We start from the raw sequence: 72,089 nt of genomic DNA, 5'->3' as shown, positions 1-72,089 counted from the left end.
AATATTAGTGACATCCATTTGCCATAGATGATAAGAAGAAGAGCTCGAGGATTTTACCCCTAAGTGAGAGACAGGAAAATATTTTGGACAAACTTCACATTGTTTGACTATTTATTGAGCAGCTTTTCTGGCAAGATTAAATTGCTATTTTGATGCTGTAAAGCAAGTGACTGTTGAGCCAATTCTACTTGGGATAAGGCGATCATCTGAGTTAATTTGTCAGCTGTTGCATTACCCTCAGTTAAAGGACCAGGAAGATTGGAATGAGCTCTAATATGACCCACAAAGCATGGTAACTTTCTTTGGTGAATAGTGTCTTGAATTGTTGAAACATTTTAATTGACTATTGCCAGTCCCAATGCATGGAACAGTTTCTATAACTTGAAGAGACTATTGGTATGTAAATTGAACATACTGTCTGCAAGAAACTGAAAAACAATGTTCTCTGACCATAATTCCACTATCTGTACAGAAGCTGGGTTTGTTTGTACTACATAACTTTTTCCATTGTTAACATTAGAAGAGCCATCAGTAAAACCTAGCATAGCATCTCTTACGGGATCTTTCATAACAATCTTAGGAAATACAAATGAATACATTTGAGCAAATTGTAACAATTGATCAGCTAGAAACTGATTATCAATGTGACCTAAAAACCGAGAAAAGGCAATTGCCCAAGAATTACTATTTTGAAAAAGCCAATCAATTTGCTGTTTTTGTAAAAAGAACACTGATTACATTTGGTTCTTTACCAAAATAATGTCTAGATTCAATTCTACTTTTCTGTACCGAACAAGTTACAGATTCATAGACTGGATTTAATGCCTTGGCTGGTGAAACATAAAGATGTAACCATAAAAGAGGATTGTTTTGCCATAATACTGCTGTAGGAGTATGTCTAGTGGGTAAAATATATGCATGCCAAGGTAGGGCATAATTAATGTAACATACTTGCTGATTTTTGAATAACTTTTTCAACTTGTAAAAGAATTTGTCTACCTTTTTCAATTAACTATCTGGGCAAATTAGGGTCACTATCTCCCTTTAAAACATCACTGAAGGGTTCCAAATCACCAGTAAATAACTTTAAATAAGGCTGTAACCACTGAATGTCCCCTAATAACTTTTGACAATCATTTAAAGTTTTAACCCGTTCTTATGTATTTCCAATTTTTGAGGTTTATTTCCTTAGGGTATAATACCTGTCCTACATACTGAAAAGGTGGCTGTCTTTGAACTTTCTCCAGAGCGATAATTAACTCTGTGTGAGTAGAACAGTGCTGAAGCTGTGCAAAGTCATCACGCAAAATGTCCTCATCTTTATAGGCAAGCAAAATATCATCTATATTTAATATAATATAATATAAACCTGCTGAAATGGCTCTCTAACTTTTTGGATAGCTTGAGCTACACATTTCTGACACAGTGTTGGGCTATTGCCCATTCCCTGGGGCAAAACATTCCAATGGAATCTTTTCATAAGCTCTTTAAAGTTAATTGGGGAACATTAAATGCAAATCTTTGACAGTCTGCAGGGGGGATGGTGGGGGGAGTGCAAAAAGAATGGTATAAAAACAATCCTTCAAATCCAAAATAATTTTATAAGTACTTTCTGGTATAGCAGTAGGGATAGGCAATCCAGGCTACAAAGCTCCCATTGGTTGTATGGTTTCATTAATTTTCCTTAAATCCTGTAATAATCTCCATTTCCCTGACTTCTTTTTAATCAGGAAAATAGGAGAATTCCAAAGAGAATTAGAAGGTTCAATATGACCACCATCCAACTGCTCCTGTACTAATGGCCAGATGGCTTGAATTTTTTCTTCTGTTGGGGCCATTGATCTATCCACACAGGCTGATCGGATTTCCAAGTTATAGGATCTGCATGGAGTACAGGCTGCTCAATGACCCTTCCTAAAATGTTCTGACCTATCCCTATTAGCTTTTTCTTCAGGGGGTCAGGATGATCTTTCTATTAAGTCTTGGTCAGGAACTTCTTGTTTAGAGACAGCTGCACTGGGACTATATAAATATACTCCCATACAGCTCTTAACATCTCAGCCTCACAAATTTACAGGCAAATGAGGGACAATGCATGGCCGAAAAGTTCCCTCATGGCCTTCCTCATCTCTCCAGCAGAGTTCATTGCTGCTCTGCTCAGGACACTGAGTTTGACCAATCCCTTGCAGTTGTGTAATAGTTTCCATTTTTTCCACGCAGAAGGCCATTGACTAGCAGCTATAACAGATAAATCTGCACCTGTATCTAGAACACCCAAGAAACTTTTTCCATGTATAACCAAAGTGAGTTCTGGATGTTGTGGACCTATGGCTTGTAGCCAATAGGCATCTGAGGAACAGAACCCAGCTTCTCCTCTCTTATCTCTTTTGACTGCATTTTTTGTTTGTATCTGAGGAAGTAAAATTAACTGTGTAAGTCTCTAAACCAATCTTTATTACTGAAATTCACTTAGGTGAATGAGTCATCACCTTTATTTCTCCCACATAATCAGCATCAATTACTCTAGGAGCAACAAACATTTCCTGCATGGTAGTACTACTTCTCCCCAGTAACAACCCTACAGAGCCCTGTGGCAAAGGTCCATAAATGCCTGTAGGGAGGGCCTGCATCCCCATTTCAGGATCAAAACTGCATAGATGGAAGAGCTGAGATCTAATCCAGAACTACCTGGGGTTGCTCTATAAAGGTCATGAATTACTATTCCAATTACGGAGCTTCAAATCCACACTAAATAAGTAGAACTACATAGCTCCAGCAGGATCATGTAAAATCGTCCACAGTTTCCAAAATTAGCTCGAGCCACACAGAAGACAGTTAAAAACGCCTCAGCCCTAGATTTTTCACAAGTCCCCAAAGCTGTCTGAAACTGTTCTTAGATGGACGACACCCATACCCTTTGAAACAACACAACATGGGGCTTGGATTTTAGTGCTGTTTTTAACCTTTGACTGGGAAGAGTGTGACTGATTCCACACCACAGGGCGCAAAAGTGCAGCTGGTGTCACAGAGATGTGCCAAACTCGTGTTGGGGATTCAGTCTGTCTGACATGGCATGACATGGCTCTATTTTCTGTTTCTTCAACTCCAGACAGTACACATGAGCCATTTGCTTCCAATCCCCTGGGGGCAAAGCATCCAAAGAAAGGTTTTCTAACAATGCTATTGTGAAAGGAGCAGTCAGGCCACACTGATTACATGCTACTTTTAACTCCTTAAGTGGTTTAAAAGGAATTGGAACATGCACTCACATGATATTATCCTGGCCGTCCTGCTGTTCTATGACAGGGAACATTTGGAATCCTTGTTCTTCCTCTCCCTTACTAGCAGCTTCCTGAATGCTGGCTTGAAGAAGAGACACAGAACTAACACAGAGAGGGTTTGCATTGCTCCAGGAGGTCTTTGTGCTAGGGCAATCACAGGAGATTTTTCGATTCTGGTAGCTGCCCTGCCAGGTGAGTCTAATTCTGCCCCCACAGAAGGAAGATGAGTACCTTTCTGAAAGGGAGAGACCTGAATACCTTCCATTCTGTAAGAGAAATGACTACATTTTTCAATCCCTTCAGTTCTTCCCTTGTCTCATCTCAAGATTTCTGTTCCTTAAACTCAGCTTCATGACCAAGAGGAAACTGACCCTGTGTGAATGGTGTTGTACAGGAGTTCTCAGGCACTGTGGCAGAGTAGAGGGTCTTGTTTCTTCCATGTCCGCCTCAGCAAAAATTTCCTCCTGCAGTTCAGAGCTTAGATCTAATCTGTCCCAAATTAAGGCCCACAGGCCAAAGACCTCCACAGGAATCTCTTCTGGCCTTTATTCTTCATAATGGTTTTGCATTTCAACCTCAATTCATACCCAGTAACCTGCATTCAAAGTCCCATAGCCAGAAAACCAAAGACACAGTTCCTCTATGAACTCCCAAATCCAATGTGCTTGTTGTAGTTCCACCTTAACCCCTCTATGTTTTCATTTTTTGTACTAGTGACTCTTTGAAGACTTGCTTACTATTTTTGTGCCCCATTTTAACACTAAGGAAATCCTTTTATTATTCAAAATTTTTCTCACACTATATTCCTAGATTCTACCTTCCTTAATTTGTATAAACAGAAGTTAAGAGGGAAAGAAAGAAAAAAACCTTAACAGAGAAATATATCTATGCTGCAGCCTTACCCAGGCGTCTTTCCCCCCTCGTTCTTCTACCTGAGAATAAAAGCCCCCACCTTTACTTCTACTACAAAACCAGACCGGTCCAACTGCTTTCCAAGGGGCTTTCTCCCCAAGCTGCCATGCATTCCCTGTCCCTGTTCGGGTGGCATTTGAGGGAGACCAGCTCCCTCTTATATTCTCAGGGTACTCTTGAACAGGGAGAAATGAGGAATTTATAGATAGGAGTATATAGAGACAGACAGACAGAAAACACAGGATAGATTTGGGGGGGGGGGGGCCTGAATCTAAACCCACCAGCCCCTCCTGTCTCTATTAAAGGACTTTTCAAAGGAATGCCAAGGGGTGGAGTAAAAGACTTCCCCCACCCCCAGCACAGCCAAGTGTAGACCATCCCAAACACCTGGTGACCTTGCACATGGTCAAGCCATCCCCTACCGCAGTCCTGCTGTGTAAAGCAAACTCAGATTTCACTAGAAAACCTTTGTGGGCTCCCACAGTGGGTTGGGGGCAGGATGGAGTGGGAGAGTAATGAAAGAGATGTCTTGATGGGGAGGGGCATTTCAGGGTTAGGGAAAAACTCGGTGCCAGGGTAACTCCCAGGAACCCACAAGGATGACTTCAGCTTAGACTCCTAGCAATAGTGGGTAGGGTACCTGAAACTGCCCATCTCATGTAATCATATTGGTGACTACCCTAATTGTCATCAAAGAACCTTCATTCAGTAACTGATGGAAGCAGATGCAGAGATTGATAGCCAAGCACTGGACTGAGCTCCAAGAGTCCTGTTGAAGAGAGGGAGAACAAATTGTACTAGCCAGTGGTGTCAAGGTCATGAAGGGGAAACCCACTGAGACAGCAGACTTGAGCTCGTGGGACCTCACAGACCCTAGACTGACAGCCAGGGAGCCAGTATGGGACTGACCTAGGCCCTCTGCATGTGTGTGACAGTTGCATAGTTTGGTCTGTATGTTGGGTTCCCAGCAGTGGGATCATGACCTGTCCCTGGCATTTGAGCTGGCTTTTGGGAACCTATTACCCATGCTGGGTTGCATTTCCAGTCTTGATGCAGGGGAGGGGTTGGTCCTGCCTTAACTTGGTGTGCCATGCTTTGTTGTCTCCCATGGGAGCTTTACCCCTTTCTGAATGGAGAAGTGGATGAGGAGGTAGCTGAGAGGCGAGGTGAGATGAGGAGTAGAGGAGTGAGGGGAAACTGGTTGGTATGTAAAATAAATAAAATATTTTACTTATTAAAAAATAAATGATAAATAAATTAAAAACAATATTCTCCTTTGTGCTGTGTCCATTCTAGCTCAACCAAGACTTGCTGACTTAGACTCCAGAACAAACTGTAAGTTGCCTTCCTCCTAAACTCAGCAAAACATGGCAGGTTGGTCCCAGGAAGGATACTGCAGCTGCTCCAGGATCTGGTGGTTGATGGTGCTCATGCTGTTGTAGACAAAGGTGCTGCTTAGAAGCATGGCCAGGTTGAAGATCCAGCAGTCATTCTGGTTGTCACCCTGGAAGTCACTTGAGGACAAGGGAATTAAGAGTCTAATATTCATTTGTTCATCCAATTGTTCCTTTATACATTATACACATGTTCCTTATACATTATTACTGAATCGCAGAGAAATATCAAAATCTGAAGATAATTCTACATTCGATCCTCATTACTAACACTTACACTGACCCTCTCAGGGCATTAGCTTGTTGACCTATTAAGTTAACTGATAGAGTTAGGATATAGCTCAGTGTTAGGAACCTTGGCAGGCATGCATAAGATCCTGAGTTTGATTCCCGGAACTGACTGATAAAAAGACAAAGTAATCCATATGTATAAAACATTTCCTAAGTGCCTGGAACGCAGTAGGCAGTGATAAATGGGCAGTTACACTTTTATAATTTTTGTCATGATTATAGACACAATCCCTATTCAGTTAAGTACAATGTTTGATTGTGCTTCTGACAAAATGCAGAGACACACTTTGTGGCTATCAATTTCCATATACTTTTCTTCTGGAAAATGACTTTCTACTATCACAAATAAACATGTCAATATATACATACAATCACAATGACAATGTCTGCCAGAAAGAGAGCCAAAATTATTAACAACAAAAAACAGCATAGAAAAGCACATAGAGAGTATGAGTTAATCTGAGAATTTAGAGCAAAAAATCATTATATTAGATAAGATTCTGCCTTACCTTTTCTATGTCACCAAGGCCCTCTGTGTCCAGAAGGACCAGGGTATGGGTTGGCTTGGTGGGGTGGGGCATTCAACACATCCAGATGCCCTTGGTTTCAGACTGCACTGTGGAACCCAAGGAAAAGCCTGAGGAAAGAGGGAAAACAGCAAAAGGTCACAGCAGGAAGATCAAGGATTGCAGAGTGCTGAGAATGTTTAACAAACAGCAAGGAAAGGTTTGCTTTTATCTCAGCTAGGACCATGAATTCAGTCCATACATAACAGACTCTCCCAGGGAACATTTGTGGATTCTTTTTACCTCATTATTCCAACTCTGCAGAATGGACTGTGTTGTAGAATTAGTTTAGACTCTATTAATTGTAATGTTTTTATCTGAGACCAAAAAGTCCTATGTCCTCTTACTTCTCTAGTATAGTTCAACCACTGAAACACATCAGTGAATGGCCACTAGCTGGCATTGTGTTCCCTCCCTTCTACCCTCTTGAGCTATAGTGTGCCAGGGACTTACTCCTCACCTCTGGTCACAGTTCCCTTCAGGCAGCTCCATCCAATATTTCTCTTGCCACATGTTGAGGCTCATTCTTTACCTGCTCCTTTGGAGTGAAGAGCGATTACCTCCTACCTGGCCACCCCTATTGCAACTCACCAAGTGATGCTCACACCTGTTGGTTCCCTTTGCCCTCCCTACATCATTGTGTACAGTACCACCATTCCATACCCTTCAGTTACCCCATGAGTGCATGCAGTAGTTTGGATCTGGAACATCCACCAAAGGTCCATGTGTTCAAGGCTTGCTCCACAGAATGGTGAAGTGAATGACTGTGGAAACATTAAGAGGTGAGGCCAAGTGGAAGGTCTTTGGTTTATTAGGAGTATGCCTTTGAAGGAGACTGTAGAATGCTGTCTCTTGAGTGTTGTTGTTTTTGTTATTGTTGTTTTCTTAATGCCTGGCTTAAAACCCATAGAACAGCACATATCTGGCATGTGCTTTCTGCTAAAATTCACTGCCTTTGCCACCAAGCCCAAGAGCAGTGGGGCCAATTACCCATGAAGTGATGCCCCCAGCAGTGCCAGCCAAACAAATCTTTGTCTTTGTCATTGATTTTTCCCATGCTTTGGTCATGACGGTGGACAGCTGTAGCTGGAGAATTTTTCTCCAGCTCCCACCGCCAAGTCCCGCCAGTCCTGGAGCCCACTTATAAAATAAACACACAGAATCTTACATTATTTAAACTGCTTGGCCATTAGCTCAGGCCTATCATTGTCTAGCTCTCACTCTTATATTTAGCCCATTTTTATTAATCTTTACTTTGCCATGTGGCTCATGGCTTACCGGTACTTTACATCTTTCTTGTCTTGGCGGTGGCTCCAGCGGGTCTCCCTTTCCTTCCTCCTTCCTCAATTCTCCTCTCTCCTTGTCCCGCCTATACTTCCTGCCTGATTACTGGCCAATCAGTGTTTTATTTATATCGAGCGATATCCACAAGAGACAGCTGACTGGCATAGTAGGCTCCTATATCCTGCCAGGCCCCTGATGGGAACAATAGCTTTTTGTTTTGCTTGGTTGGTTGGTTTGGTTTGTTTCTGATGCCCCTTCCTCCCTTAGTTCATTCATTTAATGAGCTCTGTGGCTATTGTGTCATCAGTGTGAAATAACCTAAGAGACAGAGGGGAGACACATGGCACCTGCTGTTCTTTATTTTCAAAAGCTTAAACCCACAGTAGAGAGGATTGAGAACTTCTCCTAGGGACCAGTGGACAACAAGCTGTGTCCCTTGCCCCAAGACTTTGCCTATCTGCCATAGATAATGCTTCCTCCAATCTCAGGAGTGCAATATAGACACATTCATGTTTTTAGGAATAATATTATGAGATATTATTAAAAAAAACAGATACCAATGATTCAGGATGTACATCTCAACAGAGCACAACTGCTGTTGAACTCTCAGAAGTACCGATGACCCTATTTCTAAATGGGTAACTTTATAAACCTATCTGTGTTAGACAATGGCCTATGACATAAGAGAAACTACAAGTTTTAGAACAGCTGGTTCAGGAGCAGTTAAATGATCAACACATTGAAGAATCTACCAGCCCTTGAAATTCTCCTGTATTTGTTATTAAAAAGAAATCTGGTAAACGGAGAATGCTGACAGATCTGAAAGCCATAAATAAAATAACTCAGCCTATGGGCTCCTTACAGAATAGGATGCCCTTAACCTCTCTGCTACCCCAAAAATGGCATATTATAGTTATTGACTTAAAAGACTGTTTCATAACCATGTCTCTACAAGAAAAGAATAGAGAAAAATTTGCCTTCACAATACCTACTTACAATAATTCCCAGCCAGCCAAGAGATATCAATGGAATAATCCTCCCATTAAATAGTTCTAACCTGTGCCAATATTATTTGCAAAGACCATTGGAAATAATTTGTGAAAAATTTATACAATCTATAATCTAACATTATGTGGATGATATCTTATTAGCTGATCTGCAGTCAGATACATTACAAAGTATTTTTAAAGAATTAAAGAAAGTTTTGCCTCTCTGGGGAATACAAATTGCTCCCAAAAAGATACAAAGAGGAGATTCTATTAATTACTTAGGATATGAGATAGATCTACAAAAAATTAGACCCCAAAAGGTATGACTCAGGAGAGATCAACTGCAGACCCTTAATGATTTTCAAAATTTTTTAGGAACCATTTGCAACTTACAGACCTTCATTGGAATATGTAAAGAGGGACTAGTAAATTTGGCCAATACCCTAATAGTGGACAAGGACATAAATAGTCCAAGAGAATTATCAGCTGAACCTGAGAAGGAATTGGCTTAAAAAAAAAAAGAAATTGAGAGGCACATGTGGATCATGTGTATCCAGAACCTAATGGCATTCTAGTCATATTCCTTTCTAGACACTCCCCCACAGGGATTTTGATGCAGAGGAAAGATATCATATTAAAATGCATGTTCCTACCAAATAAACCGAATAAGAAGTTAAAGACATGTTTAAAAGATCTCTGATTTGATTCTAAAAGGAAAATTATTTTCGTCACTACGTAAATATGTTACTTTTTCCCCAGTCAGGGTCCTGCACTGCTCTCTTAAATCCCCGTCATCAAGAGCATAGTGAACACAGTGTCTCTTCCTGCAAGGAACATGGGAACATCCAAGTTGTGCTGCAATCAACTTTTGCCTTTAATATAAACCCAAGTCAAGACAAGCTACCAGAGATTCACATAAATTTTTAAAGTGGAAACAGAAAAAACACAAACCAGAGAAAACCTTCAATTGGTACAAGAGACAGAGACATCAGAATGACATCAGATCTGTGAGCAACTCCAAAATCCAAGGGAGCATGAAATGAATGTGTTTCATGCCTTGACAGTAAATAATGGACATCCAAAAGTGCTACAGTTATCAATATTTCTGTTAAAAATGGTGGAAAATACAAGTGTTTCAAGACAAACACAAGTTCCACTATTCATGGCAGCTAAGCTGGAACAGCTGAAAATTCTTAAAGGAGTTCTATCACAGAGGAATAAGAGAAGAGGAAGAGGAGGAGGAAGAGGAGGAGGAAGAGAAGAAACAGTTTCACACAAGAAAACACAGGAAGGAATTCGTTCCATGGAAGCCGCAGATGAGCAAAAGACAAGTGGTAAGGAATTAATCATGTCCAGTCCTGCAAACCATGGAATATCCAATGCTATGGGGAGGAGAAAAGGCCTGTCAATCAACCCATGAACCAGAGCAACAAACAAAATCGTATGTAATAGCAAAACCCTTCTTAACTATGATCTTAAATGCAAAGGTCCTTGATCTGCAAGATAAAGGACAAAGACTGAATGATTGGACAAAATTGAAAAGCAACAACAAAACAAAACAAAAAAACAAGCTGTAGCTGCTGGATAAGCGGCTCAGTTGGTTAAGAATACTTGTTACTCTGTCAGAGTTTGGGAGTTTACCACTGCATTGATGTCAGGCAACTCACAATCATGTGCACCTCCAGCTCCAGGAGACCCAAAGTCCTCTTTAGCTTCTTCAGGCACATGAACACATACACACGCACACTCATATACATAAACATAAAAAGTAAGAAAATTAAACTTTAAACCCAGAAATGCTGGATTTGTTCAACAAATATCATGGGGGGAACACTTCAGAATAGGCAGGACATTTCTGAATAAAATCCCACTGTCGTGGGAATTGACCCCAAACACTCCAAATGAGACTACACAAAACTAAAACGCTTCTGCACACCAATAGAAACTAGTCACAGAGTGAACACACAGCCTACAGGATGGGAGAAGCATATTTGCCAGCTGTACCTAAGAACACAGCATCCTTAGCCATCAGAGAAATGCAAATTAAAAGTACTTTGAAATTCCATCTCATATAGTCAGAAGGGCTATCCTCAAGAAAGCAAAGACAAAGAGTGGTTTGTGGTTGCAACGGACACAACAGTATTTATCACTTAGGTTTGTTCCACATACATCCAGGCCTGTCTCTGTCCTGCTTACCTTTCCCTCTGAACAATGAACCCAGGAAGCTGACAAGCTGATAATCTGGGTTTGAAAAAATAATATTTTTTTTCAGTTATATATGTGTGTGTTTATCACACATTTGTGGGTACCTATGAAGGCCAAAAGAAGGCGTCAAATCATCCAGAGCTGTAGTCGCAACAGTTATGAACTGCCCAACTTGGGCGCTGGGAAACAAACTCGCCTACTCTAGAGGAACAGCAAGTCCTCTTAACTGCTGAGCCATCTCTTGAGTCTTGATAGTTTTCATTTTTACTCTGTGCTGCCATAAAATGGGAAGAAATCAATAATATTGACCCAGGAAAAGTGTCTGCAGAAAACTTTACAATCTCTGGAGTCCTCAGTGGGACAAGTGTCTGTTTTACATGCTCCAAGTTGTCCGGTTTCATTCTTCAAGAGGTGTTCAAACTGGCAACAATGTGGGCGAGTTTGTGTGAGAATCTTTAGGCTGCAGAGATTATTTAAGATGCATCAGGGTAAAGGCTGACAACCCGTGAAGTCCCGCAGCCCTCTGTGGACTCCACTAGCTGGAGTCCTTTGAGCAGAGTGGAAATGGTGGCACTGAAGGGATGCCTTCCCTCCTCCCTGCAAACCCTGGATTCTAAATGCACTGCTGACCCACATCCAGAGCACAGCAGCCTCCTGTGGAGAGACTATTGCCAGGTAAACAGCAGGGTCCTGCAAGCCTTCCCACCCTGCTCCCCTGACTCACCTGGAGCAGAAATCCTGCTTTGGGAAGAAAACTGCTTAGGGGGAAGCTAAGAGCACTTGGCTTCTTGGGTCCTGAATCAGGATGCTCTGATTTATTCCTTCTGCACCTGGACTTTACCTCTCCAATTTCCTGGGTGGTCCAGAGCTTTAGCAAATACTACCTGATGAGGAAGCTAAGTAAGAGAATCTTCAGCAGACATTTATAAAGAAGAAATGTGAAAGTAAAACACTCAGTACAACTATATCATAGATAACTTGCAAAATTCAAAGAGTTTGCTAACAGAGATATCACAAGATTTCTAAGACTTTTCCAATTGAAAGAGTGCTAAGAAAATGCTAGTAGTTGGGGGTGGGGTGGGACTAGATTTGAAGCAATACCATATATCCCGTGTTTGGGAGGCAGTTTGAGAAGTGTATGAATGAGAATGTCTGATCTGATAATGTTTTGGGTTCAGTTGCATAGAACACTAAACTCACAGTGGATTTAATTACGCATGTTTACTCATCTAAGACTGTAAGTACTCTGAGACTTGGTCAAGTTTATACAATTTTCAATTCTGTAAACCTAGAACTTGATATCGGAGAACTAAAAAACAATAATGAAGATAGCTCCCACATGCACATTTGTGACATGCAAACGCTTTTTTGCATAGATAATACCATATTGTTCTCACAAATAATATTCTTGCCACAAATAAATTTAGTGATTTATTAAAATAACAGGATCACTAAGCAAAATTTGGCTAGAAGATCTCTTGCTTCTGATTATATACATACATACAAACATACCTACACACACACACACACACACACACACACACACACACACACACACACACACACGGTATTATGATAAAAACAGCACACTGAGCTGTCTGAAGGTGTCCATCACAGGCTCAACTCCAGTCTTAATCAAAGGAAAGACAAGAGTCTTCAAAATGTTTTGAAGCCTCTATAGTACTCTGTCCCTTTATTTTGTTTCTTGCCAGCCCCCCGCCAGATTGTCTCCTCTTGTTTTGTACTACTCATAGAGTTTTGACTTTAATTTTAAAAACGTTTTGTTTTAATCGTACTTATTACACTTATCTGTGTACAAATATTTTCATTACTGAGTCATCACACTTTTCATCTCTTCCTCGGTTCCCCTTCAGAGCATTTGTCTTCTTTTCCTTTTAAAAAATTTCATTTTCCTTCTAAATTTTTTCTTTCTTTTTCTCCTCCCTACATTGCATTCATTTCCTACTCCTACATTTACTGTAAATAATAATATACCTGAAGGATTCTAAGTAGCATCCCAGGAAAGCACTTTTGCACATCATGTTTATTAATGTACTGGTCACAGAAGTCAAGTTATGGAAGCAGCCAAGATGTTCTCCAACAGGTGAAGGGTAACAGAGATGGGACATAAACAGAGCAGGGTTCTAGGAAAATGGTGGGACTGTAGCTCATTGTGTTAAATGAAATAGGACAAATATCTCCTGTTTCCCCTCATATGTGATATTTACTACTATATACATGTATATGATATGCATGTCATAGAAGTGGGATGGGGAAAGGAAGTAGATATTGGGAGGAGGAAAGGGTATAAAGCTGTGGGAGAGAATCAAGGTCAGATAATAGAAGGGACAAGAGACAGACAAATATCACATGTTAACTTGAAACCTAGGTTTATACATGCTCACACAGACAGGGCGGGGTGGGGAGAGAGTTAGCACACAAGTAAAAGAGAACTACTTAAAATAAGAAAGGGGACCATTGGGAAGAAAGAGTTTGGACAAGGGATAAATGTGGAGAAAATACACCAGCATAGTTTTTGTCACCTCAACACACACCTACACATACCAGAAAAGAGGGAATCTCAGCTGAGGAATTGACTCTAGCAGATTGGTTTGTGAGTGGTTTTCTTGATTCATGATTGATATAGGAGGGGCCATCCCACTGTGAGCAGTGTAATCCCTAGGCAGGTGGTCCTGAGATGTATAAGAAATGTCTGAGAAATCAAGTAGAGCAAGCCAGTAAGGAGCATGCCTCCCTCCATGGTCTTTGCTTCAGTTCCTGCCTTGAGTTCATGCTGTGACTTCACTCAAAAATAGGACCGTAACTTGTAAGATGAAATCAATCTTTCCCTTCCCAAAGTTGCTTTCATTCAGTATTTATCACAGCAATAGAAAAGAAATTGAAACACTTATAATGATATACACTTATGAAATGTTGAACAAACCTAGGAATTTGTACTTTTAGGCAAAATCCTAATATAAATATTTTTAAACCAATAAGCCACAGAGGACAATATTTAAAAATGAAAATGTCTTATTTTAAATCCTATATCATTTACAGTTGCCAAAAAATTCTTCTGTTTGCTCAATTCATGTACAGTGTGTACACTAATTTTTTTTTCTGTTTTACCTTTGTTACAAAGGCTGTGTTTTAAACTACTAGTGGTCCAGCTGCTAACACCATAGCCTGGGGGGATTTCTGTTCCCCTAGTGCCAGGAGCCATCCCTGGCAGTGGATGGGTCCTGCAGAGCGTATAAGGAGTCATAGGGGAAGGAAGTGAGCAAGGCCATGGTGGTCAGGAGAATCTTGCAGCCTGACCGTATAGCAGTCAGTTTGTTTCTTTATTTATACAGAATTTAGTAAGCAGGGATACATCCATAATGTTCCAAAACATAGATCATATCATTTTTTTTGGACCTGTGTTTCACTTCCTTTTGCTCATCTTTTAGTCATCATTAATAAACTATGACAGAACAGAGTTATCATTTTCAATCATTTTCCCTCAAGTTTTGACATCATTATTAAACAGTGTTATCATTCTTACTCATTGACCCCATAATCCAATTTTTGAGACTCTAGAGGCATATGACAGCCTGGCTGAGGCTAGTTGCTTTGGTTGGTTCAAGGACAATAGACCAAAACAAAATCTTCAACCACCTGGGCATTTTGCCATGTCTCAAGCAATGTATTATTAACTCTTAGTTGTCAGAGTGCCCAGGAAAAATCCTCAGGCTAAATCTGCTGCAGTTATTATTCAAATTCTGGCATAAAACAATGTTCACATTTATATCTTTAGAGAATTTTCCTATTTGTCTAAATCTGGCATTCTGTTGTTCCTTGGTCATATGACATTACAGTGACTCCACATGAGCTAACTGTTCTAAGTGAGGGAGGTCCTGACACCTCATACTTTCATCATCTTTCCATTCCATACTTTGCTCATCAATATGTCTCTATGTAGGGCAGAGTTGTATGCCATGTAATTGTCTGAGTATACAATGGGAAGAGGCTTGTAATCTGAACTGTGGACAATTCTTCTAGCCTACCAAATCTTGTTGACATTTTTAATTTTACTTTGTTTTGAATATCTTGTTCCTGTATAAGTACAGGGACAGATGTTTCAAGAATTTCTCATAGCCTCATGAAGAGACCTCTGGCTTCTTTATGTGTCACAAACTCCAAGGTGTAAGAAAGACCTTCAAGTAGATAAGGATGTCTCCCTCAAAGTGGCGGGAGGAGAATAGTATGTTTAAGACTTTCTTGGGTAAGCTTAGAAGCAGTATTCCTGGGAGAAGGCATACATGATTCATAAGGAATTTTCCATCAATCCAACATCCCCAAATTGTACACATATTAAAAGTATCCCAAGTATGTAACAGGTGGAGATGAAAACCAAAGGTGGCATGGCAGCCATCATGTGGCTCAGCTTTGCTGAATCTTTGTCAAGTAGCTCTGCTGGCTTTATGACTTCTCCCATTCCATTCAGATGTGGCTGTGCCACCCCAGACAATGGATCTGTTGCTGCCTTTAAAGGTATTTCTAACTTAATCTCTATCTTTGTAATAAAACTCAAGAGTCAAAGGCTAGGGTAAAAATGTGAGGACTCAGAGAGCTGGTTAGCTGTTTATTCTTTCTCTCTTTGCTGGCTTCCCTAGAAGTCACTCCCTTCCACAGTGCCCCAAATTAAAACAAAACAAAACAACAATGACAACAAAAATGCTAAGCAGCTCCTTGCTACTTTCTATTAACTAGTTGTTAGCCCTTCCTCTCTGATCCCAGGTTAATTTTATTTAATCAATGTAAATGCAACACATCTTTGCCTAGTAAAAATAACATTCCACAACATTTCACTTTTTGTCTAAATAAAAAGAAAGCTTTACCTTTAACACAGTAAGACTATACACAATAAGAACAGTTGTCAAGTAAGAACTACATTTACAATATCCAGTCCATTTGTATTTGGCAAACTCAGAAAAATAGCTCCATTATTCATCCTTTCTTGGTAAGTCCAAAGTTTTGCACCTAATTTACCTTCTATCATAACTAAGGAAAACTATAACTATCTAGTCTTCAGCTTCATCAGAGACTCCAGAAGGACATAATATTACCTGAGTAAACAGCAAGTGCAGTGCAAGTCACTTCCAAAACCATAGAAATGACAGACACCTGGCTGCCTGGACAGCCACCCAAGGTTCCTCTGCAACATTGGAGCCTCTATCTTTGGCCTACAGGCCTAGGATATCTGGCAGACTCTTCAATGAAGCAGGAATTTTGAAGGACTATCCCACCTAGTCTTGAAAAGTTCAGCAATCACTTTCCTGTTTGTCCTGCAGAATGTCTGGCAGACTTTTCTTTCTTTCTTTCTTTTTCTTTTTTGCTTGCCAAAGACAAGTTCACCTTTTCTTTTTTTTTCATTTTTCTTTACTAAGAAATTTTCTGCTCACTCCAAATACCACCCACAGATCCCACCTCTTCCCTCCTTCCACCCCCCAGCCCTCTCTCCCAAGCCACCCCACATCCCCACAACCCCCAAATCAAGGTCTCCATGGGGAGTCAGCAGAGGCCGGCACACTGAGCCTAGGCAGGTCCAATCCCCTTCCCACTGCACCAAGGCTATGCAGGGTGTCACACCACAGGCACCAGATTCCCAAAAGCCTGCCCATGCATCAGGGATGCATCATGATCCCCCTGCCTGGGGGCCCCCCAAACAGTTCAAGCCAAACAACCATCTTCCATATCCAGAGGGCCTAGTCCAGTCCCATGGGGTCTCCACAGCCACCAGTCCACAGTTCATGGGCTTCCACTAGTGTAGCCAGTCATCTGTGCACGTCCTTCCAGCATGATCTTGATATTCTCCACCTGCAGAGTCCTTCCTCTCTCTCATCAATTGGATTCCCGGAGCTCAGCCTGGTGCCTGGCCATGGATCTCTGTATCTGACTCCACCAGTCTCTGGAAAAAGGCTGTATGATGACAGCTAGGTTATTTGCTAGACCAGTCACCAGAGTAGACCAGTCCAGGCACCCTCTGGACCACTGCCAGCAGACCAAGGAGGGGTCATCCTTCTGGATTCCTCAGAGCCTCCCCAGCACCCCGCCTCTTCCTATTCCCATGATGTCCTCATCTATCATGGTATCTCCCTCCCTACCCTCCCACTCTGTCCCTGTTCCAGCTCAACCCTCCCATTTCCCTATGTTCTCATCCCCCACTCCTCACCCTGCAACACCCCCACACACACCCAGGCTGCTGATGTAGATCTCATCCACTTCTCCTTTGCTAGGTCATCCATGTGTCCCTCCTAGGGTCTTTTCCTGTTAGCTAGCCTCTCTGGAGTTGTGGGTTGCAGTCTGGCCATCCCTTCCCTCACATCTAGTATTCACTTATGAGTGAGTACATACTATGTTTGTCCTTCTGAGTCTGGGTTACCTCATTCAGGATGATATTTTCTAGTTCCATCCATCTGGCTCCAAATTTCTTGATATCATTGTTTTTTACTCCATTGTGTATATGTGCCACATTTTATTTATCCATTCTTCAGTTGAGGGGCATCTAGGTTGTTTCCAGATTCTTGCTATTATAAATAATGCCGATATGAACATAGTTGATCATGTGTCCTTGTGGTAAGTTTGAGCATTCCTTGGGTGTGGGGCATTTACCCAACCACCCCCACAGTTCCCCAGAGTTTTCTTGAGTGCGAGCAGCAGGAAATATTAGATAGAAGGATTTATTGCGGAGAATATCGCGGAGATAAACAGATAGAAAATAAAGGATAGCCTCAAGAGGGCCTGGAACCTATTCCAACGGGCCCCGACTGTCTCTGCCCCAGGGTTTTTATAGAGACGCCAAGGGGTGGAGCAAAAGACCTCCTCCCCCAGCACAGCCAAGTGCAGACCATCCCAGACAATGCACTCAGGCCCGTGGTCCTAATCATCCTCTATGTAGACCTGCTGGGTAAAGCCACGAGGAACCCGAGAACGGGCTCCCACAGGTCCCCCTTTCTTAATATATAAAAAATAACTACTAATGGCTTACAGCAATCTCCATAGCTGTTACACCTCCCAATATGGGAGTAGAGGATGATAAGGATGGCATTTCTCTTTTGAATTAGGTCCAAGGTGACTACAGCAGTCTTAGCTGCCTCAAGCCCTTTCTAAACCAAAAACTCTTAAGGTGACTACAAACTTAAAGAATCCCTTAGCTTCATCATTACCATTAACAGGTTAACATAAATATTGCTATACATAGTCACAATTCTCTCAGTCTTACAACACAAAGCAAACTCTTAACAGAACCATTTAAATTAGCATATACGGTGCTATATATAGTTAACAATTTTCTCCATCTTACAACTTTAACTCTTAATCATTTGAATTTTCTTGCTAACAGAACATAGGAAAAACTTTGATGTATTCACATCAAACTTAAATATTTCCTTAACTCCACAAAATCAGGGTGCATTAATATCAATAGGGTAAATATAATTTCTTAAACAAAATCCCAAACCTAGTTAGAGGAACCCAAACTCATACAATTCCTACAAACCCATATTGAAAAGCAATCTTCTCAATCTAACCATTAACACTTTGAAAACTTAGCAAAACATCCAAAAGCAGTTTCTTAATAAAACTCTTTACACTTTAAAAGCAGTCTCTTAATATACCCTATTTGCATTTCTTACTAACAAAAACATGACATTAATCCACTCAAACAACTTTTGAAATTAGACTAAGGAATATTAACTCTCCCCCTTTTCTTTATAATTTTTTAAGCAAAATCTCAAACCTAGTTAGAAAACCCAAACTTTTCCATTTAAACAGTTCCATTTATAACACAATACCAGTTCTGTAAACAGTTCCACAAAACAATTCATGAATCACCAATTAATAAAGCATATATGCATACACAAAACTGCATCTTGATTCTAGGTAGAAATAAATTTCTTCATTTAAACAGTTCCATTTTTAACCCAATTCCAGAAAACAGTTCCTAGGTCATTACTATGAATAAACTCAAAATTGTCCCATTGCAATGAAATCTCTACTGTTCATTTCATTTCTTAAGTCCCAAAATTCAAATGATAAATTCTGGTACGAGCCTTCCAAATATGAAGAAATCCATAACCAAATTCTTTTTGTAATTTTATCTCATTTTAAGTTCAAAAAGTTCAAACAAGAAATAAATTCTAGTATCAAGCTTTCACTTCCAAATATGAAGAGACGTTTTTCAACCAAAACTTTTTGCAGTTAACAATTTTTGTTCAAACAAGCGTCTCTGAACTTTTATTCTCAAGCCAGAGACCTTTTTAGGTACAGTAGTATTCTAAACCACACCGTTTTTGATGTTAGCTCAGGTTTTTTCTGTGTTGCGTTTATTTTCCACGGATCTCAGCTGTGGATGCCTTGTGCTGGTTCTGGCGTCCACCATTCTTAGCTTCTTAGCGGCTTTTGGAACTTTTGAAACCATTCAGACTGCCTACTTTGCAGTCTGCTGGGACACTAACCTTCTGTGTCTTGGGTTCTTTCACCATATACATTAGGAATAGAATCATATTTAACATTTACACTTTTTTACAAATTCACATATAACATTAACATCTACTTATTTATACTCTTTAAGGGAACTATAGAACTACTTTAGCAAATATATTTCTTATTACTTCTTATATACTTCTTATCTATTTCTTATTTAAACTTACATTTACAACTAGTATCTTCACTTCTTACAAGCTTATTACTACATCTCTTAAGACTACCTTAGATATTTCTTGCAAGCTTATATTCTTAAAGGAACTCTATAGATCTATTTTACAAACTTATATAGGGCTACCATTAGCATATATCTAATTTAGCAAACACCTAAAGATTTCTTAACACAGATCTAACAAGACAGAATTTTTACAAACTCACATATCTTATTTTCATCTTTTTCTATTTCTTATTCTTAATTATTATTACTATCTCTATTAGAAAGATTTTCTTAACTAGACAGGAAGTACGTACATCATTGCTAAAGTTTAGAGTTTATAGTCAGCTTTGTTATAAAGCACTGGGATTTAGTGAGTGTTGTTGTTATAGAATTGTGATAGTTGTTGCTAGGGGATTATAACCTTCCCAGGACAAAGTCACACTCCAAAGTTGCCAGTTCTCTCAGCTGTTCTGGAACCGGCAGAGATGCAGTCAGCGGTAAACAGTTTTTAACTAGAGGCTGTCCCTTCACCCAAATTCATAGTAGTTCCCCTAAGTGCTTCAATTTAGACAAACATTTCTATTACAGCAGTACTTTTGGTTTGTTCTACCGAAAAACTTCACTTCACGATGAGGGTGAAATTACCGTATTTAGCTGCTGTAAAGCTCTTTGCCAAATACTGCACAGCTATTAGGTGATATAAAGTATTTTTTTAAAGAAGCTAGTAAAGCCAAAAGCGGCACAGCTCCAAACTCTGTTTCCTCACTGTTTGCATTAACCAGTGACAAAACCTCAGAAACACTGATCGAGCCACTTTCATTCTGGTTACTTTATAGAAACGTCATTGGAGCTGACCTTCCTTAGTTCCAAGCTCCTTACCAGAAGCTCCGGTAAACACCGACCTTCATTCTCCTCTTGTGAGAAAACACAAACATGTCCTCAACCCCCTATTAACACAGGATCGGGACCCTTCCATAATCCTGAGCAGGGAACTTTCCATTTCGCATTACTCTCAGCTAAAGGACCAGGAAGATTGGAGTGAGCTCTAATATGGCCTGCAAAGCATGGCAGCTTTCTTTTGTGGAATAGCATCTTGGAATTGTTGAAACCTTTTGACTTGATTGTTAGTTCCAGTATTTTTACTAATCAAAGGAGTCAAGAACATAGATGTTCTTTCATGAAACATATCCTTCATTAGCTTACTCAGAAAAAGCATTTTCAGGATTTAGTATTTTCACTTCATTAGCTTTAACTCCTGATATTAGCAGCTGTAATATTTAGCATTGATTTTTTATAAAGAACTTTCAGGTGAAGCAACTCTTTTGTAAGACAGCAAGATTTTCTGAAGTTTGTTTCCCATCATCTATAAAGCAGTCATTTCTTTTTTGAATGCCTGTTTCTTATCCCCTTAATTAGATTTGTAAAGGAATTACTCATTGCAGGCAGTTTGTTCAAAAGGCAAAGAATTTTAAATTCCAACATAAATTTCTTCATATCTAAGACAACGTTCAGTGTATATACTGCTTTCCCTTGCTTTCTTAAGGATTTTAAAGTGGCTTGTTTGCTCTTAAAGGTAGCTTTTTGTCATCCAACTACCGTAAAAACTTTGCACAGCTATTAGGGTAAATAAGGCATTTTACCAAGGAGCCCCAAACCGCGAAGCACCTAGTTCCGTATCCTTTCAATTTTTCATTGGAACTGACACTTAAACTCTTAGATGATTTTCCTCCTTATTCTTTTAAAAGCTGTATTTTAAGTTTACCATGAACGTATTTTCGAGCTGACAAGTGTTTCAGGGCAGTGTCGCCATCTTTAGCGGAAAAACTACCTTTCCCAGAATGCATTTCCCTTATATCAGTCCATAATAGTATCAGTCCCTTATATCAGTTCTTTATATCATTTCCCTTATATCAGTCATTTCCCATATTTTTTTGGGTCTGAGAGTCAACTGGTTCTCTTTTACCAGACTTGCTTATAAATTCTTGCCCGGGAGGTTTGAACAAAGTTTTTTGCTTTTGCAATGGGAGATTTGAACAAGCATTTTACATTTTCAGCTTTGGCACGTTGGGAGATTTCTATTCTCTCCTCAACTGGCTTTAACAGGTGTTTCTCCTTCATCAGACACTGGCCCCAAATCAGAACCGCACCTGCCTCGTTAGCGCGCATTGAGGCTGGCATTTCTGATAGCAACTTTCCTAGGGGCTTGTGTTTGTCTTAGCCAGTCAGTGAAAAATAAGATCACATACAACAGCTTTTCCATAGCTCCTTCAGAGATTTTTCTCCCACTGATCTCATTTTGCTTGTTCCTTCCTTCCCCAGATGCAGAGCTTCAGCTATCTGAGGCTCTGTTCCTCTGCTAGCTGCTTTTGGAGGTAGGGGCTTTTTTTTCTTCCCCCGAATCTGCCTCAAATTCTAGCAGCTTTTCACAGGTCATGTATTTTCTGGGGAGGAATATGTCCCTTCTGTTTCTTCGGAGTCTTTCCCAGACAGTTCCCAGTTTGGTCTCAGTTTATCCCCTCTACCCCAGAAACAGTTTCTGACACTACAGTGGTAGCTTTCCCTGCTCCTGAAGGTAGGGGCTTTTTGTCTGTTTCTGTTTTCGGGGTCTGGTTTGCATACAGACTGAAAATCTAACAAGGGAGGTTTTTGCCATCTCTAAGCTCACATTAAGACAGGTGTTTTGTTTCATTAGGCCTTCACCTGGCCCAGTCCCCCAGTGGGTTGTGTTTGTCTGGGTGCTCAAGGACAGAGCTTATGCCAGAGGCAATCACCCCTTAGGGCTACACTCCCTCATCTCAGGGAGTCAGTTGAAACAAAGCTTTTCTCAAAGAGGTGCTTTCTCTGACAGAAAAGAAAGCTTTACTCCTGGATAGTTCTGTTCTGCCCTGGCTGGGCTCTTTCCCCAGACAGCATTCTGACTCAGCAGCACAACTGCTTCAGACACAGTTCAGCTTTACTGTTTTCCCAGAAAGGTCCTTTCTCTGATAGGAAAGCTTTTTCTCAAATTTCTTTTTGCAGCTGTGAACCTATCAATCGGGACTTGTAGGAAAGTGGATAACTGTGCCGTTCCCACTGGCTTTAGCTTTGGTTGTTCATTAGCAATCTTCCCCTGGGTCCTGCACCTTCCTGCCTCAGCTCTGTGCTCCAGGAAGTTTACCACTGCAGGAACCCTAGTATCCCTGAAATGCACTCCAACTCAGAGATGCTGGCCAGTCGCCTCTGGGTTTTTGGTCAGAAGTGAGGATACAATGCTTCAGGGGATCTTTGCATTAGGACGATTAGGAGCACCTTTTCTTTCTGAAACGCTCAAACAAAACCCTTGATGCCTCAGCTTGGCTGTAACTGAAAAGCTTGGCTTTTTTGCCTTTCTCAGGTAAAGTTTCCTGCCCTTTTGGGCTCTCCATAGCTCTTCACCCACACTCTCCCAAGCGTTTCCCTCAGGGTACTCTGACCCACTGTCTTTCACTGGCTTGAAGAGACAGAGCTTAGAAGAGGTTTTTAGGAACTTGTCCCTGCCTCCTGCATTGCAGGGAGGATTTTTAAAGCTTGAAAGAGAACTTGGAGAGGTTTTGCTGTCTTAAGAGGTTTGTTGTTTTCCCTTAGAGCTAATCACATGTGGTCCCCATACTAATATCTTCAGGTGATTCTAATTTTTGTCCTCCTGAGAAAGTTAAGGGCTTTAGTTTTTAAGTTTGAGAGCTTTTAGTTTGAGAAAGATTAAGGCTTTTTAGAGAGATTTTCCCCCCAAGTTTTCCAAGAAAAGCTTTATAGTTTAAGATATTTTTTTTTTTTTTTTTTTTTTTTTGGTTTTTCGAGACAGGGTTTCTCTGTGTAGCTTTGCGCCTTTTCCTGGAACTCACTTGGTAGCCCAGGCTGGCCTCGAACTCACAGAGATCCGCCTGGCTCTGCCTCCCGAGTGCTGGGATTAAAGGCGTGCGCCACCACCGCCCAGCTTGAGAAAGATTTTTTTCCCCCAGAGAGAAAGACCAACTTTTCCAAAAACTTCTCAACTTTAAACTTTGACTTCTTACACCCCCATTTTTGCCTCAGGGAGAAATCACTTTCTCTTGCCGCTTGGACTTTGCATTTCAGCTGTCCCCAGGTCAAAAGCTTCCATAGGAAACTTTTTCTTCCCCATAAGCTCAAAGAAGTGCTTTTTTACTACCTGTAAAGCCCAAAGAAAGATTTTTTTCCCCCAGTTTGCATTCAGAGCCCCCAAAGTTAGAAAATTGAAGAGTTTTTCTGTCTAGTTGCCTTACTTATTTTTTCCTACACAATCTTACACTGCTAAGTTTTTCCTACACTGTGTTACTACCCTATACCTTATACTTATTTTTCACAGAAATTGAGAAAGGGATAGAAGATAGAAAATTTTGACAGAAGAGAATTTCGCTGCAGCATCGGACATCCTTCCAGTCCGCTTTCCTTTTCTCTCGAGGATAAAACCCCTGCCTCTCAATAATATATATAAAATATGTATTTTCCATAACACCGGCATGCCTTATCCACTGGCAGGGCTGACTCAGCACTTTCGCCAAAAACTCTAATAAAACTATTTTCCTTTATCTTTAGTCCCTATTACTTTGTCTTTAGTCCCCCCCCCCTTTTTTTCTTTAGTCCCTTTTTTCTTTTTTCTTTAGTCCCTGTTCATGGCGCCATTCTGTGGGGCGTTTACCCACCACCCCCACAGTTCCCCAGAGTTTTCTTGAGTGCGAGCAGCAGGAAATATTAGAGAGAAGGATTTATTGCGGAGAATATCGCGGAGATAAACAGATAGAAAATAAAGGATAGCCTCGAGAGGGCCTGGAATCTATTCCAACGGGCCCCGACTGTCTCTGCCCCAGGGTTTTTATAGAGACGCCAAGGGGTGGAGCAAAAGACCTCCTCCCCCAGCACAGCCAAGTGCAGACCATCCCAGACACCTGCACTCAGGCCCGAGGTCCTAATCATCCTCTATGCAGACCTGCTGGGTAAAGCCACGAGGAACTCGAGAACGGGCTCCCACACTTGGGTATATGCCCAAGAGTGGTATAGCTGGGTCTTGAGGAAGACTTATTCCCAATTTTCTGAGAAACCACCATACTAATTTCCAGAGTGGCTGCACAAGTTTGCATTCCCACCAACAGTGGAGGAGTGTTTCCCTTGCTCCACATCCTCTCCAACATAAGCTGTCTTCAGTAATTTTGATCTTAGCCATTCTGACAGGTGCAAGATAGTATCTCAGAGTTGTTTTGATTTGTGTTTCCCTGATATCTAAGGTTGTTGAGCAATTCCTTAAATGTCTTTCAGCCATTTGAGATTCTTCTCTTGAGAATTCTGTTTAGCTCTGCAGCCCATTTTTTTAATTGGATTGTTCAGTATTTTGAAGTCTAGCTTTTTGAATTCTTTATATATTTTGGAGATCAGCCCTCTGTGGGGTTGGTGAAGATCTTTTTTTTTTTTTTTTTTTTTTTTTTTGGTTTTTCGAGACAGGGTTTCTCTGTGAAGCTTTGCAACTTTCCTGGGACTTGCTTTGTAGACCAGGCTGGCCTCGAACTCACAGAGATCCACCTGCCTCTGCCTCCCGAGGGCTGGGATTAAAGGTGTGTGCCACCACCACCCAGCAACATCTTTTCCCATTCTGTAGGCTGTTGTTTTGTCTTATTGACTGTGTCCTTTGCTCTACAAAAGCTTCTCAGTTTCAGGAGGTCCCATTTATTAATTGTTGCTCTCAGTATCTGTGCTACTGGTATTATATTTAGGAAGTGGTCTCCTGTGCCAATTCATTCCAGACTATTTCCTACTGTCTCTTCTATCAACTTCAATGTAACTGGATTTATGTTAAGGTCTTTGATCCACTTGGACTTGAGTTTTGTGCATGGTGATAGATATGGATCGATTTGCAATCTTCTGCATGATGACATCCAGTTATCTGGAAGACTTTTCTGTGAAGCAGGAATTTTGAAAGACTGTCCCACCTTATCTTAGCAAAGTTCCACAGTCTTTTTCCTTTGTGTCCTTCTTGTCCAGTTTGTACTGTCAGCAGTCAAGGCAAGGGCAGATTCTTCCCCAAATGGTTAGCTTTGCTACAATGAAAACAAACTCCACATAGAATTTCTTCAATGTCCATCATCTTCTCTTAAGTAAATTGATATAGCTAGGAGCAGACAAGCCTCGCTGTCATAAAAAGCCTTAGGTTACTAAACATCTTAAATGCCATATTCTATAGATCTTTGAAGTGTTTGAAGACCATATGTCTATCTCAATATATCTGATTAACATTGAAAACATACCTAATATGACTACAAGTTTGATGATTAAAAATGACTAACTACTAACTTGCATATCATTACATTTTTAAATGAGCTGCATAAGAGCCCAATACCCCAAGCAAGAGTAGAAACATATGTACAATATAACAAAAATAATTTTAAATTTGTATCCATATAAGAAAACCCATACCAATGTAAAACATTTGGGGTTAATAGTTGTCTTTTTATCCCATATTCCTATATCCACCCCTAAACAATGACAAATATCCATAACCCATCAAATGACCTAAAACCACACATCCCTCCTCTTGGGAATGTGGGTGTTGTGTTCTCTAGGCTGCTTCCTGTTGTCTGTGAGCACAGGCATCTTTTTAGGGAACCTGAGTAAATTGAAATAATGGTCACGTCCTGGGAAAACTAGTTATAACATTTGCTGTCCAGTCTCTATGCAATGGAAAAGAGCAAGGCTTATCTACAGTCCTGGCTAGAATAGTCTATGTGGCTGGACCATCTCAGCCTATAGCCTTGAAGCTGTTCTGGATGTAGAACTCTGAGGAAACTCCAACAGAGGCACTCTAAGAGGCTGGATCCCCTGGGCCACTGGTTTTCATTGGTGTCTCTGGTCCTTGTCCTGAAAATACACAAACTTTCAAAGGTAACATACATATCTGCATTAACACAAGTATGGACTGTATGTTGTACACAAGCCAGCCAAAGATGATTTTTTGTTTTATATTTGAGCAGGTAAAATATGTCACCTGTCTTGTAGTTTTTCTAGGATTATTTCTTTATATGTGTAGCCAGGATTTTCAAGAGGTCTCCCTTGGTTAAGCCTGATCTCTATTAAACTTGAACAAATCCACAGCCTTTTGGAAACAAAAGCATAACATCTTACCGAGCAGTATGCTCTCTGACTTCCATTTTAAAGTGCATTTAACCAGGGACTGCATTCAGCCACCCCAGCTCTAGGAAGTTAGTGCCCTGCACTGTGGCAGTCGTTTTTACTTAGCTTTTTGTTTCTACTTAATGTGCCAGCTATTAAATGTTCTGTTGTACAGCAGAATTTCTTAAAGGAGCTGAAATCTTTTCTTTCTTTCTTTCTTTCTTTCTTTCTTTCTTTCTTTCTTTCTTTCTTTCCTTCCTTCTTTCTTTTCTTTCTTTCTTTCTTTCTTTCTTTCTTTCTTTCTTTCTTTCTTTCTTTCTTTCTTTCTTTTCTTTTAGCTTTCTCAGGCCATATTGGAAATTCAGGCCTCACACTGGGCACCAAAATGCTGTTTTACCTTCCTTAAGGTGGCTGTTCTTTAAAGTACTAGTGCCCCGGACAATGGCTCTTTTGCTGCCACTAAAGGTAGTTCTACCTAAATCTCTATCATTCTAATAAAACTTGGGATTCAAAGGCTGGGGTGAAAATCTGTGTGCTCAGAGAATTAGAATAGCAACTGGCTAACCTTCTCTCTTTGCTGGTGTGGCTTACTCATTATCCTGTTTGTCCAAGGAGGAAAGGGATCAGAAAGAGTGATGGGGACTTTGTGGTACCCTAAAACTACAACAGCAAAAATCTGAATGGAATCCAGAATTGGAAATGCGATTGAATAAACTCAATGCTTCTCTACTCTATACAGTGAAAGAAAGAGAGAAAACTACATTACATGAGTGAGAGAAATGAGAGAAACAGTGTGTGTGTTGGGAGTGGGAAGAGATAATATAACTGGAAGTGAAAGTGGTTCTGAGGTTTTTTGAAACAGACCTAAATACTGGGAAACCAGCTGTTATTTTCTTAGACCAGTAAAATCTGTTTGTATTAGATAACCCAAAATTACTTACACCTGCTTTGTACAAAGTAATTTCCCCTTTGAAAGAGTAAACCATGTATTTTTTTAAAAAGTATTTAATTTTTTATTTATTTGTGTCTGTGCAAATGTGTATTCCTGTGGACATATATGTACAACGTAGCCCATACGGAGGTCAGAGGACAACTTATAGGAGTCAATGTGGGTCCTGGTGGTCAGGTAGTCAGGCTTGGTGTCAAAGCACCCCTAATCACTGAGCCATTTCTCTGGTCCTCAAGACATTTCCTGCTAAGTATTGTTACAATCTCTAGACTCGCTGTTAGATACACATTTAAGAACTGATGGTTGTGTATCAACTGCCATGACATAAATGTTCAATTGTTTATGGTTCTTACACTGAAGGACAGAGAGCAGAGTGTACTGAGAAATGTGGGTTGTATTCATGCCACTGGTTTGGACAGAAAATAGCTTCATTTAACACAATTGTAGGAGATAATAAAAGTGTTTTCTCCAGTGAGCAAATAAGAAAGAGGTAGAGTTCTTTAATAGCAGCAGTCTGGAATTGGATGTGTGGGTCCATGTGGTAATCCACTTTAAATTATTTTAGGGTGTCTTAGTAATCACTATAATAAATCCATAAATCATTGGCTTTGTTTGTGCTGCAGACATTGCTTTCATAGTTCTGTAATCTTTGGAGGACAAGATCCAGTTATTGGCAGACTAGATGTCTGCCAAGAGCCCACTTTCTGTTTATAGATGGTGGTTTTTAGCTGTGCCCTTCTATGGTGGAATGGAAGGACTCCAGGCTCTTGGTTCTCTTATAAGGGGACCTGTGTCATGGCCCAATCATTTTCATGGCCTCTCTTCCTAATGTATCACTACGGCAGGGATTAGGTTTCAGCATATTAGTTTGGTGGCTGTAAATATTCAGACCATTGCACAGAGTAGACAGCATCTTACAAGTTACTTCAAAGTCAATTCTAACTGGAGCATTAGTAAACATGTGACTCAATTTCATCCTAAATTATGACAAAATAATCATCACAGAGAGAATTCTTTTCTACATTAACAGCAAAGAGTTGGCTAATTGACCTGAGGATTGATGGAAATAATAAAGTTAATGGAGGGTGTGGTTGTTAAAAAGATGTAAACTTTCATGAACAGGGCCCATAGTAAGTAGCCTAATACTTCATGATAGTTATGTCACATCCTGTGATCTGTAGCTGTTTTAAGATATCCCTCTCTCTACAGAGAATGCTACATCTGGTCTGATGTTCACAACAGAGAAGTGGGCAAAATCTACCTGTGCCCATCTCTGAAGGGTTTTTGCTTCATGGAGGTCCATTACCAATGTGAGCATGTGGTCAAAAGCCCATCCTTCCTCCCCTAAGCAGTGCCTGCCCACATGGAAAAATTTAATTTGTTGGCACAGAGGCTGATGGAACTACCCAGCGCTGCCTCCTCAGCTTTCCTGCGTCCTTCTTTCTAGTGTTCTCAAACAAGCTTGCAACCTATTTTTGTTTGCAATAATCTACCCCCTCCTCTCTCCAAGCATAGACTATGCAACTGAGCTGTAGCTGTTTCTTTGCATTTCTAATAATTTCCCCCTCCAAACTTCAAAACACAGAAGAGGATTTTAATGAATCAATTCTGTCTGGGGTATTGAAATTCACCATAATGGGTGAGAAGGTAGCCTTAGAAAACACACTACAGACAAAGTCTGAGAAAATAGCCCAGGTAATTACGTGCAGGAATAGTAAATTTGTCTTCCTACAAAATTATTGAGAAAGTGATATAAATCGATCTGTCATGCCATCAAAACAATAATTCTTTATAAATTTTCAAATGTGTGAGAAGCCTTTGGCCTAGAAACTTCACCCACCAGATGACAAGTGCCTACTAAACGCCAACCTGGATGGAGACCAATTTAATGAGCTTTTGTTGTTTTGTTTTGTTTTTTCTTCACTGTCATCTCCTCCTGGTACACAATCAGCTACAATTTCAAGCCGATAATCCCTTCTCTGTGGCTTCATATTCCTATGGCTGGTCTGTATGGTTGGGAGACTTGATGGGGAAGCAGAGTGTCTCCCACATCCCTGTATTACTCAGTTTCCCTGATGTGACAAAATATCTGACGAAAGCAATTTAAGGAAGAGTTTATTTTAGTTCACATTTGTAGAGGATATTAACTACGACAGGGCAGGCGTGGTGGCTGAAGCCTGAGGTTCAGGCTACACTGAGGGCCAGTCAGAAAGCAGACAGGCTGCTTCTCAGCTTGCTTTTCCCTCTTCATTCAGCCCTAGACCCCAGCACAGGGAAAGGTGCTTTCCGCAGTTAAGGTGAGCCTTCCCACTGCTACTAACATAGTTAGTCTCCCACAGTCATTCCTAGAGGTTTGTTGCCTAGGCAATTCTAGATTCTGCCAAACTAACAATCAATATAAACATCCAAGTCCACCCCTTGTAAGCTTGATGCACACACATCATTTTAAGTGATTACCTTCCACTCTTTGTCCCCATATACTGATGGCCATCTTAGAGTGTAAAAATGCATTTAGTTCACACTCAAAAGTCTTTACAGTTTCAACACTACTTAAAAGTTCAAGTCTTATCTGAGATTCTATTGTAATCACTTAACTATAGGATCTTATAATATAAAGAAGAAATTGCATATTTCCAAGGTATAGTTGCATAGAATAAACATTTTTACTCCAAAATGGAAGAATGGGAGTGTAGCATGGAATGATCGAATCAAAGTAAGGTGAATACCCCACAGGGAAAACCCTAAATCCTGCAGTCCCACATAAGGCATCTGGCATGTGTGATGGAATCTTCTGGGTTCTAAAGAACCCGAGTAGTCCTGCCCCCGCAGCTCTGAGGCTGTAGCTCACATAGCCTTCCCTTGGGCTAGACTCACTCCATGGCTGTATCTTTCCTCAATGGATGTCCCACCTTCCTGGAATCTCCATCATCTCTACTTCACCCTACACATTATCTTGACAGTCTCATGCAGTGGCTTCTGGCGGCTCTTCTTTCACAGACTGATCCTGGCACACATTGCCTGCCCTCCGCAGTTCTCTAAAACTGTGCAGTAAGACTGTAAGAACTCCTTAATCTTTCATTCCTGCAAAACCAGTGCCATATGGCTGCTGCTGCCAAGATCTGTTGCTAACTTGAGATGTAGCCAGGTTCCATTGGGCCACAGCAGGAGCAACTTCTCTATGCTTTGGTGGATGGATCTACAAAATTAACTTCCAAGGTAGTTTTTCTGTTGTTGTTGTTTTGATTTTGGTTCTTGTTTTGTTTTTTAAAGCAGGAAACCCTTTCTGAGATATTCTCAGCACAGGCTTTCATCTCTCAGATGAGTTTGTATTTTTACAAGTTGGTGCCTTTCATGGGATAGGTTGTGCTTTGGGGGCTGTCCTTTTATCCTAATGAGGAGACTGGGGTGTCTCTTTCACAAGAGCAGATATGTTCATTTCCTGTTCTTGCCTGAAATTTTAAAGTTGCTTACACAACTTTGCATTGTAAACTTCATGTTTCCCATATTTTAAAAACCTCTCTCAGATCTTAATAAAAACATTCAGCAGCAGTCATTGCAAAGTCTAAAAGTGACAGTGTCTTGTAATTTCCTCCACCAAGGATTTTAGGCCATTACTTCCAAATGCACATCACAAGCACACAGGGTACCTGGGGAGAATGCAGCATGATTGTGGCCAGAATGGAGCATCAATGACCTCCAGTTCCCAGTGGAGTCCTGTTTTCCTCTGAATTCCACAGTCCAGGCCTCTACTGTATGTTTTTCTCTCTAGTTTCACCAAATGTGAACTAAATTCTGCTTGCAGCATTCCAAGACTTTCCTGTTCCAAGGTTCCAATTCATATCCCTCCTGCAAACTAGTTTGATAGGCTCAAGGTTAGGATTCTCACAATCTCCCTAGAAAATAGTAGCCTTTTCAAATCGCCCCTTATGTACCAGGGTCCTGTCAAAATCAGATTTCTCTGCACATAACAAAAGTGGCACAAAAGCTTCATAACTTTAATCAGCGCAGCTTTTATTACCAATCAGCTTAACATTTTTCTCATACTTTGTCCTGTGAAAATCTACTTGTTACTTTATACAGGAGCTCTTCACAATGAATTATCTGTATGACCAGGATACAATTGCCAATGTTTCTTCATTGGGCCATTTTTCTTTTTTACTTACATCCTTTCTAGAAAAAATTTCTCTATATTCTGACTGATTTCCCTCTGTACTCCATAGATTATGACAACGAAACTTGATGAGATTTATGGTGCCAGACCCTTATATCATTGAGCCATCAGTTTGTATTTTTAATCATGATTGTAACTGCTGATGAACTGACACTGACCCTCAACTCCAATAGTGTGGTGTCTCTTTGATTATTTAACAAATCATGGGAGTTCCAACCTCGTTTATATAACACTGGTTATTAAAGTAGCACATGTATTTTAAAAACAAGGCGTGGACTTGTTATATCAAAATAATAGAAGGCTAGTTTTTAATGAATTCCTCCCCAGGAACTCTCAGACTACTTTATAAGTGAGTGGAGAGCTGTCAGCCCCGCACCACATATTTTACCAACTCCAGGTAAAACCTTCATGAATGCATCGCCAACTGTGTCAAGGATTTGTGAAAACAGTGAGGATATGCTTCTAGTTATCTCAATCTCTTCTCTCAGTTGCCTTATTTCATTCTTTAACATTTCAGATTTGATTCTGAATCCTTCCTCCTGCAGTTCTTCTTGGACCTGTAAAAAGAAAAATCCTCCATTATTGGCAGAATTTTGTATTTAACAACTTTAGCATAAGTACATTATCTATTTCACTATCACCTCAGAATGGTCTTTGATATTTCAAGACATTTTCACCTAACAATAAAAATATCCATGGTTTGTTCATATTTAGGGAGAATTTCTCAGCATCTTCCCTTGGAGAGTGAAGAGTTTTGTCCCAATTCACAAAAATTTCGCCCTTTGAGAGAGACTGCAGAGGTGAACTGAAACTGACTCTCAATTCCAAGGAAGCATCTCTTTGATTATTTAATGATTATGGGAGTGCTGACCTTGTATAGACTGCTGATTATTAACTCTAGGATGGGACACATAGTTTCTTTTACTCCAGCTTACAAGATGAATCAAGCAGGCACAGGAATAAATAGAGCAATTTATGAGATTGTATCATGTTTTATTTTATTGTATCTTTTTATTTTATTTTTAATTTAATTAATTAATTTAACTAATCTCACTTTGTGCATGCATGTGTGAGCACATGTGTAGGTAAGTACACATGTATGTGTTTGTACATGTCTACAGAGACCAGAGGTTGTTGTCATGTATCTTCTTCAACTGTCTCCTCCTTATTTTTTATCAAATTTTTTTATATTTCTTTACTTGACTGAGTATTTTGCTTACATGTATGTGTACCATGTGTGTGCCTCCTGCCCATGGATATCAAAAGAGGGTATCAGATCTGCTGTGGGATGGTCTGTATGTCAAGTGTGTTGCTGATTGGTCAATAAATAAACCACTGATTGGCCAGTGGCCAGGCAAGAAGTATAGGCAGGACAAGGAGGAGAATAAAGCTGGGAAGTGGAAGGCTGAGTCAGAGACACTGCCAGCCACCACGATGACAAACAGCATGTGAAGCTGCCGGTAAGCCACGAGGCATGTGGCAAGGTATAGATTTATAGAAATGGATTAATTTAAGCTGTAAGAACAGTTCACAAGAAGCCTGCCATGGCCATACAGTTTGTACCAATGTAAGTCTCTGTGTTTACTTGGTTGGGTCTGAACAGCTGTGGGACTGGCAGGTGAGAGAGATTTGTCCTGACTGTGGGCCAGGCAGGAAAACTCTAGCTATAAATGGCGCCCAACGAGTTGGCAAGAGTTTCCACCTAAAACCTGAGGAAAGATTCTAAAACGGAGCTAAAAACAGCTTCCTAATTGTCTCTCTCAAATGAGTGGCAGCTGCAGGTTTGAGCTACTGGTGGGTTCCTAGCTTGCGTGCGCACTCAACCTGCAGTATGGTGGGAATGAGGCCTCTGCAAGTGGCACATTAAGCTGCATAGTGGATTTAGCCTTTGCTAGTACAAAACAAAAAAAGAGGTTTCTGGGCTACACACTGCTTGGATAAACGCATAGACCCACGATAGCTCCCAGAGCTGGCAGTAAACATACCACCACCATGTTGGGAAGCTAAAGTGGGCAGAGCCAGCAGCCACAGCCATTTCAGTCTTACAAATGCTACAGTTTAAAGCAATAGATTCACAATAAGACAGATTCAGAGGTAATAGTTTACAATGTGTGTAAAATATATGTGGGCTTCAAAGAGACAAAAAAAGGTGATATATACAGTTATATAAACAAATACATAGTTTAAAAAAATAAAGTCTTTAAAGAGACAGTAAAATTAATATAAAAAATAAGCCACGTAAGATGAATACTACAGAGAGAATCTGGATTGTGTTGTCTTTGGGATTTTTAACTGCAGAAAAACATTTGATTGTAAAAGATGTTGAGTTAAACCAATATGTGTATTTTAAAGATACCTTGTCTTCAAAATTTGGATGTAAGGATGTGTTGCTTTGGAAAGGGGACTCTGCTTTTGTTCCCACAGAAAGCCAAAGGCTATGGATTTGTTCCAGATTAAGACACATCAGGTTTGACCAGCCAAGACCCCCTGAAAGGACTTCGATGACACCATGGCCCAGATGATCCATTATCCAGAATTGTTTCAAGGCAACTGGCTCAGACGATACAGCCTCACGGACTACTCCATGATCCTAAAATTTTCTTTGTGTCCCCATAAGATACAGCGCCCCCCTCCAGCAGGAAGTAGTAAGAGAAGCTACGCCCAAATTCCCAAATTATATGTAATTTTACTTTAAGGTTAAAACCTTCCTTTTTGAAAAGAAAAAAAAAGAAAAGGGGAAGTGCTGTGGGATGGCTTGTATGTCAAGTGTGTTGCTGATTGGTCAATAAATAAATCATTGATTGTCCAATGGCCAGGCAGGAAGTATAGGCAGGACAAGGAGGAGAATAAAGCTGGGAAGTGGAAGGCTGAGTCAGAGACACTGCCAGCCGCCACAATGACAAACAGCATGTGAAGCTGCCGGTAAGCCACGAGGCATGTGGCAAGGTATAGATTTATAGAAATGGATTAATTTAAGCAGTAAGAACAGTTCACAAGAAACCTGGTACGGTCATACAGTTTGTAACCAATATAAGTCTCTGTGTTTACTTGGTTGGGTCTGAACGGCTGTAGGACTGGCAGGTGAGAGAGATTTGTCCTGACTGTGGGCAAGGCAGGAAAACTCTAGCTGCACAGATCCCCTAAAATTCTAGTTCTGAACAATGTAAGGTGCCATGTGCTTGATGGAAACTAAACCTGGGTCCTTGGCAAGAACAATAAGAGCTCTTAACACCTGAGCCAACTTTATAGTCCTGTTTTGACGATAAAGTCTCTCTTCAATTCTATTGCTAGGTGATTCTACTAGACTGCCTAGCTTTAAGCTGCACAGGTCCTCCTTTCTTTCCCCCAAATGCACAAGGGTCACTGGTACATGTCACTTCGTCCAGATTTTCTCCATGGATTCTGAAGATCTGAATTTGTTCCTCATGCATGCACAATGAGAATTTCACTCACTGAACCATCTCCCAACCCCATCCTCCTCCTCCTCCTCCTGCTCCTCCTCCTCCTTCTCTTCCTCCTTCTCCTCCTCCTCCTAGTCCATTTTATCCTGGGCTAGATCTGACACATTCACACTAGATGGCCCCACCTCATGTGTCTTTGAAGATTAAACCTAGAGTCCTAAAGACTAGTAAGTGTCAACTGCAGCACAAGAAGACCATCCTAGAAACTCAAACATCAACTCAGAACCCTGGAGACATTATTTGTACACTCGAAAGTCTAACCCTGCACAGATGCTGGGCTCTTATGCTCACAGCTTCAGTAAGACCCATGTGAACTTCAATCAAACATTGGAAGTTGAAGTTACATGTTTGAGATGAACAGTTCCATTCTTGGGGAGTCACAGCACCATCTGTCTGGCACTGATAAGCCCCATCATCCACACTCACCTTCAGCTTGTGCTCCAGCATCTTCTCTTGCTCTCTCAGAAGCATCTCCCTTTCCCTCTCCATCTTCTCCTGAAGTTTAGCGATGTTTTCTTGGAAGCTTCTCTCTTGAGCTTTCATCACTTGCTCTTGCTCCTTCTCTTTCTGTCTCAGCAGCTCTCGTTCCTTCTCAGCCACCTCCCTCTTTGTCTGCTCAGCTGTTCCACAGATGTTTGAGAGAGGAAAGAAATCCCAGTTAGAAAGTAGCTATGCTCCCCTGGGCTCACAGGGAAACCTCTGGGTACTCCCATCAGCCAGGCCAGGGGCAGCATGGTTCCTAACACAATGGAAAGGACATATAACAGAACACCAACACTGCTGGTTATTTGCAGATCTGGGAGAGGTCATGACCCCTGGCAGGAGGAAGCTCCTTGTTCCAGAAGGATCTACCTGTGCATCAGTCATGGGGCTTTGCAGAATGTACTCACCCCTCTACCAGTTGGACCCTCTACCCTACCTGCTGTGGCCCTCTGTCCATCTGTAAGGGCTTTGTCTGACTGCAGGATGGAGTTCTCTACAATAGCCTGTGACTGTAGGAAGCTCTTGAGAACCTCTTTTGCCTGGGGACCCAAAAAGAGAAAATAAAATTCAAGGAGTAAGGATTAAGTCTCCTGCTAAGGTATATTGATTAATAAAACACCTAATCTTTTGAGTCCTCTTCTTACAATGTCACTTTAGTTTCATGACCATAACAAAAAGTACAAGCTCTTCATTGATACAAAAACCCTCTGCCTCAGACTCCTTGCTAACTTCACAGCCTCCCTTCCCAGTGATGCTGCCTACCAGCTGCCCCAGGTTATAGCTGCAGCCACAGTTACATGCAGTTCCATAGACACGTAGCCTCCATTGTTTGCCATGTTTGAATATATTTTGTTTCCTATCTTCATGGGTTTTTCAGGTTTTATAGAAAAGACAACATATGCAGACATGTCACTTTGTATCTCAGATGGCTTATACTGGTATTTCTGGCTGGTTTCTTAGTTTTCATATATCTAGCTTTATTGTGTTATTATTAACAAAGGAAAACTGTACTTGTTTAAGGTACGCAATGCCTTAATCTATTATATATTATTAAGTAGTTAATATAATAAAAAATGTATGTATCAGTTGCCTCAAACTACTTTTTTTTTAGCTTTCAGATATATAATGGATTATTCTATATATAGTCACCATTTGACTTTCAAAACTAATATGTCTTATAACTATATGTTCATATCTCTTGACCAATGTCTTCCTTTTCTCCTATTCTCAGGCATAGTAATCACCATTGTATTCTATGTTATTGTGGCAGTTTAAATGAGAATGGGCACTTTAGGCTCATACATTTAAATGTTTGGTCCCCATTTGGTAGAACTTATTAGGAAGGATTAGGAGGTGTGGCCTTGTTGGACAAAGTGTGTCACTGGAGGCACGCTTTGAGATTCAAAACACCATGTCTGTCTCAGTCCCTTTCTCTGCTTGCTTCCTATGCAAAAAATAGGAAGCTCTCACTTACTTCTCCAGTGCCATGCTTGTCTGCTTGCCAACATGATGACTATGGACTACTGCTCTAAAACCATAAGCAAGTCCCCAGTTAAATACTTTCATTTGGTCATAGTGTCTCTTCACAGCAATAGAACAGTAATAAGACAGTTAGTATTAGTTTATCTTTGTTTGATGTTCACTTTCTCTCTCAGTAATGCCACTGAAAGTGAGCCACGACATGCAGTATTTGTCTTTGTGTGCCTGGCTTATTTCCATGAACATGATGTGTTCCAGATTCATTCATATTTTCACAATTGGCAGCATTTTTTAAGGTTGAATAGTGATTCATCATACTGATATGAAATCGATGACAGATAGAAGATAGCTAGCTAGCTACCTAGATAGATAGATAGATAGATAGATAGATAGATAGATAGATAGATGATAGATAGGTAGATGATAGATAGGTAGATATAGATATAGATGACAGATAATAAGATAGATAGATAGACAGACAGACATAGATGATAGGTAGATAAGATAATATAACATAATTTTATTAGTTAGTACTCAAACAAGCATGATACTGGCATAAAAACTGACATATAGACTAATAGAAGAGAACTGAGAGCCTAGACAATAAAATTCTTAAAACAAAAGTTAGGAGAAAAGTCATGTGATGGTGTTTTAGATTTGACACCAAAAGCATAGGCAAATAGATGGGTGAGACTATAGGCCACTATACACTCTCTGTACAGTGAAGGAAACATTTGATGAAAGGAAAGGGAATACATAGCATGAGAGAAAATGTTTGCAAGCCATAGACTGATACGGAGTTAAAATATGAAGAAGATGAATAATGTACACAAAACAATAAGGAAAACTCGCATGCTTAAAATAACATGCAATTGCCCTGAAAAGATGGTTTTCAAAATAGGAAATTCAAATGCCAACAGATATTTGTACTCAGCATTACTAATCCTTCATGACATAACAAAACAAAACCACAATGAGGTGTCTTCTCACTCCTGTGCCCATGCCTACTATAACAAGCCCAACAGTTTTGGTTGAGTTGACAAAAACCTTTGTAGATCTCTTAGTGCAATGGAATCTGGTTAGAGTCATTGTGCACAACAGCATAAAGATTCCTTATAAAACAGAATTCTGAGATTCTGGTGACTTACCTGCCAAATCTGCCAATGAAGAGTAGTGTGGTCCCAGGCAACATGTTAGGTCCCTCAAGCATTACACTTGTTCAGTGCATAAGAGTGGAAAGCACAGCCACTTAGTTTATATCCTGAAAACTAAACTGGTAATCAAATCACCTGAAATGACTCCTGGCTCCAGAACTGAATGCTTAGTGTCTGCTAACCATGAACTCACCTTGCTTAGTTCTACCAGTACATAGTAGTTATCCCTCTAGCTAAACTCTGTCAGCCATTGCTTCTGTCATTCCTCACCTTCACTCCCTTCCTGGGCACTTGCTCATAGCCCTGCTCAACCTTCTCCCTGGCCTCTATGTAGAGGCTGTGCCCACCAGGTACAGAAAAATCTCCACTTGAGACACTCTCCTTCAGGGCCTTTGCCAGCTTCTCCAGCTCAGCCCGGCAGTGACTGAGAGATGCTGATTCGTTCTGTTGCATGAAAGCATCCTTCCTTTCTTCTATGGTAGCCTGCCAGGTGAGGAGGGGAAGACAAAACAAAGAAGTTGTTAGAAGGAAGGTATGGTGGTTTGCAAGAAAATGGCCTCCATAGGGAGTGGCACTATTAGAAGGTGTGGCTTGTTGGAGTAGGTATTGCCTTGTTGGAGAAAGTGTGTCACTTTTGAGGTTGGCTTTGCAGTTTCGTATGCTCAAGAACCCAGTGTCACAGTTCACTCCCCGTAGCCTGTAGATTAAGATGGAGAACTCTCAGTTTCTTTTCAAGCATCATGTTTTCCTGCATGCTACTGTGCTTCTCACAATGATGATAACGGACTTAACTTCCGAAATTGTGAGGAACCCTCGATTAAATGCTTTTCTTTATAAGAGTTGTCATGGTCATGATGCGTGTTCATATCAATAGAAATCCTAACTAAGACAGAAGGTGCCACTGGGATTGTCCTGGATGAAGCAATGAGACAGCCCCAGAATGTACTGGAACAGAAGGAGGATCAGGAGATTTGCTTTAGTCCCACCATGGTCAATTCTGTGTGACTTCTGAAAAGTCTGTTAACTTCCTTGTGTTCATACCCAGCAGCCATGAAATCAAGTTGGAAGACATAAGTCCATTTCCTCTGAGAATGGGGGTTGGGGTGGCAGATGAAGCAGTTTTCAGAGCTGAGGTAAGTGTACTTTCAGTGGAGTTTTGAACCCCTATGAATTTTTGCAATGATTACTTGAGTGTCAGGATGCTAGAACAGGTATATTTTGTTTCTTTATGTGTTTGTTTGTACTCATAAATGATAATCCTGATAATTTCCTCAGTGTGAGCTTAGAGATTCTAGTCTTTCAGGGTTCAAATTCAGAGAAATGGAAGACCAGAAACTCTAGGGGAAGCTGCCTTTGGGTTGGTAAGTCATGATACTCCCCTGAGAGTTGTTTCTTGGTGTCAATGCTTTTATCACCCAGGGCTAGTGAACGTGGTGGAGAGTAATCCTATGGTGACATTATATTACATAGTACAGGGTGATCTAGTCACCCAAACTCTTCAAAATGTAAGTTTTGTCTGACTGTGGCAGGAAGAGAAATCAGAACATCTAGAAACAAGAAAAGGAGCCAGTGCTTTCTTGTGTGCTGGTAAGAGAGAGGGCTTCCCCCAGGCCTACAGATGAAAGCTAAGTCAGTCTGGCACCATGTTTTCTGTTTGTAGTGCATTGAACAGAGATCTGCACACCCTTGCTTCCTCTCTGCCTTGAACTTTGAGCTAATAAAATGCATACTGTTTCAAAGTACTAAGAACTTGATAGCTTGTTTCATAGCAAATGCTATTTTTCCTAGAAAGGGTAAATTTTAGTCCAAAGACTGGAGTTACCCATTTAAAATCCAAAGAGAAAGATTCAGACCATGAGATCAAAAAAGTGGAGTCTAAGGTTGATAACAGAAAGGCAAGGATCAGGCAAGCTAAGTGCTAAGATTTGTTACCACCAGCCTCCTCTGGAACTCCTGCTCATCATCCTTGAAGGAGTGCTCCATGAAGACAGCAATGGCTTTCTTCTCACAGGCTGTGTGCACATCCAGCAGCTCCTGGAGCGTGTCTGTTGGGAGCCTCAGTTGCTGGACCATCTGCTCATTGTAGTAGTCAGCTGCCATCTGCACAGCTGTAGAGTTCTCAATCTGGGCCAGGGTCATCACTGCATTCTCCAAACAAGGCACAGTTCCACAACTGATGGCATCCAAGTAGGTCTGCACCAGAGTCCTCAGTCCTGAGAAAAACACCATCAAGAATGAGAAAGTTCTCATTAAATGGCCAAAGAGAAAACTTTCTCCTCCCACCCTTCTTTTTATTGTTGTTGGGTGTTTTTTGTTGACCTTCCTTCCTTCCTTCCTTCCTTCCTTCCTTCCTTTCTTCCTTCCTTCCCTCCTTTTTTTTTTTTTTTAGTGGTGCATGCTAGTAGTCCTATTTCTACACAATGTAAATGGGTCTATGCAGAATTTTTTTTTTTGTACAACAGCTGTAGACTAGCTACGACATCTAGGTTCCCCATATCTTTGCTGTTTGTAGGCCTGAAAGCACCACATTCCAGGAACCAGTTATCAGGCAAATCAGAACAGCTTTAGGTCCTTCCTATGCAAGAATTCTCTATGAGTACACCCTGTACTTCTTTGTTTCTATAGTTGGTATGAATCATGGATTTTCTTCTTTTTCTTACATTTCCATTTACATGTTGAATATGTGTGTTCATTTATTACTTGTTTGTTTGTTGAAATAGTCTGAAGTTTCTCTGACTTCCCTTAACCTTGATATATAGCCAATGATGACATTGTATTTGTTTTTGATTCTCTTGCCTCTAACCCTGCAAAACTAAGATTACAGGTTTTCACAGTCATAATAGTTCATGAGATATTGGAATCAAATCAAGAAATTTTTGAATCTTTGTAAACCCTTCTACTATCTGACCAATATTCTTGGTCAGGAAACAGCATTTATGCATGTTGTTCCTTATTATGAATATTAGGGGAAAGTCCACATTGAATTATTCAAAACAAACAACTTCACCCACTCCAAAAATCAATTCTTCCTCCCAATACTACTATCTCAATAAACAATACAACATTAAAGAAGTGCTGAGTTTCAATCTCAGGGGACATATTTAGAGATACCTATTAGTCCTATCACACTCTCATATTTCAATATAATGAAAAATTTTGGATTTGACATCAAAATATAATAGCTTCCATCTCACTCTGACAATTTCTAATTACATAATTTTAGCCTAACCCAATGACCATTTAATTCTACTCCATTAAACAGAGAGTTCATCTTCTCAATCTCTCCCTTTTGGAACTTCGAAGTATTATGCATAATATATATATATATATATATATATATATATATGTATATATAATATTAAAATACATATATAAATCATAATCCTTCCCACAAACCTTGGAACCAGCTGTAAATTCCTTAAGTCATGTTTCTGTTCTATCAAGACATCACTGCTCCATCCTGACTATAGTTCCACACTTCTCCAATGAGAGACACTCTCATGCATTCTCTTCTTTTAGTCACATAACTCTTTCTTTCCTGAAGTTGAAAAGCTGTGTCCTGTCTTAGGCCTTACTCTATTGTATTAGTTCTTCATGTTGTTTTTTGGTGACTTTCAGGTAACTTCTTCATTAGTAGGGAACCATGAGCAAAGAGAAATTTTTTCTAGGGCTTCATTAGATTCTAAAGACCCCTCCTCCATGCTATTACAGATATGAGATTATGAGAAATAGATTTAGTTCCCAAGTAAATTCCATCACTACATTTTTAACAACATCAGTTAATGGTGTTTGGTCTGGCTGGAAGTGGCTCCCTCAGTATCCCACAATGAGCAGAACATAAGCCCAGGTAGGAAGTAGAGGGGATGACTTACGTGGCCCGTTGACTAAGATGCCACCAGACAGAGTCTTGACACCAGAAGAGCTGAAGATATATGAGGTGAATTCTGCAACTTGTTTTACAAAGTCTGCACTCAGGTCGTCCTCTGAAACTGTCTCTAGTTTAGAAAGTTGCTTTGTTGGAGCAGGCCTTTCGAAGACGAAGCACTTCCTCTTTGGGAAGAACTTCCTGATGCATAGCCGAGGCTCATTAAACCTTTTAGTTTTCTTATCAGTTCCTTAAGGAAGGACAAGTGAGATACAGGAAACTTCAAATTAATCACTTAAAATACATGACCCTTCCAATATTATAACTTTCCCAAAGCAAGGAGGAAAATCACAAGGTGGAATGAGCAATTCAAAAATTAAAGGAATAGGAAAGAAAACACCCTTTCTCTAAGAAGCTGTGAATGGTACAGTTTAAGTTCAGCCAAGCTGTGTTTTCATTTCCTATAACAGCAGTGAGGATAGCACAATTATAGGATCAAGAACTTTACCAGGAATGCAGAAGTGACCTTCATGCTATTGATATCATTATATCTCAAACTTCCTTGAACACACTCACCTTTTCTCAGAGCCAGTGAACTCTTGAGGTAGTCATCAGGAGTGATAGAATCTTCATTAACTTTCAGCTCCAGAGAGAAATCCCTCAGGGTCCACACAAAGGTTGGAAAGAAGCCCACAAAGTTAGCTGAATCATCTATGTCACTCCGCTCAGGTGATGACTTTGATTTGATTAGATCAGTCAGCTCTGTCACATATCTGGCATGCTTAGTTAAGAAAACTACAGGAAAATGACATTTTTATGCTATAGATTCCACCACTAGCCCTTGAAACTAACTTTTATTTATTTGTTAGCTTATTCATTTTCAAAATTCACTCAGTCACAGATATCTATTTAATATTTTCTAAGGAACTAGCACCCTCCTGGGGGAAAAAATTTAGAATTAGTGAGAGAATGACAATACACAGAGTTTACGTCTAACTGAAAGAGACAGACAATAAATGGGTGAATAAAGTACAAAAATATCCTCAGATATTGCTATGAATTATGATGCACAAAAATGAACTGGTGGCCCATGAAATAGTAAATCAATGTACACATCTTCATGGGGAGCTTTCTCGTGGAGTTCTTCATAGAGCTACTAGTGCTCTCTGAGATCCTAGGTTATCAGGAATCCAAACAATCAACAGATCCAACCATGGGAAGTATAGTGGAAGAACATTACAAACAGAGGTCACAAAACTTTTAAGCCCTTAAACAGGAAACCATGATTATATGGTGAGTTTAAAGGGGCAAAAGTTCCAAAAGACAGACATGTAGGACATTTAAGTTAGACAGACCCAAGTCTTCAGTTTGATTTGCACTAAATGGAAGGCACTGGGAGACTTTATGTAGACAAGATATGATACAGCATAATTTCTGAAGAAAACACTGGTTGGGAATGTACCTGGGAATCAAAATTATAAGCAAAGTATAATATGGCAGTTGACATGTCCAAGACAAGAGACAAAAAGAGCTTAGACTAGAGTTTTTTGTAGAAGATATGTAGAAAATATGTCAGTCTAGGGAAATAGGTTTCCTAATGAAACTCAAAACTTTTGTGGAATAATGATTTCTAGTGTATGAGAAAACGGTTATATCAAATAGTGATTTCTATGTTTTAAATCGGAGAAATTTTGCAAATGGTGGGAAATTTTAGTGCAATAAGAAACATGGAGGAAGGAGAGGTTTTGTAAATTTTGAATTTGAATTGTCTCTAAGATATCTACATGAATACAGTTAAATGTAAAAGATGGAATGTCATCATAACTATAAACTTGATGGCAACTGACAGACAGGTGTTTCATAGGCCTTGAGTCTAAATGGCAGCACCTAGAGACACAAAGTAACACAAAGATAGCAGAGGCACAGCAACTAATGAGTTACACACTTAGAGGCCACAAAAAGAAGAGAACACAAACAGAAAAAGTTTGCTGATGTGATAGGTAGAACACCAGAAAACTTTGAAACTCTACATCTAAGATCCAAGTCATGAAGAAAGGAGGAAGAGCTCAGTTTATGGCGTCTGCTAAGAGATCAAATAATACAATTGCCTACTAGATAAGGAGTTAACTGAGCTCGATATTTGATGTTAAGGCCATGGAAATGGAGCAAGCGGTGATAAGGACATAGATGAAGGCCTAAGGATGGCAACAATCAAAGAAGGTGAGGGAACAGGGATACCCCATGTACATGAGTGTCTTCTGGTTTCTAGTCTTTAGAAGTTAGTCAATTTTAAAATTTTTGCCAAAAAAATGTTACGGTGACTGGTTGATTAAAAAAAAAAAAGACTGGGCATAAAGATGCCATGCTCTGAGTGTCCATACTTCAGACACTCTGCTCTTCTTTTATTGAGGTAAGAACGAGAAATAGCTGCAGAGTCTAATATAGGAGAAAGAAGCATGCTTGTCTTTTCTAGAGTTCAATAACATGCAAAGTGTGAGCTCAAACAAACAAACAAAAACAGAGATACAAACAAACAACGTCTCAGAGCACCTGAGAGATTTGCAGATGTTACCTGCAGCACATAGATGGGTAGTTAAATGGTAATACTTAGAGGAGCTGATGGGAATGATGATTTCCAGGGACAGAAGTTTTAACTGATGTTGAGGAGCTGAACATGCATAGGATATTAATCAAGACATGGATTTTCTGAGCAGTATGTAGCTGATTTTTAAGGCCATATGGGCCAGGAAAGCTTGAACTTGTGATGGAGACTAAGGTAAACTCAGATGGTAAGGAGAAAAGGGTTATCTAAATCCCTCAGTCCTTACCTGCCAGTCTATCTGAGGAAATAAGAAGCTGCACTTCCTAGGTTTAGTACTGTTCTAGACACACTGAAAGGATACTGTAGTTGGTCCATGGCCTGCTGGTTGATGGTTCCTATGCTGTTGTAGATGAAGGTGCTGCTGAGGAGGACTGCCAAGGCAAAGATCCAGCAGTCATTCTGGTTGTCCCCCTGCAGGTCAGTGAGTGAAGAAGAGTGACTAAGATACTGTCCAGTTATCTGGCTCCTATTAGCCATGGTATCAATAGTAAGTCATTTCTACTACATAATAACTTTCTACCTTATAATTATTATATGAATGTTCAATTCATGCTCTATAATTGAAATAAGATGATGTACACTCATGTATATGAGAGCATGAAGGACATTCACACTTACAGGTCATAATGTTGATCAGTTGCTAAAATCTAAACTGGCATGCTGGGTTTTACTCACAGAATATGTTATGGTAAGGGACTGTCTTAGCATTTCTAGTGCTGTGAAGAGACACCATGAGCACAGCAACTCTTATAAAGGAAAGTATATAATTGGGTGGCTTACAGTTCAGAGATTCAGTCCATTATCAAAATGGTGATACATGGCAGCATGCAGGCAGACATGATGCTGGAAAAGTAGCTGAGAGTTCTACATCTTATGCTAGCAACAGGAAGTGGTCTCTGACAATGGGTGTGGTTCGCATATATCAGACCTCAAAGCCTGCCTCCACAGTGACCCATTTCCTCCAACAAGGCCACACCTAATCCAAAAGCAACACCTCCTAACAGTGCCACTCCCTTTAGGGGTGCATTTTCTTTCAAACCATCACAGGGACATTTTAGCACTGGTGAAAATAAGGTCCTTTAATAGAGTTTTATGTCTCTCAGACTGGGAAGAGTAGTAATGTGATCCTCCGTGAAAAATGATGTTATTGCAAAAATGTGGTGGTTTGAAAGGAGAATGGCCTCCATAGGCTCATATGTTTAAATGCTTCGTCACCACGGGTGGAGTGGAGAAGTTTGAAAGAAACAGAAGGATTAAAAGATGTGGTCTTAGCCGGGCGGTGGTGGCACACGCCTTTAATCCCAGCACTCGGGAGGCAGAGCCAGGCGGATCTCTGTGAGTTCGAGGCCAGCCTGGTCTCCAAAGTGAGTTCCAGGAAAGGCGCAAAGCTACACAGAGAAACCCTGTCTCGAAAAACCAAAAAAAAAAAAGATGTGGTCTTGTTGTGTCACAGTTGGTGGGATTTTACGTTTCAAAAGTTCAATGCAGGACTAGTCTCTGTCTCTGTCTCTGTGTCTCTGTCTCTTTCTCTCTCTGTCTCTTTCTCTCTGTCTCTGTCCCTGTCTCTGTATCTCTGTCTCTCTGTCTCTCTGTCTCTCTCCCTGATGCTTATGGATCAGGATGTAGCTCTCAGGAGTATTCCAGCACCATGCCTGCCATTTCTGCTGCCATGATGATAATAGACTAAGCCTCTGAGACTGTAAGCAAGGGCAGAGCTAAATGTCTTTTTTAGAAAATAATAGTTGCCCTGGTCATGATGTCTGTTCACAAAAATAGAGCACTACCTAAATTTTGTTTTTCTCTCATTAATAATGTTGTATAGAAGTTACAAATCTTAGCATTCCCACAAGCTCACACCTAAGAATCAGACAAGTTCAGAAAATGTATAGTCAAGTTTGGAGACACCATTAAGAGTCTCACCAAAGATTTGTGTGATAATGTAAAAGAAAAATGGCCAAAAGTATCGTCAGTTCTTATTCTGAAGGCTGATTGACTACTAATCAGTTGACTTTAGTGTCTACTTTTGCTTCCTATGTCAGGTGAGTTGAAGAATGATATACTGATTTGATTCACCAAGGGAATAAATAAAAGATTGAGAGTAAAGAATCCTAGGTGGGCTACTGATGCATCATGAGTGGAACTTGAAAGAGTATGTTGTACCTTCTCTATATCTCCCAGGCCCTCTGTGTCAAGTAGAACCAGAGTGTGTCCTGGCTTCTCGGGATGGGGCACACACCACATCCAGATTCCCTTGGTGTGAGACTGCACCGTGGAGCCCAGAGAGAAGCCTGCAGAGTGGGGATGAAACGAGGAGATGAACAGCACATGCTTCATGAAATCTCATTGGAATTAACATATTTACCATTTACAGGAGGACAACCAGTTACAAAAATTGGTTTTAATTGCAAGCCTAGCAAAAGAGAGGGCAGAACATCCAATGCTGAACAATCATTCATTTCTACCTTAGATATCAGTGGACGCTTGCCCTTCCTACATGAACATTCTAATAAATATCTTACAATTATTCAAAAGTAAGTTGATTTTCTCTATGAATGTATTATTTCTTCTATTAAAACACACTTTTACCTTTAAATGAGGCAGTAATGGGAGTATAGGAGGAACCAGTGAGAAAACTAATTCAGAGAAGAAAAAGTCTTCTGATGGATACAAGCCATCCCACATCACCTATATCTCTGATTTTCCTCCTCATCTCTGCTTGCTTGATACTGACAGTGCGAGTGGGCAGGGTGGACTCAGCAGAGCTTTGCTGGTGGCACTCACCATTCTGTTTTCCAGCCAGCTTGTTCATCAGGTAGGATTTTCCTGTGCGGTAGAGGCCCACTATTGCTACCACCACCACAGGCTGCTTGATACCAGACAGGATATCCAGTGCTTCCTGGTTGGCCACCAACTGCTGGTCAATGTTCTCAATGAGGCACACTGGGCCCGGCATGTTGATTTCTGAAGCCATTTCTCTAGTACTCTTAAGTTTGCAAGAAACACGATGAAACAGGAAAAAGTTCTGTGTAGGTTAGAAGAACTCAACTCAATGGCATGGACCTTAGGTGCATTGGTGGCATGCATACCTTTTGGGGGAACCTGCCCAACTACCTGAGGGTAGTAAGGCCATGGATCTTGGAGGAGATCCAGCTACTGCCACTTACTAAACCAGCAAAATTCTTAACTACATTTAAAATATTTATTCTTATACCATAGATAAATGCAGCTCTCATTCCTCATCAAAGAAACTTTTCATTGCAACAGATGGAGATCGTTACAAAAACTACAACCAATCAAAGCACAGAGAACAAATGATTATTTGGTAACCAGCCCCAGTTGATACATTTGTGACATAACTCCTGCACCTAAAACTCAGAGAACATCATGGACAAGGGGGAAAATGGGTGAAAAGATTTAAGACTCAGAAAAACATAAAGTCTGGTGTGACATTAAGGTTCCTAGAAATCTCAGGGAAGCTACAAAGTCTCAACAACTTAGCTGCCTAAACAAGACCCAAAGAAATATGACAGCAATAGCTAACATCAAAGGGGAAAAAAATTCATGATGCCTGAACTCTAAACAAAGCATTAGAGGCAAGTAAGGAATGCTGAGATTGGGATAGTCTTCCGCATGCAAGAACTGCCCAGATGGTTATCCAATACCAAGTGGTCAGTCCTGAAATCATATACATCCAAGTAACATTACAGAGATGAGCAGATTGTGTTTATATATTGAGGAATGTGTGTGTGTGTGTGTGTGTGTGTGTGTGTGTGTGTGTGTGTGTGTGTCTGTGTGTCTGTGTGTGAAACAAGAATTAAAGAAAAAGAGGCCATGGATTTGAGAGAGATCAGGGGGTGATTCACTAGAAAGGTTGTTGGAGAGAGGAAGGGAAATAATATAACTATATCTTAATTTCAAAAATATTATTAAACATAACATGCAACAAAATGTTCTATACTTGGAATGTGTTCTTTGTATATTTTTAAATGTCCTAGAGGTGTTTATGGCTGTCCTAAACGTTAACTGCTTTCATTTAAAGCTGCTTTGATTTTAAAGTCCATAGATACCCAGGAGAGATGAACTGTTTTTGAGTTCTCACATAAGACTTTCCAAGTCTTAATGTTTTCTGTAATCACAATAAAATTGTAGAAACTAGAATTGAAACATTTTATAATATCTTAATGAACCTGCATACATTAGACCCCCATTTTTTAAACTCAGCTTTCAATTATTTTCTTTTTCCTTGCTGCATGATTTAATCCAGGCTCCCTCATTAATTACCAGTTGTCTCACTAGCTTCCTCTCATCTTCAGGGCTTTTATTCTTTAACATTGCTTGGGAATTTTAAAAGAGTGTAAGCCAATCATCTTGTAGAATACTGCTCACTTTTTGTTTTTCTTATGTCTGTCCAATTTTGGTTTGTGATGTGTTTATTAGTCTTATTTATTTGGCAAGAAGGTCACAGAATTGATATGCTGTCATCTTAGTTACGATTTCTATTGCTGTGATGAAACACCATGACCAAAAAGCAAATTGGGGAGGAAAGAGTTTATTTAGGTTACACTTCCACATTGCTTTTAATCACTGAAGGAAGTCAGAATAGGAACTCAAACAGAGAAGGATCTTGGAGGCAGGAGCTGATGCAGAGGCCATGGAGGGCTATTGCCTACTGAATTGCTTCTTCTGGCTTGCTCAGCCTGCTTTCTTAAGAACCCTGGACCACCAGCCAAGGGATGGCAGCATCCACAATGTTCTGGGCCCTCCCCCATTGATCACTAATTGAGAAGATGCCTTACAGCTGGATCTCATGGAGGCATTTCCTCAATGAGACTTGTTCCTTTCTGATGACTCTAGCTTGTGTCAAGTTGACACATAAAACCAGCCAATATGTCTGCCCTCCTCAGTGATCAAAAGAAGGCTTTTGGCCATACAGTCTCCTGTAGTTGTTAATGGACTAAAGTTCCTACCAACAATTAGAAAATAATTCCCTTCGAATGATGGCAGCAGAGAAGCAGAGCCTCCTGCCCAGCCCTGCTTGGTAGGGCTGTGCCCTGGAGAGAGTCTGGAATGAGAAGGGGGAAACACTGGAGCTAGAAGGGGTGCAGCATGCCTGTGCATTGCCTCAGAAATCGGCCCCCAGAAAGAGATATGTTTCAGTCCCAGGAAAATGCTGGCCAATCCTTGAAACTGGTGTGACATTCCCTTAAGAGCAATGGACTCCTAGTCACAGGGTGGAGGAAGCAACGCAAGTCTGGTAAGGGAGTTCCTAGAAACCCTCAACAGTATGTGGAACTGGTGTGGGTTGGATTGGAGCAATGAGTTCCAAGCCACAGAGACAGTGGAATTAGAAGCAGAAGTTTGGTAAAGAAGTCCAGTGCAGTAAAGATGTCCAGAGATAAGAGATTTCAACATTCTCTACCCAAGTCCTGGCAAGGGGAGCTATATGGGTTCCAGAAAGTTTGAGACAGAACTTGCTCATGTAGGATCCTGATACACAGACTAAGCAAAACACTGGGGATGGGTTCTACTCCAACCAGAAACTTTGACTGAGAATCTAGTGCCTTTCATTTTGTTTTATTTTTCATTTGTGCTTATATCTTTTTACTCTATAATTTATTATTACATTTTAAAATTTTATATCCACATATACAGATATAAAAGATAATAGATACATTTCTTTGGAATTTTTTTGTAACTTGATTACCTTCTGCACCCTCAGGTTGCATGTGTTGTAACTTGTATCTTGGGAAAAAAGTTGTGTCTTCTTTTCTCAAAATGTGATGTAGAACATTTTCTCTCTGCTTTTCATATGTGGTGTAGAACATTTTCTCTCTGCTTTTCATGTGTGATGTAGAACATCTTATCTCTGCTTTTCTTGTGTGAAACCTATTGCTTTTTACTCATTCTTACTCTATTTGCTATTAGCCCATTCACTGGTCACTATTTAAATACATTACATTTTCTCCAGGCAGGGTCCTGCACTGCTCTCTTAAATCCCCGTCATCAAGAACATAATGAACACAGTGTCTCTTCCTGCAAGGAACAAGGAAACATTCACAGTGGGTGCTACTTTTGCCCTTAATCTAAACCTAAGTCAAGACAAGCTACCAGAGATTCACATAAATTTTTAAAGTGGAAACAGAAAAAACACAAACCAGAGAAAACCTTCAATTGGTACAAGAGACAGAGACATCAGAATGACATCAGATCTGTGAGCAACTCCAAAATCCAAGGGAGCATGAAATGAAAGTGTTTCATGCCTTGACAGTAAATAATGGACATCCAAAAGTGCTACAGTTATCAATATTTCTGTTAAAAATGGTGGAAAATACAAGTGTTTCAAGACAAACACAAGTTCCACTAAGTCATGGCAACTAAGCTGGAACAGCTGAAAATTCTTAAAGGAGTTCTATCACAGAGGAATAAGAGAAGAGGAAGAGGAGGAGGAAGAGCAGTTTCACAGAAGAGAACACACGAAGGAATTCATTCCATGGTAGCAGCAGATGAACAACAGACAAGTGGTAAGGAATTAATCATGTCCAGTCCTGCAAACCATGGAATATCCAATGTTATGGGAAGGAGAAAAGGCCTGTCAATCAACCTACAAACCAGAGCAGCAAACAAAATCATGTATAATATCAAACCCTTCTTAACTATGACCTTAAGTGAAAGGGCTTTGATCTGCAGATTAAAAGACAAAGACTGAATGATTGGACAAAATTAAAAAAACAAACAAACAAAAACAAAAACAAAAAAACCAAGCTCTAGCTGCTGGATAAGCAGCCCAGGTGGTTAAGAATACTTGTTACTCTTCCAGAGTTTGGGGGTTACCACTGCATTGATGTCAGGCAACTCACAATCATGTGCACCTCCAGCTCCAGGAGACCCAAAGCCCTCTTTAGCTTCTTTGGGAAAATGCATTCACACACACACACACACACACACACACACATAAACATAAAAAAAAATAAGAAAATTAATCTTTAAACCCAGAAATTCTGGATTTGTTCAACAAGCATCTTTGGAGGAACACTTCAGAACAGGCAGGACATTTCTGAACAAAATCCCACTATCGTGGGAATTGATCCCAAACATTCCAAATGAGATCACACAAAACTAAAATGCTTCTGCACACTGATAGAAACTAGTCACAGAGTGAACACACAGCCTACAGGATGGGAGAAACATACTTGCCAGCTGTACCTAAGAACATAATATCCAAGAAATAAAGAACTATAAAAAATAAACATAAAAAAGAACACCAACAAAACTATGAATCCATAAATGGGCCAATGAACTGAACAGTCAATTCTCAAAAGTACAAAAGACCAAAAAATAATTTTGAAAGTGTTCAGCATCCTTAGCCATCAGAGAAATGTAAATTAAAACTACTTTGAAATTGATTGAGCCCACCAGTGCTGATTGGAGTAAGAGGTAAATCTTTGTCTAGGTTGTCCCCAGGGGCACAACCCTGTGCTCCCACACCACCAACCATTGCAGTCCCAGTTTCAGGCCAGTAGGCAGGCCTCCTACAGACAGGGCAGAATACCACCATCTCCCATTAGACCCTGTAACCCACAAGCCCCACCCCTCCCAAACCAACCCACCCTTCAAGTCTATAGCTACTCCCTCAGACAGAGCCTACCAGCGCTAATTGGACTAAGAGCTGCTCCCTGAGACAAAGGTCCATCAGCACCGATTAGGCCAAGAATCCTGACTAGACCAAGAGCTCCCACTGGACCAAGAGTATGGATCAGACCAAGAGAGGCTCCCTCAGACACAGACACCGCTTGTACCAAGTGGAGACAGAGATGGGTAGATGCCAGTGCAAAAATACAGTCAACAACATAAAAACCAATATGGCTCTATCAGAACCTACATCAGCAAGACCTGAACATCCCAACACAGAAGAAACAGAAGATATTGACCATAAAAATGACTTTAAGAAGATGATAGAGGTCTTTAAAGAGGAAACAGAGGAAAAATTCCCTTAAAGAAAGTGAGGAAATGTCAAACAAAAGAATTGGAATAAATCAGTAAATCCCTTAAAGAAAGTCAAGAGAAAGCAATTAAACAAGTGAGGGAAACAGTTCAAGATTTGAAAACTGAAATCAAGACAATGAAGAAGACACAAACTGAGGGAATGCTGGAACTGGAAAATCTGAGTAAACAAACAGGATCTACAGATGAAAGCATAACCAACAGAATGCAAGAGATGGAAGAGCAGATCTCTGGCATTGAAGATAGAATAGAAGAAATAGATTCGTCAAAGAAAGCACTAAAACCAACAAAGTCATAACACAAAATGTCCAGGAAATTTGGGATACCATGAAAAAAACCAAACCTAAGGAAAATGGGGAATAGAAGAAAGAGAAGAATATAAATTCAAAGGCATAGAAAACATTCAACAAAATCATAGAAGAAAACTTTCCCAACCTAAAGAAGGAAATGCCTATAATGATACAAGAAGGTTACAGAACACCAAATAGATTAGATCCAAAAACAACTCCCCTTGCCACATAATAATCAAACCACTAAACATACAGAACAAAGAAAAAAATATTAACAGTTGTAAAGGAAAAAAGACCAAGTAACATATAAAGGCAGATCTATAAGAATAACACTTGACTTCTCAATGGAGACTCTAAAAGCCAGAGGGTCCTGGACAGATGTTATGCAGACACTAAGAGACTGTGGATGCCAACCCAGACTACTATACCCAGTAAAACTCTCAATCACCATAGACAAAGTAAACAAAATATTCCATGATAAAACCACATTTAAACAATACCTATCCACAAATCCAGCCCTACAGAAAGCACTAGAAGGAAAAATCCAACCTAAGGAAGTTAGACACACCCATGAAAACACAGACAATAGATAGCCCCACATCAACAAACACCAAAGAAGGGAAACACACAATTCTACCACCAAAAAAAAAAAACAAACCAGGAATTAACAATCATTAGTCATTAATATCCATTAATATCAGTGGTCTCAACTGACCTATAAAAATACACAGGCTCACAGAATGGATACAAAAACAGGATCCATCCTTCTGATGCATACAAGAAACACACCTTAACTTCAAAGACAGAAACTACCTCAGAATAGTAGGCTGGGAAAAGACTTTCCAATCAAATAAACTTAAGAATCAAGATAGTGTAGCTATCCTAATATCTAGTAAAATAGACTTCAAACTAAAATCAATAGAAAGAGATCAGGAAGGACATTACATAATTACCGCAGGAAAAATCCAACAAAATGAAATCTCAATTCTGAACATTTATGCCCCAAATACAAGAGCACCCATATTTGTAAAAGAAACATTACTAAAGCTTAAATCACACATCAAACCCCACACACTAGCTGTGGGAGACTTCAGCACCCCACTCTCAGCAATGGACAGGTCTGCCAGAAAATCCAACCTAAGGAAGTTAGATACACCCATGAAAACACAGGCAATAGATAGTCCCACACCAATAAATACAAAAGAAGGGAAACACACAACAGGAATTAACAATCACTGGTCATGGATATCCATTAATATCAATGGTCTCAAATCACCTATAAAAAGACACAGGCTAATAGAATGGAGACCTGGTATGCAGAGCATTATTTCATCAGAAAAGGAAGAGAAACATTATTTGAGCTTAAATTGATGTTAGAAGTCATGGGGATCTTCTGATATTCTCAGTGAGGAGGCATTCTGTGCCATGTTGCTGGTGAAGGCAGGTGCTGTGGTTGGCGAGGGGGGGGGGGGGGGTTGGGGGGTTTGGGGGGTTGGGGAGGCTGGGGGGTGGGGGGTGGGGGGTGGAAATTACTTTGAAATTCTCTCATATAGTCAGAAGGGCTATCCTCAAGAAAGCAAAGACAAAGAGTGGTTTGCGGTTGCAACAATTGCAACAGCTTTTATCACTTAGGTTTGTCCCACATACATCCAGGCCTGTCTCTGTCCTCTACAGGGAAGAGGGCAAAGAGGCCAGTCATGTTTCTGGATCAGAACCTTTCCCTCTGAACAATGAACCCAGGAAGCTGACAAGCTGATGATCTGGGTTTGAAAAAATAATAATTTTTTTTCAGTTATATATGTGTGTGTTTATCACACATTTGTGGGTACCTAAGAAGGCCAAAAGAAGGCGTCAAATCATCCGGAGCTGTAGTCGCAACAGTTATGAACTGCCCAACTTGGGCGCTGGGAACCAAACTCGCCTGCTCTAGAGGAACAGCAAGTCCTCTTAACTGCTGAGCCATCTCTTGAGGCTTGATAGTTTTCATTTTTACTCTGTGCTGCCATAAAATGGGAAGAAATCAATAATATTGACCCAGGAAAAGTGTCTGCAGAAAACTTTACAATCTCTGGAGTCCTCAGTGGGACAAGTGTCTGTTTTACATGCTCCAAGTTGTCCGGTTTCATTCTTCAAGAGGTGTTCAAACTGGCAACAATGTGGGCGAGTTTGTGTGAGAATCTTTAGGCTGCAGAGATTATTTAAGATGCATCAGGGTAAAGGCTGACAACCCGTGAAGTCCCGCAGCCCTCTGTGGACTCCACTAGCTGGAGTCCTTTGAGCAGAGTGGAAATGGTGGCACTGAAGGGATGCCTTCCCTCCTCCCTGCAAACCCTGGATTCTAAGTGCACTGCTGACCCACATCCAGAGCACAGCAGCCTCCTTTGGAGAGGTTATTTCACAGGTAAACAGCAGGGTCCTGCAAGCCTTCCCACCCTGCTCCCCTGACTCACCTGGAGCAGAAATCCTTTTGCTTTGGGAAGAAAAAAGCTTAGAGTGAAGCTAAGAGCACTTGGTTTCTTCAGTTCTGAATCAGATGCTCTGATTTATTCCTTCTGCACCTGGACGTTACTCCTCCAATTTCCTGGGAGGTCCAGAGCTTTAGCAAATACTTTCTGCTGAGGAAGCTAAGTAATAGATATACCAGAAGACGTTTATAAAGAAGAAAATTGAAAGTAAAACACTCAGTACAACTATATCATAGATAACTTGCAAAATTCAAAGAGAGTGTTTGCTAACAGATATGACAAGGTTTCTATGACTTTTACACTTGAAAGTGTGCTAAGAAACTGCTGATAGTTGAGGGTGGGGTGGGGTGGGGCTAGATTTGAAGCAATACCATATATCCCATCTTTGAGAGACAGTTTAACAAGTTTCGGTTTCAACTGCTTAGAACACTAAACTCACAGTGGATTTAATTACGCATGTTTACTCATCTGAGACTGTAAGTACTCTGAGACTTTGTCAAGTTTATACAATTTTCAATTCTGTAAACCTAACCAATTTCCTAGAACTTGATATCGGAGAACTAAAAAACAATAATGAAGATAGCTCCCACATGCACATTTGTGACATGCAAAAGCTTTTTAGCATAGGTAATACCATCTTGTTCTCACAAATAATATTCTTGCCACAAATAAATTTAGTGATTTATTAAAATAACAGGATGACTAAGCAAAGTTTGACTAGAAGATCTCTTGCTTCTGATTATATACATACATACAAACACACCTACACACACACACACACACACACACACACACACACACACATACATACATACATACATACAAACATACCTACACACACACACACACACACATACATACAAACATACCTACACACACATACACACACACACACACACACACCTACACACACACACACACACATACATACATACATACATACAAACACACCTACACACACACACACACACACACACATACATACATACATACATACAAACACACCTACACACACACACACACACACACACACACACATACACACATACATACATACATACATACAAACACACCTACACACACACACACACACATACACACATACATACATACATACATACATACATACAAACATACCTACACACACACACACACACATACACACATACACACATACATACATACAAACACACCTACACACACACACACACACACACACACACACATACACATACATACAAACACACCTACACACACACACACACACATACACACATACATACATACATACATACATGCATACAAACATACCTACACACACACACACACACACACACACATACACACACACACACATACATACATACAAACACGCCTACACACACACACACACACACACACACACATACACATACATACAAACACACCTACACACACACACACACACACACACAAAACACACCTACACACACACACACACACACACATACATACATACATACAAACACACCTACACACACACACACACACACACACACATACATACATACATACATACATACATACAAACACACCTACACACACACACACACACACACACACACACACACATACATACAAACATACATACATACAAACATACCTACACACACACATACATACATACATACAAACACACCTACACACACACACACACACACACACACACACACACACACACATACACACATACACACACACACATACATACATACATACAAACATACCTACACACACACACACATACACACACACACATACATACATACATACAAACACACCTACACACACACACACACACACACACACACACACACACACACATACACACATACACACACACACATACATACATACATACAAACATACCTACACACACACACACATACACACACACACATACATACATACATACAAACACACCTACACACACACACACACACACACACACACACACACACATACACACACAAACACACACACATACACACACATACACACACACATACATACATACATACATACAAACACACCTACACACACACACACACACACACACACACACATACACACATACATACATACAAACACACCTACACACACACACACACACACACACACACATACACACATACATACATACAAACACACCTACACACACACACACACACACACACATACAAACACACCTACACACACACACACACACACACACACACATACAAACACACCTACACACACACACACACACACACACACATACAAACACACCTGCACACACACACACACACACACATACATACAAACACACCTACACACACACACACACACACACACACATACATACAAACACACCTACACACACACACACACACACATACACACACACACACATACATACATACAAACACACCTACACACACACACACACACACATACACACCTACACACACACACACACATACATACATACAAACATACCTACACACACACACACACACACACACACACATACACACCTACACACACACACACATACATACATACCAACACACCTACACACACACACACATACACACACACACACACACACACATACACACATACATACATACAAACATACCTACACACACACACACACACACATACATACATACATACATACATACAAACACACCTACACACACACACACACACACACACACACACACCTACACACACACACACACACACACACATACACACACACACACATACATACATACATACAAACATACCTACACACACACACACACACACACACACATACACACACACACACACACACACATACACACATACAAACATACATACACACACACACACACACACACACACACATACAAACATACCTACACACACACACACACACACACACACACACACACACACTACACACACACATACATACATACATACATACATACACACACACACACACACACACACACATACATACATACATACATACCTACACACACACACACACACACACACACACACACACACATACATACATACATACATACATACATACCTACACACACACACACACACACACACACACACACACATACATACATACATACAAACACACCTACACACACACACACACACACACACACACACACACACACACACACACGGTATTATGATAAAAACAGCACACTGAGCTGTCTGAAGGTGTCCATCACAGGCTAAACTCCAGTCTAAATCAAAGGAAAGAATAGAGTCTTCAAAATGTTTTGAAGCCTCTATAGTACTCTGTCCCTTTATTTTGTTTCCTGCCCGCCCCCTCCCCCGCCAGTTTGTCTCCTCTTGTTTTGTACTACTCATAGAGTTTCGACTTTAATTTTAAAAATGTTTTGTTTTAATCCTACTTATTACACTTATCTGTGTACAAATATTTTCATTACTGAGTCATCACACTTTTCATCTCTTGCTCGTTTCCCCTTCAGAACATTTGTCTTCTTTTCCATTTAAAAATTTCATTTTCCTTCTAAATTTTTTCTTTTTTTTCTCCTCCCTACATTGCATTCATTTCCTACTCCTACATTTACTGTAAATAATAATATACCTGAAGGATTCTAAGCAGCATCCCAGGAAAGCACTTTTGCACACCATGTTTATTAATGTACTGGTCACAGAAGTCAAGTTATGGAAGCAGCCAAGATGTTCTCCAACAGGAGAAGGGTAACGGAGATGGGACATACACAGAGCAGGGTTCTAGGAAAATGGTGGGACTGTAGCTCATTGTGTTAAATGAAATAAGACAAATATCTCCTGTTTCCCCTCATATGTGATATTTACTACTATATACATGTATATGATATGCATGTCATAGAAGTGGGATGGGGAAAGGAAGTAGATATTGGGAGGAGGAAAGGGTATAAATCTGTGGGAGAGAATCAAGGTCAGATAATAGAAGGCACAAGAGACAGACAAATATCACATGTTCACTTGAAACCTAGGTTTATACATGCTCACACAGACAGGGCAGGGTGGGGAGAGAGTTAGGACAGAAGTAGAAGGGAACCATTTATAATAAGAAAGAGGACCATTGGGAAGAAAGAGTTTGGACAAGGGATAAATGTAGAGAAAAAAAATGCTATCATAGTTTTTGTCACCTGGACACATACTGGAGAAGAGGGAAACTCAGCTAAGGAATTGACTCCAGCAGACTATTTTGTGAGAGGTTTTCTTGATTCATGATTGATATAGGAGGGGCCAGCCCACTGTGAGCAGTGTAATCCCTAGGCAGGTGGTCCTGAAATGTATAAGAAATGTCTGAGAAAGAAAGGAGAGCAAGTTAGTAAGGAGCATCCCTCCCTCCATGGTCTTTACTTCAGTTCCTGCCTTGAGTTCATGCTATAACTTTGCTCAAAAACAGGAACGTGACCTGTAAGATGAAATCAATCCTTTCCTTCCCCAAATCTCTTTTGTTCAGTTTTATCACAGCAATAAAAAAGCAAATTGGAACACATACAATCATATACACTTATGAAATGTTCAACAAACCCAGTAATTTGTATTTTTAAGCAAAAAAAAATAATAGAAGATGTAGTGTGAATTCTAACTGGTCTTAATAATACAAAACCAATTGCAGTAAATGCTAAAATATCAAAGAAATGAAGGAGAAATTTGTAGTCACCTCTTAGCTGGCCAACTCAGTCTCAAAGGTAAGAAGTGGTTGTGGCTTGCTCCTTTGTTTCTCTGATCTTCAGGAAAGCTTTGTTAGAGCACAAACAAAATATCAGCACAAGAAATATTTTGAAATCGATTTAAGCCACAGAGGACAATTTTTAAAAATGAAAATGTCTTATTCTATATCCTATACCATTTACCATGCCACAAAATTTCTTCTGTTCGCTCAGTTCATGTACAGTGTGTACACCAATTGTTTTTGCTGTTTTACCTTCCTTACGAGGACTGTGCTTTAAACTACTAGTGGTCCAGCCACTGAGGCCATAGCATGGGGAGAATTCTGTTCCCTTAGACAATGGCTCTGTTGCTGCCACGAAAGGTAGTTCTGACTAAATCTCTATCTTTCTCTGTTTCATCTTATTTTCATATGTGCTATTTTGATTTTGAAAATATTAAGATATATTAATTACATTAGTATAAATGAGTGAGAGTCACTGTGTGTGTGACCATACCATCTACCCATCTGCTCTCGCCACTCCCAACTTCCCTCACAATGCCTACTCATCCGTTTTCTAGTTTCAGATCAACTACATACAGTGTAGAGGTTCCCAAGGGTAAACACATACCGCTCTGTCTAAAGGAAGGCACAGAGAAGTCGGCCATGTAAGAGCCCACTGTCATCAACTTCTTTTGTTTTACTTAATGTCTTTAAAATTTTTATTTTTTGACAATTTCATATGTTTATATAGTATGTTCTTATCATACTCATCCCTCCACCCCTTCTTGTCTTCCTCTCACCCCATCCCCTACCTCTGCCCCCAAGCACACATCCACTTTCATGCCTTGTTTTGTTTCTGGTTCTGCTTTGTGACCCATTGGGTTTAAGCAGGGTCACCTGAGTAGACAAGAGGAGGGAGGTGCCCACTGGAGCAGGACTAATTCAGCTGTGGCTACATGACCGAAGACAGTGACTTTCACTCCAGCAGCTCTCAAGTGCCAATAGGTTCCCTGGGCAGGGCTGGCCCCATGAGACCCTCTTTTACCTGTGACTGGATGTCTGTGGGCTCACTCTTGTGTGAACTCTGTGTTGGCAACCACAGTGCTTTGAGCTTATGAGTGCCATGGCCATGTCATACCCATAGGACAGTTTTCCATGGCCCCCATCCTCAGTGTCTGCCTATGACATTCGTTCAGCCTCCATTGTAGGAAACAAGGTAGCCTCCAGCCTGAGGCAGCATGCCACATGCCAACTAGGAATGTTGCTGGTAAAAATTTTCCCTTCTGTTTGGATAAATCTACAGTAGGAAGTGTCATCCCAGCTCTCTAGTCGCTTGCAGCATTCCTACCTGCACATACTCAGCTCTGCTTCCCTAATAAGAAAATAATACCCTATTCTACATTTTTATGGAGAGAACATTTTTGTTGGTAAAACTTACAATTTTCCTGAAATACAAGTTAATTTTCTATCTACTTTCGAAAAATCTGTCCTGAAGAAGAATGCTGTTGCCTCCTATAGAAAAGTTAGGATGTGTTGGTTAAGAATGATTCATTTCAGAGTCTATGTAAAATTGATAACTAACTTATAAATCAGTAATAAAACATAAAGAAGAATACCTGCTTTAAGGTTAATAGTATTTATAGCTTATTGATGGAGCTGGAGATTACTTTAATGGTGTACATTACTTAGCATAGTGAATATTTTCCATCATTTATTTGTGATATAAAAACACCTGCAATGTAAGAAGTAATTTTCTATTGAAAGAGTAAACCACATATTTTAAGAAATACATTTTTTATTTATTTGTGTACGTGCAAATGTGTGTATGTGTGGACACATGTGTACAACAGAGCCTGTATGGACAACGTGGGTTGTATTCATGCCCCTGGTTTAGACAGAAAATAGCTTCATGTGACACAGCTGTAGGAGTTAATAAAAGAGTTTTCTCAGGTGAGCAAATTGGAAGGTTAAAGTCCTTTAACAGAAGCAGGCTGGAACTGGATGCATGGCTCCATGTGGTAATCCATTTTAAATTATTTTAGGGTGTCTTAGTCTGTTAGGATCACTATAATAAATCCGTAAATCATTGACTTGGTTTGTGTAGCAGACATTGCTTTCACAATTCTGTAATCTTTAGAGGACAAGATCCAGCCGGGCGGTGGTGGCGCACGCCTTTAATCCCAGCACTCGGGAGGCAGAGCCAGGCGGATCTCTGTGAGTTCGAGGCCAGCCTGGTCTACAAAGTGAGTTCCAGGAAAGGCACAAAACTACAGAGAAACCCTGTCTTGAAAAACCAAAAAAAAAAAAAAAAAAATTTAAATAATTTAGAGGACAAGATCCAGTTATTGGCAGACTACATGTCTGACAAGAGCCTGCTTTGTGTTTATAGATGGTGGCTTTAGCTCTGTCCTTTTATGGTGGAATGGAAGGACTCCAGTCTCTTGGTTCCCTTATGAGGGCTCCTGTCTCATGGCCCAATTTTTTTCAAGGCTTCTCTTCCTAAGGTATTACCATAGCAGGGAATACATTTTAGCACATGAGTTTGGGGGCCATAAACATTCAGATCATCGTACAGAGTAGACAGCATCTTATAAGGAGTTCAAAGATGAGTTTAACTAGAGCATTAGTATGAGTGTGAATCACTTTCACCCTAAATTATGATAAAATAATCATCACAGGGAGAATTTTTTCTACATTAACAAAATTAATTTTCTACACTAACAAAGACTTGACGAATTGACCTGAGGATTAATGAAAATAATAAAGTTAATAGATGGTGTGGTGTTAAAAAGATTTAAACTTTCATGAACAGGGCCCATAGTAAGCAGCTTAATAGTTCATGATAGTTATGTCACATCCTGTGATCTGTAGCTGTTGTACCATATCCCTCACTCCACAGAGAATGCTACATCTGGTCTTATGTCCACACCAGAGAAGTGGGCAAAGCCCTACCTGTGCCCATCTCTGACTGATTTTTGCTTCATGGAGGTCTCTTACCATATGTGGGCACATGGCCAAAAGCCTGTCCTTCCTCCCCTAAGCAGTGGCTGCCCACATGCAAAAATTTAATTTGTTGGCACAGAGGCTGATGGAACTATGCAGCGCTGCCTCCTCAGCTTTCCTGCGTCCTTCTTTCTAGTGTTCTCGAACAAGCTTGCAACCTATTTTTGTTTGCAATAATCCACCCCCTCCTCTCTCCAAGCATAGACTATGCAACTGAGCTGTAGCTGTTTCTTTGCATTTCCAATAATATGTCCCTCCAAACTTCAAAACACAGAAGAGGTTTTTAATGAATCAATTCTATCTAGGGTATTGAAATTCACCCTAACAGGTGAGAACGTAGGTTTAGAAGACACACTACAGACAAAGTCTGAGAAAATAGCCCAGACAATACATGCAGGAATAGTAAATTTGTCTTCCTACAAAATTACTGAGAAAGTGATATGAATTGATCTGTTATGCCATCAAAACAATAATTCTTCATGAAGTTTCAAATGTATGAGAAGCCTTTGGCCTGGAAACTTCACCCGACAGATGACAAGGGACAACTGAAAGTCAAATTGGATGGAGACTAATTCACTGTGCTTTTGCTGTTTTGTTGTTTTTTCTTCACTGTCATCTCCTCCTGGAACACAATCAGCTATAATTTCAAGCCGATAATCCCTTCTCTGTGGCTTCATATTCCTATGGCTGGTCTGTATGGTTGGGAGACTTGGTGGGGAAGCAGAGTGTCTCCCACATCCCTGTATTACTCAGTTTCCCTGATGTGACAAAATATCTGACGAAAGCAATTTAAGGAAGAGTTCATTTTAGTTCACATTTGTAGAGGATATTAACTATGACAGGGCAGGCATGGTGGCTGAAGCCTGAGGTTCAGACTACACTGAGGGCCAGTCAGTAAGAAGACAGACAGCTATGAGGGCTGCTTCTCAGCTTGCTTTTCCCTCTTCATTCAGCCCTAGACCCCAGCACAGGGAAAGGTGCTTTCCGCAGTTAAGGTGAGCCTTCCCACTGCCACTAACATAGTTAGATAGTCTCCCACAATTTCTCCTAGAGGTTTGTTGCCTAGGCGATTCTAGATTCTGCCAAGCTAACAATCAATATAAACATCCAAGTCCACCCCTTGTCAGCTTGATGCACACACATCATTTTAATTGATTACCTTCCACTCTTTGTCCCCATATACTGATGGCCATCTTAGAGTGTAAAAATGCATTTAGTTCACACTCAAAAGTCTTTACAGTTTCAACACTACTTAAAAGCTCAAGTCTTATCTGAGATTTGACTGTATTCACTTAATTTTAGGATCTTATAACATAAAAACAAGTTGCATATTTCCAAGATACAGTTGCACAGAATAAACATTTTTACCCCAAAATGGAAGAATGGAAGTAGCAAGGAGTGATCGCATCAAAGCAAAGTGAATACTCCACAAGGAAATCCCTAAATCCTGCAGTCCCACATAAGGCATTTGTGATGGAATTCTCTGGGTTCAAAAGAACCCAAGTAGTCCTGCCCCACCAGCTCTGAGGCTTTAGCACACATAGCCATTCCCTTGGTCTAGACTCACTCCAAATACATCTTTCCTATGTGGATATCTGTAGCTAAAGTTTTCCAGCCTGGCCCACAGTCAGAACAAATCTCTCTCACCTGCCATTCCCACAGCTGCTCAGACCCAACCAAGTAAACACAGAGACTTATATTGCTTACAAACTGTATTGCCGTACCAGGCTTCTTGCTAACTGTTCTTACAGCTTAAATTAATCCATTTCTATAAATCTATACCTTGCCACATGGCTCGTGGCTTACCAGCATCTTCACATGCTATTTGTCATCATGGCAGTTGGAAGTGTCTCCCTGACTCAGCCTTCCACTTCCCAGCTTTATTCTCCTCCTTGTCCCACCTATACTTCCTCCTGCCTGACTACTGGCCAATCAGTGTTTTATTTACTAACCAGTCAGAGCAACACATTTGCCATACAGAACATCCCACAGCAGATATCCCCTCTTCCAGGAATCTCTAACATCTCTACTGCATAACATCTGTAGGCATAATTTTTACAGTCTCATGTGGTGGCTTCTGTGGGGGGCTCTCCTTTCACAGACTAGTCCTGTAACACATATCTCACCCTTAACTGTTCTCTAAAGCTGTGCAGCAACTGTAAGACCCCCTTAATCTTTCATGCTTCAAACAGTGCCATATGGCTGCTGCTGCCAAGATCTGTTGCTAGATTGATATGTAGCCTGGTTCCATTGGACCACAGTGGGAGTAACTTCTCTATGCTTCGATGGATGGATCTACAAAATTAATTTCCAGGATAGTTTGTTGTTGTTGTTTTGGTTTTGGTTGTTGTTCTGATTTTTAAAGCAGGAAACCCTTTCTGAGATATTCTCAGAACAAGCTTTCATCTCTCAGATGAGTTTGTATTTTTGTAAGTTGGTGCCTTTGATGAGATAGATTGTGCTTTCAGAGCTGTCCTCTTGTCCTAAAGAGACTTGGATGTCTCTCTAACATGTGCAAATATGTCCACTTTTTGTTTTTGCCTGAAGTTTTTGTGAGACTAAGATGAGCCACCTTAGAAATAAGACCAAAATGCTTTCACCCTAGAACTAAGGCCTAAGATTTCTCCTTTCAGGTACAGGCCATGAGTTACTAGAATAGGCCACGAGTTACTGAAACCAGTCAGTTCAGATTCCAGAAACCAGGAAGTGTAAAAGTACAGAGTCACAAAGTAGTCACGAGGTAATGACTGCTGGACTATGGAATGTCCTCTCTCTGGTTTCCACAGAAATGTCCACACCTGAGGGCAGCCAATGAGAAATGGTGGCGGGCAACCACCCCCTTAGAAGTAAGCTTAAGCCATGATTTCTAAAAAGCCCCTAGAAGTGAGTCAATCAGAATTGTAACTGTACTAGCACCCCTAAATGGTGTAACCTTGTGGCTTTTGCCTTTAAAAACTGAGCTTACAGACAGGTGGGCACTTCCTCCAGCCTCCACTGAGTTGGATGTATTGGACAAAGTCCCTGCCTAGGCTTGTATTGGATACCCAGAATTAAACCTTGCTTTTGCATTCCTGCACGCTCTTCTTTGGTGGTCTCTCTGGGGGTCACGATCTGGGCACAACAGTTTTAAGGTTGTTTACACAACTTTGCTTTGTAAACTTCATGTTTTCCATATTTTAAAAACCTCTCTCAGATCTTAATAAAAGCATTCAGCAGCAGTCATTGCAAAGTCTAAATGTTGCAGTGTCTTTTAATTTCCTCCACCAAGGAATTTAGTCCATTACTTCCAAATTCACATCACAAACAAACACATGGGGCACACAGGGAGAATCCAGCCTGACTGTGGCGAGAATGGAGCAAGAATGACCTCCAGTTCCCAGTGGAGTCCTGTTTTCCTCTGAAACCCCATGGGCCAGGCCTCTCCTGTATGTGTTTCTCTCAGCATTCTGGTCTCACCAATTGTGAATTAAGTTCTACTTACAGCATTCCAGAGCGTTCCTGTTCCAAGGTTCCAACCTCATCCATATCCCTCCTGCAAACTAGTTTGATAGGCTCAAGGTTAGGATTCTCACAGTCTCCCTAGAAAATAGTAGCCACTCACCTTTTCAAATTGCCCCTTATATGCCAGGGTCCTGTCAAAATCAGATTTCTCTGCACATAACAAAGGTATGGTGATATTTTATTTCTGTTGAAATGTGATTTTATTTGTATGTTAATAAATAAAGTTGCCTGGAGGTCAGAGCTAATAGCAAGCCATTTAGCAGAAGTCTGGCAGTGGTAGCACACGCCCTTAATCCTGATCTCATGACAGGCAGATCTCTGTGTATTCAGGAATACAGCCAGCATGGAGACACACGCTTTTAATCTCAATACCAACCATAGAGACCTGGAGGTCTGTATAGAGGGGCAGTGGGCAGTGACTAGGAGGTTATGTGGTTGGGTTTACAACCAATGAGAAGGCAGAACAGAAAGTCAATAGGAAGAAAGACACACAGGAAGAACGTCTCTTTTCTCAGAAGGATGGCAGCGGCTGGTAAGCTAAAGGCTATTCACTAGTGCTCTGACCTCTTGGGCTTTTAACTCTGTGTTTCTTATTTAATAAGACCATTCAGAATTGTATCTACACATATGTGACACAAAAGCTTCATAAATTTAATCTTCGCAGCTTTTGTTACCAATCAGCCTAACATTTTTCTCATACTTTGTTCTGTGAAAATCTACTTGTTACTTTATACAGGAGTTATTTACAATGAATTAACTGTATGACTGAGATACAATTGCCAATGTTTCTCCATTGGGCCATTTTTCTTTTTTACTTATATCCTTTTTAGAAATAATCTCACTATATTCTGACTGGTTTCCCACTGTACTATACAGATTATGTCAATGAAATTTGATGAGATTTTGGATGTGAGACCTTTATATCCTTGAACCATCGGTTTGTATTTTTAATCTTGATTGTAACTGCTAATGAACTGACACTGACTCTCAACTCCAATAGGGTGGTGTCTCTTTGATTATTCAACAAATATGGGAGTTCCAACCTCATTTATATAACACTGGTTATTAAAGTAGCACATGTGTTTTAAAAACAAGGCATGGACTTGTGGTATCAAAATAATAGAAGGCTAGATTTTATTAATTCCTCCCCAGCAACTCTCAGACTACTTCATAAGTGAGCTGAGAACTTTCAGCCCTTCACCACATATTTTGCCATTTCCTGGTAAAACCATCATGAATGCATCGCCAACTGTGTCAAGGATTTGTGTAGATGTAACCAACAGTCTTATTAAATAAGAAACACAGAGAAGATTCAGAGAAGAAAGCCAAGAGGTCAGAGCTAAGAGCCTCACCCTTCCTGATTCAGGGATCCTCTTCAGCCAAGAGAGCTCTCCGAAAAGGGGCCTACTTCCTGTGTGTATGTCTTTATATACTCTAGCTGTTCTGCCTTCTCATTGGTTGTAAACCTGAACATGTGACTGCCTCGTCACTGCCTGTATGTACCGCCCTCCAGGTCCTTAAAGGCGTGCGCGACCGCCGCCACGCACTTGCTATGGCTCTAATAGCTCTGACCCCCAGACAACTTTATTTATTAACATACAATTAAAATCACATTTCAGTATAAGTAAAATACCACCACATTTCCCCTTTTCTATTTTAATAAAAAGGAAAAAAAAGAAAAATGTTATAACTAACAAAAGAAAAACTATATACAAAAGTACAATGACTATATACAATATATACAAGTAATAAATGTCTAAACAATGTCTAGTCCATTTGTATTTGACAAATTCAGAGAAAATAATTTCATTATCTATCCTATTTTGTTAAGTTCAAAATGTATCTAATTCACTTTCTATCCTAATTAATCTTCAACTATAACTAACTAACCTTCAACTATAACTAACTAATCTTCAACTCTCTCAGAGACCCAAGAAGGAAATAATATTAGCTAACAAAAAATAAAAACAGGAAGTGCATACAAGCAACTTCCAAAAAATTTGTGAGTTGACAGAAACAGCCAGCTGCCTAGACAGTCACCTGAGGTTTCTCCGCAATGCTGGGGCATCATCTTCAGCCTATAGGCTTAGCATATCTGACAGACTCATTTGTGAAGTAGGATGTACACAAGGTCAACAGTTCAACCTCACATTGGGTGAGGGCAGTCCATGTACCAGAAATACCTGAATTCCACTAGTGTCATGTCATGATTCAGGATTTTAAATTCTGGAAATTGCTGATGGTTTTTTAATTCAACTGTCCATTCTTCTTGGCTGTGTATATATGGCTTCATCTCAGCATCCCGTTTTTCTCCACATCCCTCTATCAAATGCCAGTCTACTACTGAGGGGCGTGAGCTTAGTTACTCTTCAAGAATAACTGTTTCAGCTGCTGTTCCATTGCACATCAGAAGCCATCAGCCCACTGCCTATTCAGCTGCCTTCGAAGAAAAGGGCACTGTACCTTTTCCGAATTGCGAAGGCCATTTCAGGGATGGTGCCATATTGTCCTGGCCTCAGAAGATGCCTTTTGATAAAGCCATAACCACACTTGTTTTGGCAAGAATCAGTAGTCCTTTGTTTCATGTCCTGTCTGTCCATTTTGTCAGCAGTTGATTCGAGGATACTTTGTTGTCCAGTGGCTAACTTTTGCCACAATGAAAGTTAACTCCATATGTAGTTTCTTCAATGCCCATATTTTCTCTGAAGTAGATTGGTACTGCCAGGAGCCGACATGTCTCATAATCATAACAAAAAAGAAAATTTTTCTAAGATATTAAAACATTTTAAATGCCATATTCTGTAGATCTCTGAAGGGTTTGAAGATGACCTGTCTAAAATATATCTGCTCAATTTTTAAAACATATCTAATATGACTACAAGTTCTATTGTAATGTCTAACTACTAAGTTTCATTTCTTTATATCCTAATAGTTGGTAATAATAACATTCAAGGATCAGAAAATTGCATTGTTAAATGAATGGTATAAGTACAATTAGAAATATACAGATAGCATTTTCTAACAATATCAGTTTCAATATATAATTTGTATACAATATAAAACAATCCAATCCAATGTAAAATATTTAAAACTAGTAATTGTCTTTTTCTTCTTCTTTCTTTCTTTCTCTTTTTTTTTTTTAAACAAGAACCTTAAATCTAATCTCCTTTGCGTAGCCTTTTTCCTAACCCTTGACAACAACTTGTAACCAACCCCCCTAAACAATGAAAATTATCCCAGACCCAAAACCCATTAAAAAGACCAAAAAACCACCTGCCCCATACCACCTCTTTGGGAATGTGGGCGTCGCATTCTTAAAATTGCTTCCTGCTGGGTATGGGCGAAGTTATCTTTATCCTGAAAGAAAAATTTTAGGTTAATTGTCAAATTCTAGGAAAGGTAACCATATCCTTCAGTATCCAGTCTGTGTATAATGCCAAAGTTCAGGGTTTATCTCAAGTCTTTATTCAAGTAGTCTTTGAGACTGGATCATCTCAGCTAGTCATCTCAAAATTGCTCTGAGCACCTTGTAGTTCAAAGCTGATCTGTAGATGATGTTTGTCAGCTTAGTGATATTATTATTGTCCATGTGGAATTGTTGTTGTTGTGGGGCCCCAACTTCTTCTTCCTGGAGACTTCAGTTGATATTAGGCCTGGCCGTGATTTCCTGCAGAAAACTGATAAGAGACTCGAACACAAAGACATATATATGCAGCTAATTGAAGCCTTTTTTCTAGAATTAGTTAGTACTCTATATGACCATTCATATCTTAACAAAGTTTAAAATGTATATATATATATATATATATATATATATATATATATAAATCTTGTAAATTTTGATATAAAATTTATACTTTAAGAAAAGTTTTAAAGAATCAGAATAGAATCAAAGGGTTGAGATTAGTAATAGAATAGTCCCTTAGTTAATTTGGCTTTTCTCCTGTCCCATAGCAGAAGATGGCTCTTTTATTCTGGCATGATACAGGGGGTTTGCATTTTCCTTTTAACAACATGCTTGAGTTTAAAGAAGGAGAGAGCCATTCTCCAACTCTAAAGTCAGCTTTAAATTTTAATTGAACTGGGACTATTAGAAGACCAATAGTGTTAAATTTTTAGAGAAAAGCAGAAACAAACATTTAGGAAGACATAAAATTTTTTAGATAATATATACCCATACGCCGTTTCACTCTGTTTCCTGAGATAGATGATTTGTCCCTTTTCTTCAGTTGCCTCATTTGTCCTGTGTTCTTCAGATTCCTTAACCTTCATTCTCCTAAAAGACAAAAACAAAAAACTTACCCCAAGACTAATTTTGGGGATGTTCCTTTTTGTCAAGTCATTATCTGATTAAATGAAAAGACATGTGTTACTGGTATAAGTTAGTTTTAATTGGATGTTCATGCTGGTTGAAGAACTATCACCTCCTCTAATTAAGAGGTTTCTCTTGTTCAAATCGAACCTTTATCAATTTTGATGGTACCCACAACTTATCTTCTCCTGTAGAAACAAAAGCAAAACCTCGTCCCCAACGTAACACATACCCTGGTTTCCATTCTGAGGTCAGCACATCCTTAAAGTATATAGGCTGATTTAATTCTGCAGTTTTTTCTATTATCCAATGTCTCTCTGCAGCTGTTGTTCCATTCTCATTGGCATTAAGAAAATTCAAAGTTAATAGAGCATTATGCAGTCTGTTTCTGGGGGGTTTTGTTACCCCTTTCTGTTTATTTAGCATATCCTTTAGAGTTCTGTTTGATCTTTCTACAATTGCTTGACCTGTAGGATTATGTGGTATGCCTGTAATATGCTTTATATTGTAATAAGCAAAAAACTGTTTCATTTTAACAGAGACATATGATGGAGCATTATCAGTTTTGATTTGTGCAGGTATACCATGATGGCCATAACTTCTAGCAAATGAGTGATTACAGAATCAGCTTTTTCAGAACTCAAAGCAGTTGCCCACTGAAATCCTGAATAAGTATCGATAGTGTGGTGTACATATTTCAGTTTTCCAAATTCTGCAAAGTGAAACACGTCCATCTGCCAGATTTCATTCCTCTGAGTACCCTTTGGGTTACATCCTGCTGGTAATGGTGTTTGATTGTAGAAGGAACAAGTAGGACATTTCTTTACTATTTCTTTGGCTTGTTGCCAGGTTATGGAAAAATCCTTTTTTAAACCTTTACTATTGACATGATGT

The 72,089-nt window shown here is 40.1% G+C and overlaps 1 protein-coding gene across 1 annotated transcript; it reads right to left on the bottom strand.

Annotated features, from left to right (window-relative positions):
* Positions 1-31,678: 31,678 nt before the first annotated feature.
* LOC128105552 (guanylate-binding protein 4-like) lies at positions 31,679-47,874 on the bottom strand. The gene is made up of 10 exons (XM_052730793.1): positions 47,685-47,874; positions 47,064-47,191; positions 45,205-45,314; positions 42,878-43,074; positions 42,309-42,551; positions 40,369-40,649; positions 38,707-38,919; positions 36,240-36,342; positions 35,747-35,940; positions 31,679-32,416 (listed from the first exon to the last, which is right to left on the bottom strand). The coding sequence occupies exons 1-10, from the start codon at positions 47,872-47,874 to the stop codon at positions 32,198-32,200; spliced, it is 1,878 nt and encodes a 625-aa protein (XP_052586753.1). The 3' UTR covers positions 31,679-32,197.
* Between the last annotated feature and the right edge of the window lie 24,215 nt (positions 47,875-72,089).

The sequence above is a fragment of the Peromyscus californicus genome, unplaced genomic scaffold, assembly GCF_007827085.1.
Source record: "Peromyscus californicus insignis strain IS unplaced genomic scaffold, ASM782708v3 Scaffold_9__1_contigs__length_137607984, whole genome shotgun sequence".
Classification (NCBI taxonomy): Eukaryota; Metazoa; Chordata; class Mammalia; order Rodentia; family Cricetidae; genus Peromyscus; species Peromyscus californicus.
The sequence above is the reverse complement of the archived record's forward strand: the minus strand, read 5'-3'. Positions and strand labels throughout refer to the sequence as shown.

Bases quoted from the DNA above. Each gene is read 5' to 3' on its own strand.
- LOC128105552 (XM_052730793.1), bottom strand. From the start codon at position 47,874: ATGGCTTCAGAAATCAACATGCCGGGCCCAGTGTGCCTCATTGAGAAC. The intron at 47,192-47,684 runs GTGAGTGCCACC...CCCACTCTGCAG, and splicing joins GCTGGCTGGAAAACAGAATG to GCTTCTCTCTGGGCTCCACG. The intron at 35,941-36,239 runs GTAGGGTAGAGG...TCTGTGGAACAG, and splicing joins TGGACAGAGGGCCACAGCAG to CTGAGCAGACAAAGAGGGAG.